This window comes from Mizuhopecten yessoensis, unplaced genomic scaffold, assembly GCF_002113885.1.
Source record: "Mizuhopecten yessoensis strain PY_sf001 unplaced genomic scaffold, ASM211388v2 scaffold9369, whole genome shotgun sequence".
NCBI lineage: Eukaryota > Metazoa > Mollusca > Bivalvia > Pectinida > Pectinidae > Mizuhopecten > Mizuhopecten yessoensis.
Genome location: NW_018408013.1, coordinates 859,690 through 929,078, shown reverse-complemented (window position 1 = coordinate 929,078; position 69,389 = coordinate 859,690). Strand labels below are relative to the sequence as shown.

The window sequence follows — 69,389 nt, the reverse complement described above, 5'->3', positions numbered from 1 at the left end:
TTATATATTTCTGTATTTATCTTTTTGACAAATGTATTATCAGGATTTGGTAAAGCGATAAATAAGTGATTAAATTGAGAAATTAGGATAGACTTTATTATATTTATTCTCCCTATTGGTGTAAGTATTCTCCTACTCCAAGTCTTCATCAAAGCTTTAAGTTTTACTAGTTTTTTATCAAAATTTATTTTTGGAATACGATGTAGATCAACATGAAAATCAATACCCAGAAGTGTAAACCTTGTATGTCCCCACTGTAAATTCCATTCATTAGCCATAACCTCATCACTATATTTTTTACTCCCTATCCAAACTACTTCGGTTTTTCCCAAATTCATTTTTAATCCGGATATTTTTTCAAAGTATTTTAATTCTTTTATAGATTCTCTAAGTGATATTTCTGATCCGTCCAGAATTAAAGATGTGTCGTCTGCATATTGTGAAAGTAAAATAGGTTGTTCAGCTTCGAGTACTTTTAAGCCTTTGATATTCTTGTTATTTCTTAATTTGATTGCCAAAATTTCCGAACAGAGGATAAAAATATATGGTGAAATCGGATCACCTTGTCGGCAACCCCTTTTTATATCAAAGAATTTTGACAGATTCCCCCCCTAATTAATTGCCGAATTAGAGATTTTTTGAAAAGTTTTTACCCATTTTTTGATAATATGTCCAAAATTAAAGAAATCCAATACTTCATCAATAAATTTCCAGGATACAGAATCAAAAGCTTTTTCAAAATCTATCATGAGTAACATCCCCGGTATATTATTTTCCTCTGTAAATTGCATTATATCATAGATTAACCTGGTGTTTTCCCCAATGTAACGCCCAGAAATAAAACCTTGGTAACTTCATTTTTACCAACCTTTCATAGTACAGAGTATTTTAAACACAAGTAATTTGGTGTTAAACATTCTTGCATTGTTAGGTCATGTTAGCGAAAAAAGTAACCTTCCCAATTGCAATATAAGACTTGTTATCAGCATATTGTAGGCAAGGTACTTGTACTGTCTATAGGAAATCTGACTTAATTTTCATCTTTCCTGTTAACATGGTGTATCATGTTGGCTCCCACGTTTAGTCTGTTAAAAACTTTACCCATTTATCTCTAGTGATCAAGTCTCAGCTATATATAGTTACATACCTCGACTGTAGTTATGTACTTGACTACATTTGTCATGAACTTATCTATATTATGTACATACCTTTGCGATCTTAATATATTTGGCTGCATTCGTCATGTCCCCACTATTTTTTGCGTGTAATGCTGCCTGCTTGTACTGCTGTTGGCGTGTCACTAATATCGTTTGTTCTGGAAATCAAGTGTTACCTGTACATCATATGCTATTATTATCCATAAATAAGAAATTTCATAATCAATGATGAAGCTATCAGATTAATTTATTGAAACAGTTATATACATTCATACCAATCCTTTTATAATCAACACATCTGTATAATCCAGACACCTGTATAAACCAGACACATGCATAAACCAGACACCTGCATAAACCAGATACACATATAATACAGACACACATATAATACAGACACCTGTATAATATAGACACCAGTGTAAACCAGACACATGGAACCTGTGTGATCAGGATATCTGTTTAAACGAGGTCTAATTCCAACCTGTGTAATCTGGATTCCGTTTCAAGTAGGTCTAATTCCAACCTGTGTAATCTGGTCACCTGTATAAACCATGTATCACTCTATACACTTATAATTACATGTTACTCCAACCTGTGTAATCTGGACACCTGTATAAACCAGGTCTAACTATGTATACACTTACATGTAACTCCAACCTGTGTAATCTGGATACCTGTATAAACCAGGTTTCACTCTATACACTTATATTTAACTACAACTTGTGTAATCTGGAATCTGCATATCAAAGGCCTAAAAGGTCAGTAAGCCAGGTAGGTTGATAAAACCTTGTGATAATTTCAACAGTTATACATATCCACATTATCAACCGAACAGCCAAGTAAAAACAAATTCAAATGAGGAATCCAGAGCTATAACAGTAGCTTGGGAAAGTCACAAACTGGAAGTAGTAGCTAACGATAATTATACTTATTACTTTTAGGAGCCCATTTCAAATTCGAAGTTTACTGAATAAGAACGGTCACTGAAAAACATTAAAGGGAATGTAAGAAGTGAATTACCCGGAGAGGATTGCGCAGTAGTTTGGGTTTCAGGTACAACGGGAGCCCTCTCTTGGACTGGTGCAGGTTTGGGGGAAGGCTCTCTTTGTGGTAGTGTTGGCTCAAACACAGGAGCTAGAGATATCAAAAGAATTACTGCATGATATCGGGAAATGAAAAATAAATATTTGTTTATTTGTATTGCTCGTGGAAAATCTAGATTTAAAAACATCTGGAAATTAATTAGCAATCATAGTTCCAGAAATTCATTTTAACAATTTAAACTGAATTCTGGAATGAATACATCAATTTTTCTTTACAATACAATTTTAAGCCTCAAAGAAATCTTATCCTGATTTGACACATCCAAATGCAAAATAAAGTTTCATTTGGAAACTCAAACATGAGCTTTTGAATCACTGACTGACCTTGGCTTGCAGCAGGTGGAGGACGAGGGGCGTTGGATGACACAGTAACAGGTGGGGGGATGTCATCCTCAGATATGGCCCTACCAGCTTTCACTTTCTTGTTAAGGTCCTGTAATGTCTGTATACCAAAACAATATTTTACCATGTACCACATGTTCAGTTGTATAACAAATAACTTCTGGTTTGGACAAAAATACAAAGCTAAGCTTGTTCAAACTATCAAGGTGAAATTTACCTTAAGATACTGAAACTATGTATTTTCCATAATGGTTTGCAACTTTGATGCCCAAGTCAAGGTGCCTTATTTTAAATTGTTTCTGATGTAACCATGATGCCGCTTTCCATGTGTATATATGTATAAGAGTACATAACTTTACTGAATATTTAAGGTGCCCTGTTTTGAGTTGTCCATTACAGTACATAACATGTATGCCCCTGTCAATGTGCCCTGTTTTGAGTTGTCCATGACAGTACATAACATGTATGCCCCTGTCAGTGTGCCCTATTTTGAGTTGTCCATGACAGTACATAACATGTATGCCCCTGTCAATGTGCCCTATTTTGAGTTGTCCATGACAGTACATAACATGTATGCCCCTGTCAATGTGCCCTATTTTGAGTTGTCCATGACAGTACATAACATGTATGCCCCTGTCAATGTGCCCTATTTTGAGTTGTCCATGACAGTACATAACATGTATGCCCCTGTCAATGTGCCCTATTTTGAGTTGTCCATGACAGTACATAACATGTATGCCCCTGTCAATGTGCCCTATTTTGAGTTGTCCATGACAGTACATAACATGTATGCCCCTGTCAATGTGCCCTATTTTGAGTTGTCCATGACAGTACATAACATGTATGCCCCTGTCAATGTGCCCTATTTTGAGTTGTCCATGACAGTACATAACATGTATGCCCCTGTCAATGTGCCCTATTTTGAGTTGTCCATGACAGTACATAACATGTATGCCCCTGTCAATGTGCCCTATTTTGAGTTGTCCATGACAGTACATAACATGTATGCCCCTGTCAATGTGCCCTATTTTGAGTTGTCCATGACAGTACATAACATGTATGCCCCTGTCAATGTGCCCTATTTTGAGTTGTCCATGACAGTACATAACATGTATGCCCCTGTCAATGTGCCCTATTTTGAGTTGTCCATGACAGTACATAACATGTATGCCCCTGTCAATGTGCCCTATTTTGAGTTGTCCATGACAGTACATAACATGTATGCCCCTGTCAATGTGCCCTATTTTGAGTTGTCCATGACAGTACATAACATGTATGCCCCTGTCAATGTGCCCTATTTTGAGTTGTCCATGACAGTACATAACATGTATGCCCCTGTCAATGTGCCCTATTTTGAGTTGTCCATGACAGTACATAACATGTATGCCCCTGTCAATGTGCCCTATTTTGAGTTGTCCATGACAGTACATAACATGTATGCCCCTGTCAATGTGCCCTATTTTGAGTTGTCCATGACAGTACATAACATGTATGCCCCTGTCAATGTGCCCTATTTTGAGTTGTCCATGACAGTACATAACATGTATGCCCCTGTCAATGTGCCCTATTTTGAGTTGTCCATGACAGTACATAACATGTATGCCCCTGTCAATGTGCCCTATTTTGAGTTGTCCATGACAGTACATAACATGTATGCCCCTGTCAATGTGCCCTATTTTGAGTTGTCCATGACAGTACATAACATGTATGCCCCTGTCAATGTGCCCTATTTTGAGTTGTCCATGACAGTACATAACATGTATGCCCCTGTCAATGTGCCCTATTTTGAGTTGTCCATGACAGTACATAACATGTATGCCCCTGTCAATGTGCCCTATTTTGAGTTGTCCATGACAGTACATAACATGTATGCCCCTGTCAATGTGCCCTATTTTGAGTTGTCCATGACAGTACATAACATGTATGCCCCTGTCAATGTGCCCTATTTTGAGTTGTCCATGACAGTACATAACATGTATGCCCCTGTCAATGTGCCCTATTTTGAGTTGTCCATGACAGTACATAACATGTATGCCCCTGTCAATGTGCCCTATTTTGAGTTGTCCATGACAGTACATAACATGTATGCCCCTGTCAATGTGCCCTATTTTGAGTTGTCCATGACAGTACATAACATGTATGCCCCTGTCAATGTGCCCTATTTTGAGTTGTCCATGACAGTACATAACATGTATGCCCCTGTCAATGTGCCCTATTTTGAGTTGTCCATGACAGTACATAACATGTATGCCCCTGTCAATGTGCCCTATTTTGAGTTGTCCATGACAGTACATAACATGTATGCCCCTGTCAATGTGCCCTATTTTGAGTTGTCCATGACAGTACATAACATGTATGCCCCTGTCAATGTGCCCTATTTTGAGTTGTCCATGACAGTACATAACATGTATGCCCCTGTCAATGTGCCCTATTTTGAGTTGTCCATGACAGTACATAACATGTATGCCCCTGTCAATGTGCCCTATTTTGAGTTGTCCATGACAGTACATAACATGTATGCCCCTGTCAATGTGCCCTATTTTGAGTTGTCCATGACAGTACATAACATGTATGCCCCTGTCAATGTGCCCTATTTTGAGTTGTCCATGACAGTACATAACATGTATGCCCCTGTCAATGTGCCCTATTTTGAGTTGTCCATGACAGTACATAACATGTATGCCCCTGTCAATGTGCCCTATTTTGAGTTGTCCATGACAGTACATAACATGCATGCCCCTGTCAATGTGCCCTATTTTGAGTTGTCCATGACTGCATGTACATAACATGTATGCCCCTGTCAATGTGCCCTATTTTGAGTTGTCCATTACAGTACATAACCTGTATGCCCCTGTCAATGTGCCCCATTTTGAGTTGTCCATGACAGTAAACCACATGTATGCCCCTGCCAACGTGCCCTATTTTGAGTTATCCATTACAGTACATAACATGTATGCCCCTGTCAATTTGCCCTATTTTGAGTTGTCCATGAAAGTCCCCAACACCTATCCCCCTGTCAATGTGCCCTATTTTGAGTTGTGAATGACAGTACATAACATGCCTGCCCCTGTCAATGTGCCCTATTTTGAGTTGTCCATGACAGTACATAACATTTATGCCCCTGTCAATGTGCCCTATTTTGAACTGTCCCTAGTATTACCTTAATGCCCCTTTCCAGGCGTCTCTGTTTGGAGCTGTCGCCTGCCTCCTTGGCAGCCTGCTGTGCCTGTTGGTACAGGGACAGACGTTCCTGAACTACAGAAAGCATGTCGACGCTCTGCTGTGGCACAGATGCACTCTGTGAAGAAGGGGTTTCTTGTTCATCGTCATCATCATCCTCAGCCTCAAGATCTTGAAGCTCTGCCTTAAAATTACAAAAAAGGCTTCCAAATATTTATTTTGAAATTCTTAGAAAGAAACTGATAATTTCAATAGATTTTCTTTCAGTGTTTAAACAGAATTATGCAATTACAGTGTATGTACACAGGCTACGCATATTGTAACATGCAAACTGCAGCTGTCATCCATCTGCCCACTGACCATGCCCGAAGTTGCTGACCTAGTGAGCAAGTCCCAGGGTTATACCAAATTGTTTGAAATGCTAGCGTGCTAGCAAGGCAGGATTTTTCCTTAACTCATTCACCCCTGAAGACACATTTTTACTCTTCCAATTCAATGGTTGGAATAGTTCATTATGAAATTTCAGGAGTGAATGAGTTAACATTTCTTTGTGGATACATTATTTTTTAGATTGCACTACAGCAGAGCAGACACTATCATAACTGACGTATTAGGTTTACTTAGTTATGGGACAGACTGATGTAACCTACCAATAAATCGGGATCTTCTGTATCAGACATCTCTTCCTCACTATTGATATCCTTCATACAGTCATCAGCCATCTTACCAATATCTTGTAGACTCACAAGATCTTTGCCTGTTCAAAACACAACACATGATCCATGAAAAAAACATAATGAGAAAAAAAATACAGTAAGACATAAATGATGATTCATAATTACCCTCAAAATGTTTACATGGGTGTCGGTAAGGATCATTTACAAATGATAATTCAGAAGGTCCTTTGTAAATTCTTGATATTGAGATAAAATTATCCCTGTATAATTTTTACGCCCCGACCTTCTGAAATCGTTTATAAATGATCCTTACAGGCACTCATGTAAACACTTTGGGGGTAATGTTCAAACATACAAACATACATATACATATACATATACATACATACATACATACATACATACATATACATACATACATACATGGTCGACCTTTGCTTTCCATGTGGAAATATTTCATTACATAAACTTGTAAACACAATCTAAAATCACAACTTGGTAAGTTAGTTTGGGTTTTTTCTTAACAAACAACAGTACACAACTCTTAGCAAGAAAGTTCATCTGGTTGCTGACCTAGCCTGCTACCTTGTTGCATCTGATTTGAGAATTGACCCACATCAGTCTTTGGTATACTTAAGCCAGAATGCTATTCATTGGCATCTGGTCTTGGGACATGGACCTATAGCTTTCATGGAGGCCATTTCTGTTTTTTCTTCAAATCCACAAATAAAACTTTAGCCAAATTCTCAAAACAAAATTTATGGATTTTGTCTTGGTAGTCCCATGTTCTGTGAAAAACAGTTAAAATGGTAATTATAACAAAATCATGTAACATCACTTATGTTCATAGTGCTATGACTGCAACTTCAATGAGGTTTGGGTTCATGTAGTGGACATATTAAACAAAATATATGAACGCCACATGTACACAAATGTCATTAATTTTCTAGTGAAGCCTATTAAGGAAATAAAATCATTTAAAGGGCAAATAAGATTTTGCAATGAGCACCAACCTTTCTTGTCTTTTGTCCTAGGCTTAGGTGGCCCCTCGCCTTGAAGGGCAAGTAACTCTGCTTCTAATGCTGCATCATCGTCATCATCCATTCCATGCCCACCCATATTGCCAGCAAATCCAAGCTGGCAATTGAAAAAAAAATAGTTTCTATAGGGATGTCAAAATATATTGTAAAACAGGTATACTGCAATACACGGGTATATCGTATCGTACCACAATACAGAGATGATATATTGCTGTATCGCAATATTGTTCAAAAGCATGTTTTATGTATCTGCTTGGTGTTTTAACCTTGCAAATTACTGCAAATATTCTAACAGATATGCCTATTTAGCTAAAAGCAGGCTTTTAACAGTTCAAATTTTGTAATCGATGGATGATTTGACAAAAATCTTAAATCTATGTAATCCATATTATTTATGATTAAGTTTGATATCATTCTGACAACAACTTATTATAAAATTGAGCACATCCTTCCTATGACAATATATCGGGATACGTATCGCAATACATTCCTTCTGTATTGCAATATATCGTGATACACTCTGGGCGTATTCTGACACCCCTTAGTTTCAACCTATTTCCTGAATATTTACTGATACATTATTCAAAGATCAACAAACACCAATTGCAAATTCCGTATCAATATAATGTGTGCTGTTATATTCAGTTGATCGAGTACTAGTGTTGACGGAAAACGGAAGAAAACTCCTGACAGCATTAATTCTAGGGTCTGAATTCACCCAGCCAAATCAGTAGACATTGATCTGCACAAGCTTTAATTACTGTACCACTACTCTAGATCAACATTACAGAACACTTTTGATTTCCAGCTTTCTGGAATGTTAGTGATTTAAACCTCAGGTACAGCACTTGGTCTCATGAATGTGAAATCTAAGATGACTGGGTAATCCTGTTTAAAACTTTGTATGTATAATGATGTACTTTTGAAATAGTATGACAGCATCATATAAACTGTGATTAACTATATATGGTACTACAATTTGAGTTAACTCATTCACCTCTGAAGACACATTTGAACTCTTCCAATTCAAAGGTTGGAATAGTTCATTATGAAATTTCAGGGGTGAATGAGTTAAAAGACAATACTTGTGCATACCAGAGGTACAAGAACTAGGCAGTTCTGTTTCTGGTCTGAAATCAGAAATGTCCCTCTGGATGTAGACCATTCCACTTCCATACAGCTGTCACTGGGAGATGTGATTGATGCCTCAGTCATCATACATACAGTGATCAGCTACATTTGGACATTATAGCCACATAAAGTCAGACAGACAACTAACCAGTGAAATAGGTCAATGGTCATAAACCAGTGCACACATTTGAATGAGAATAGACATTATTTTATAGGATAAAGATGTATAGGCATTGATCAATACATTGTCTGTGATCATGAGACTATAGAGTGTTAAGTTTGTTTGTTTGTGTTTTATGTCCTATTAACAGCTATGGTCATTTAAGGACGTGCCAGGTTTTGGTGGTGGAGAAAAGCCGGAATTCCCGGAGAAAAACCACCAACCTACGGCCAGTACCTGGCGACTGTCCCACGTAGGTCTCGAACCCGCGACCCAGTGGTGGAGAGCTAGTGATAGCAGATATAATGTAAGACATCTTAACCACTTGGCCTCTCCCCAACCTAGTGGTGGAGAGCTAGTGGTAGCAGAATGTCAGACGCCTTAACCACTTGTCCACCACAGACCCAAAAGCCGTAAAGTGAAAAGTGGTTCTGGAGTTTTCATAAATGATCTCATAAACGGAAAAGGAGATGGGAATAGATATTACATTGGACACAATGTAAGCTGTGATAATATATTTTGTACTATATAAAGTCTTCTTAAATCATTTTTGAAACACAAAAGTATTACCTGGTATACATGTACAGGAATATGCAAAAATGTCTCACAAGTGCCTCAACTAAACTCAGATGTTGTGATCATGATGGTATCATAATGATTATCATAAATGTTAATACACCTATAATGGCCACTATGATAAAGAACCTGTACATAGCGAGCTGTCTTAACAGTTGTAATGTGGTTGAAGCCAAGTCACATGCTTTAACGAAACTCATATGGTGACATCCCCTTCCCTAAAAACAGACTAGAGCAGATTTTTAAAGCAAGGAGCATATATGTATAGTGAATACCAGGTAACTTTTTCTGATAATATCAAGGTTATGGATAAGCTTAATATGATTCTTGATAATGTCATAGTAAAATGACAGCCAAAATCAGCTCAGAAATTTTAAGGAGGAGAATTTCAAATTCACCAGCATAAATGATATTACACTGTAAGACTATGTTTTTTATGATTGGTATCAAGTAATTTTAGACACCAGTCATTATCTCATATTATACTATCTTAACGATTCTCTCATGCTTCACATATGCAGTACGTATTTATTAGATGATGTCACTACAAATGTCTAGTATATGTAGTCTGCTATAGTACTGGACAGTCTCTCGTAATCAAGCACACACAGGACACCACCTAGTTGTTGTGCCCCCTTGCCCCTTGGCACTACCACAACAGACTGTATACAGTAAACAAAAACAAAAAACCTTTAACATTTTAACAAATTGTGTCCAGGCCTAGGTCCTACAGCGTTTTGGTTTGAATATAGTTTTTTCTTGATGAAATGATAGAACTTCTACAAAATTTTACCATCAATTGGAAATACTGTTTTCAGAAATTGATGCATTGGCATGTACATCAGGTCCAGTACACTCTGCCGATTGAGCTATATAGCTGTAAAGACCTATAATAGCTCTATTGACCTATCTGAAATAGGTCTTTTGAGCTATTTTCAAGTGATTTTCTTTTTTAAGGAAAACGGAACAAAGTTGCATTTAAAAGAAGATTGTATCATTAGGTTGATAACAAAAGACATTAAATATAAGTATTCTTTTTAAAAAATAATAATATAAAGAAATCGGAAATTTTACATTTATGAAAAATGAAAATAAACATCTAAATGTATGCTTTTTGTAGTCAACATTACCATTAACCTTATTGTTTTATGCGACTTTGCTTCAATTTAATTAAATTTGAAATCTGAGGAAATATAGCTCAATACAGCTATAATTTATAGGTGTATATAGCTATATAGGTCTTTATAGCTATATAGCTCAATCGGCAGTGTACTGGACCTGGTACATGTAGGTAATTTTGTGTTTCATAACCCGTTAAGAAATTAATGTACTGAACACTAGTTGGATACATTTTTCACACTTCTGATATACATCAACCCATACATACATGTATACCAGGTAATCATTTTGTCACATCTCATCTGCAACAATACACCAGAGGCGGTATATATGCATATTATTGGAAGTAGAAGAAGATGAATAGCTAGGTCTCTAACTTGATCAATCGGGTAACGTCACGCTACCACAATTGGTACACTACCCAAATTGGTACACGGTCAGAAAATTGTTCGAATAGTACTTTAAAATTAAATTTGAGCATTTTCCATTAACAGTATAACAAAATAGACATTTAACAGCATTTCTGCCGAATAGTTTTGTTTTCAGGAACATTTTAAGAGTACACGATGACTTGAAAGTAAACATATCGGAAAACCAGTAAAAAAGACGTACGTCGACGAAACTTTGGAGGATTTTCAAGGGGTTAAATATAAGCATGTTTAAATGTTGATTTCTGGTCCTTATATTCGGATAATATAAAAGTAAATATATACAATTATAGTTCAGTGTGGTATCTATAAAAGCAATATATTTTGTTGTAATCGGCACATCAACTTGTAGAAATATAAACAATTTCCATAGCCTGTGATATGGTGTACCAATTTGGGTATTATTTACGGCCGAAAAACGGACGAAATCTCACTCCGAGTTTAGCGATCTATTTTCAAAAATAAATTACTTAGATATAAATCTTTTCCTGAAAATGAACCTCCATAGGTAGTCTTTGTCAAGAATCAAGAAACATTCCAGATACAAGATCTGAATTTTTAAAGATCACTAAAAAAACTGTCAAAATTGTACCAATTGTGGTAGCGTCACGTTAATGGAGCAAAGGCAAATCTGGCTATAGTATAACATGACTTAAAGTTTATAAGGCAAAAGTAAGCATATAAGTTACCTATGGTCGCAATGATTTCGGGCACATCTATTTCACTACATAGCAAGATTTGCCGGTGCTTCATAGCAACCAATTACTGAATTAGGTATTGACGACCACACTTATTTGTCTACCATTTATGTCGCTATATGGCATTCTTTGACTGTGGATACTGATTAAGAGGGGCAAAATTATATTCAAGTATTGCATTTATTTACTCCACTATGCATGTTCAGATGTATACCGTAGTAATTGTATGACTATGTGTCATCATGGTCATATGCTGAAGCAGCTACTTGTTGACGTCTGAAAAAAAAAATTGTCTTAGGCTCTTACCTGGTTCATTAAATCGGCTCCTTTCCTTTTAGGAGGATCAACTGCTTCTTTCTTTCTACCAAACATATTTGGACAATGGAAATTCAGTTACAAGTTTGAATCGTCATTAACTTCGTATTCGTTTTCATCACGGCTTCCGCATTCTGCATCGGAGGATATCATCTGATCACTAAAACGTTTGTAGGACTTAGTTGCTAGTAAATAGTGTACAAGCGTCAATGCAACGGTGATTTAACTCTTTGATACCGTAGTTATACACATAACCAACCCACATATTTTTATATAGACTTATTTGTTTCTCTTTTGGAATAATTCCATTAGTACTTTACGTAATTTCACAAGCCAGATTGCTACACCAAATCGATCCCCAGGAAACAAAAAGAAATAAAGTTCTTAGGTGATTTAGCCGATCTAACATCTACAGGGATGGAACTGCAAACGACTGATCAGGGTTATTGAAAGTACGCTTATGTAATTCTGAAAAAGGCCTCATAATAAAAACAATGATCTCGAGTCGTAATTGTGAATGTTGGATCATTACTTAAATTGATTAGTTGAATAGTCAGGTGTCAGTTTATTTATTGTTTATACATAAACATTGCTTTCTGGAAATGTATTCTACAATAATTGGTATAATTTTGAGTTTATTGAACATTTCATCCTATGTTATATCATTGGGATAGCCTAGTCAGGATAAATGCGAGCTATTTGCTTTTTTGTGTAGTTTATTAAGATGAAAGGATACAGCATTACCCAGACTGTGCAGCAATAATCTAAATGAGGTTGTACATGTATATATATGCCTTATAGAAAAGAATCGGAGTATCTCATTTAAGACATTTTTTTTAACTCAAAGGTGAATTTATTTATTTTTTAAGTTACATAGTAAATTTGGGTTGACCATGACAAAATCGTCTTGGATACCGAACCTAACATCTTAGGAGGTTTTACATATTCTATACAACTGGCTGTAACCTTAAGGCCTTGTTTGATTAGGTGATTCTCTTGAAATGAGCGTAGCTTTGAGCTTACTTATATTTATTCTCATGCACCAATCGTGTTTAACAGTACAAGCATTGCTTAATTCATTTCCAGTCTCTATAACTGACTTTGAATGACAGGATCTTGTCGCATCATCAGCAAAAATATTTGCTCTGCTGTCGTCTATGGTAAGATGTAGATCATTAATATATACTAGAAGAAAAATGGTGGACCAGGAATTGTTCCTTTAGGAACTCCACTCTTTACAACTGAACTAAATCTGCTGGTATTCATATGATACTAAACAAATATCTTATTTAGTATAAGGATATTTTTGCACTAGTTCTGCTTAGGTTGATTAATATTAGGTTGGAAATAGGTAATGTTTCCCACAGTGTAAGAGTTTTAAAGGCATGGAGATTGGCTTCGAAAAGGGCACTAATAGCGTCAGATGGCTAATCCAGGCGTCCCCCGAGACCCATGAAAGGTTCAGGACAGCTAGGGCTGGCACCAGTTCCGTATTCTCAATCCTGCCCCAGTGTTCTCCACTAACGCGTTGATGAAACTCTCTCGTATAACATCAACATCATCAGTCGCTGTCTAGTCCAATGCCTCTGTGACGCTGGTCATCTTGGACAGGCAAGGTCCTGGTCTCCGTTTCAGGTTCTGACGGTTGGTGATAGTGGGCTACATATTGGGCGTTATCACGGAGCGGTCCGTAACCTTATCGGACACCCTGGTGAGAGAGGCCACATAGCGCAAACATCACACAGAAGATGGAGAAAGTAGACCTTCCTTAAGGACTGCATCACCTTCCTAAGAGATTCTGCTGGTGTCCCTGATCTGTCTCCCAGAGTATTTTCTAGACCTGATGTGACAGCATTTTCCAGTTCCCTTGCGATTGGTATGTACAGCTTGCAAACAGTCTGCAGGGCACTCTCATGGCTCAGCCACCCGATGTGTGGGGTCTTCTTCAATATTAAGTGCACATATAGGTCTCAAGCTCACCTATATCTCTCAGGAGGATCTGCATGCATATGGCATTTAAAGCTCTGTTCGGACTCTTGATGTAATGGTAGTATTTTAAAAGACCCACCAGAATCTCGCCTGTATTTTTCAATATGCGGGATTGCCTTGATTGCCTTTGATACTGCCAGTTGCAGACAGTGGTTCATGTAATGCATGATGGTGAGAGTTGGCTGTCATTCTTGTCATACAAAAACACAACCCTTCCTTCCAAGCGTAAGAAAGGGGTCATCACTGGCAAACGATGTCAGTGTCGTCAAAGACAATCTAGATTCCACCAGGTACTCCTTCGTTGTATCGTAAACTGTCTGTGCTACTCCATTTGGTAACCGGATGTCTTTTAGAAATGTCAGCTTTGCCTCACCATTATCAATGTTGCATGTCACAAGGGCCACATGTTTTCGCGTCTGTACGTCTGTTCCTTCGACCAGCATAAGTACACAGCTTCCACTTGAGACGACAGTGCTCTCAAATTGTTCCCGAGGTACCTCAGTCTGACACTCTACAAACTCCTCAACACTCCTATGACTGGTGTTCGATGCATTATTGGAACTTTTTTGGCATCTTCCAAGGCATTGGTTTACTTTGAGTTCAATACTCTATCTAACACTGTGTTATGCAGTTAACTCGAAGGAGACTGCCTACAAGGGCACAAAGGATGTTTACTGGTGAGTTTTTTTCACTGGGTCGAGGTGCAGACAAATGCAACCACTGTTGTTCCAGGCAGAGCCTCCATTCCCTGCAGTTGTGGTCCATTTCTGGCACAACGAACAGGACATGGTCTGGTATGCTATGTACTCCGGATGGAACAGTGCTCGGTGGCTAGAGGTATTCCTCTTTCGTGGTGACGCTGATATGACTCATGCTGCTGATAGTGGAGGTATGCAAAAGTAATTAAACATATGTTATATTATTTCATAATGTTATTCTACGAATCCGACGCGACAGATATGACCATTTTGTACAATATCAATTATTGACAACTGTATTGCAAAGGAAGGTGTATTTACTTGTGTTTGCAGACCAATATAACCTAATGAACTGCTTTTAGATGAAATCGCGTGTTTGTGTGCATTTTGTTTCTAAATACATTTTTTTTTACTTAATGTGTCCATACAGATAACATACAAATGGAGGCGGAGTTGATTCCTCGGTCATCTGTCATGATTTTTTTCTTTCATTGCTACAGCACGATGGACTATTTTCTAGACGGACTTATGATGCAGGACGTCAATATAATAAACACTAAACGGAAGACACTGCCAGGCTTAGTCAGATAAGAAGCATAATTATTATTTGTCTTTGGTGTCTCCTCTGTTACAATTGTTGTGATTCTGTGACGAATTTGAGTCCCTGTTGGCCCTTTTGCTGACGTTTCGATGTGATTAAATCTGTTTTCAGTATTAAAACTGTATCAATATGTCATAAACTAATTCTTAAAAATGCAAACGTAATTATTTTTCCAAAGTTCATCTTTGTAAATTTCATAGTTTTATGACAAGAAACAGGAATGCATGATAATATTTACGACCATGCGATCGGTACCTTATTTAAATGCAAATCTCGGGTTGTTTACAAATCCATGGTGCGGTTGAATTATTTTTGAGTTAGTTGAACATTTCTGTCCCCTTTCCTTGGAGTGTTATATCAGCTTTCAAGGGGAAAATATAGCGAAAACGAATATATTGTAAGCAAAATGTGATGGCAATTGCAGCTAGAACCGCCCCTTGATGCAATTCTGGTTCAGAACGTAAAGCAAAAACAAAAAGACTTTTTACTATGTAAACTACTTTTATTTTCCTAACAATTTTTAAAAATATATTGAAAAATCAATACTTAATTGATTTGCTCAACATGACTTAAATAGACATGACGTATTAAAATAGAAATACATTGTACAAATCACCTATCTCACCCTTCCACCAGCCGGTATCGCAGATAAATACGGGCGCCATCTACTGGCCACGGAGGAAAACAGGAGGACACGTGCTATGATACCACAACACCTCATTCATTATGATTATAATCCTCTTACTTCGTACAAATATTGTTTTCCGTATATATAGCTAACTACAATGTATTTCATTCTAGACAATATATAGGAATGTAAGCGTTCAACACTATTCGAATATTTACATTTATCTTTTTGCTATTTAAAATGATAATTATGTTTACAACATCAAAATACCATAACGTTTGTTCTATTTTCATAACAGTTATATATTTTCATGGTTTAAAAAGTTCTATATTTTGTCTCTGATAACTAATAAGAGTAAAATGTAGCAAGAATTGCGAGAATCGGTTGCTTATGTATACCTTCTTAATTTTCAAAATTGAGAAAGAAACTTCAGTGGAATAGACAACATTAGATGTAACGATAGTTAAACTGAAGTGTGGTTCCAGCTATCACAGTGTTCTTACATACATAAAATATACAATTATAGTTTACTATCGTTACAAGTTACATATGCAGTCAATGTGATTGCAACTATAATAGTAAACCGGACCTTCCACTCAATATGTTTCTTTATACATATACTTCAACGGACGCAACGTTTGATGCTTATTGATAAAAATGATATAAGTACACAAAATTTGGTTTAAATGTTTAACTTAGAAAATAAAACTACGTGGTTACATAACATCTTTTTTTTTATAATTTTGTTTCTATTTGTTGTTTAACGTTGGCCAAACTACATATTTATGAAAAAGAAGCAACATGGCAGCAAAAGGATCACTCATATCAAATTCAATTTGAAATATCAATTAAAAATAAATTACAGGTAAAATACATTGCATAGCTTCAAACCAAAATACATTTACTATAATAAATCATATTCAAATGTAAAGTTTTGAAAAATACATTACCGACGAGGATGTCTGCATTATTTGCATATGTTTAAAAATTTTGCATAACTGTCACACGATTGACATGGAATGTTAAATAACTGTCACACGATTGACATGGAATGTTAAATAACTGTCACACGATTGACATGGAATGTTAAATAACTGTCACACGATTGACATGGAATGTTAAATAACTGTCACACGATTGACATGGAATGTTAAATAACTGTCACACGATTGACATGGAATGTTAAATAACTGTCACACGATTGACATGGAGTGTTAAATAACTGTTACACGATTGACATGGAATGCTAAATAACTGTCACACGATTGACATGGAATGTTAAATGACAAGTACCGGTATATAAGTAGGTATTTCTATCACAGTGTTACATAAAAATCATCAGAAATCAATATTGAATGGCACTGACGTGGAAATAAATAATAGGACCATGTACACCGGTAACCACGGAAACTCTCCCTTACACCTCCTAACTCGGGTGTTCTTAATTTGTATATTTTATAATTCAATCCATTGCATACAACCTTATCACAATATACAAGTCCAGCAAAAATAGCATGCAAATATAATTTTATATAAAAATCATCAGAAATAAATATTGAATGGCACTTGTGTGTTATTAATTGCATAGATAATAAATAGGCCTATATATAGGACAATGAACACCTGAAACCACGGATACTAGGTTACTCTTACACTTCCTTATTCGGGTGTTCTTCATTTGTATATATTTTTTTATAATTCAATGGCAATTTTCATGGAGTTATACGAATCCAGTGAATACAACCTTATCACAATAGACAGCTTCATCATGCAAATATAATTCATATAAAAATCACTCTAAAACAGGTATTCAATTACTATATGTTTCGTAATTCGTTAACAGATTAAAAAGAATCCCCGTAATTCGTGAACACATTACAAACAACTCCCTTTTTATAATGGTCAGTATTACTGATGGTCATCATTTTTTTCTTGGAAAGAGAACTTTTTGATAAATTGATTGACCTCGACCATCTACAAAAGTGAAGGTCATGTTGTTTTTGACAGTTTCAATGTAAGCGAATCCACCAAGGTCTAGTGGTTTGGCCCACATGAACTTGGATGAGCCTTTTGGGACGGACTGACTGTGCTCGGTACTTGTATCCACGAAGTTGGCAGCACCGACCACGAACATGTCGGTGGTAAGTCCGGGGGTTACCATCTCTAGGTGCTGTAAAGGGAGATAATTTATGATCATTGGTATGTAAATGTTCTTCCGAATATAGTATATTTGACCATCAGTAACTGATTGTTACTTTGTTAAAATGTAGTCAGAAGAATGTTCTTTAAATTAACAATCAATCATTATAAAATTAATAATCAATATTGTTAGTTGTGTACCTACCTGTATGCCGGTACATTGTGTACCTACCCCGTCCTTAAATGACCTTAGCTGTTAATAGGACGTTAAACAAAATCAAACAAAAGTGTACATGTTGTTGGTACATTGGGAACCTACCTGTAAGTTGGTACATTGTGTACCTACCTGTATGTTGGTACATTGTGTACCTACCTGTTTGCCGGTACGTTGTGTACCTACCTGTATGTTGATACGTTTTGTACCTACCTGTAAGTTGGTACATTGTGTACCTACCTGTATGTTGGTACGTTGTGTACCTACCTGTATGTTGGTACGTTGTGTTCCTATCTGTATGTTGGTACATTGTGTACCTACCTGTATGTTGGTACGTTGTGTACCTACCTGTATGTTGGTACGTTGTGTACCTACCTGTATGTTGTTACGTTGTGTACTTACCTGTATGTTGGTACGTTGTGTACCTACCTGTATGTTGGTACGTTGTGTACCTACCTGTATGTTGGGACGTTATGTACCTACCGGTATGTTGGTACGTTGTGTACCTCCCTGTATGTTGGTACGTTGTGTTCCTACCTGTATGTTGATACGTTGTGTACCTACCTGTATGCCAGTACATTATGTACCTACCTGTATGTTGGTACTTTTTGTGTACCTACATGTATGTTGATCCATTGTGTTCCTACTTGTATGTTGGTACGTTGTGTACCGACCTGTATGTTGTTACGTTGTGTACTTACCGGTATGTTGGTACGTTGTGTACGTAGCTGGATGTTGGTACGTTGTGTACCTACATGTATGTTGATCCATTGTGTCCCTACCTGTATGTTGGTACGTTATGTACCTACCTGTATGTTGGTACGTTGTGTACCTACCTGTAAGTTGTGGTCGTGGCCACTGAGGTAGGCTGTTACTCGATATTTCTGCAGAAGTGGTAAAAGTTGTTTCACCAAACAGTCTGTTGGTCCATGCTCTGCTATGGAATACACCGGATAGTGGCCTGCCACTAGTAGGAAATCAGCTCTGAATAGGACATAAGGTAGGTGATACAGTCGTACAACTAACGTAAACATATAGGAACAATACAAGCAACAATTAGATATGTATTGCAATACGGTTATAGCAATGAAAGTGGAGTGTTAAAATTGTTAAAAAGGGAGGGTCCAATCCAATGATCAAACAATGCATGCATAATTTGTCATCCATAAAAAGACAGAGTGAAATATAACATCAGGTATATACCACTTACTACACGACAGTGCTGTATTACATCAATCAAATGTCATATTTTACACGACAGTGATGTATAACACCAATCAAATGTCACATTTTACACGACAGTGATCACCCCTGCAGGTGGGAGATTGGGAAAAGAATACACCTGCTGTTACCCACTGCATGTATCGTAGGAAGCGACTAATGTGGGAACCCCCTGTCGAATTGGGGATTTGCTTTGGTGTCCTCTATTTGGGGACACAAACGCGACCACAATAAATCTGCTGCGCCCATTGCAATATTTGGGATCTTTATCTTTCTTTCTACTTCTAACTACCTTTTATTTCCTAACGCCTTGCTTGGCAACACCTCACTTTTGACTGGAATGTTGAGCGTTCGCCCAGGCGAGGAAGGCAATGGGTTCTGTCCCCAGGCCGGGACATACCAAAGTCCTTAAAATGGTAGTTAGTATTCCCTGCTTAACGTTCAGCATTTTGGGGAATGGCAACAACTGGTTCACCCGCTGTCAGTATAATGTGACCGGGCGAAATGCTGTGCTGGGTTTTTTCGGCATGGTATTTCAGTGAGATAGCACTATGACGTCGGCATCAGATCCACGCTATCACAAGGAGGCAAGCACACCAACATACCATGTCTCCTTCATACACACACGCAAGCACGTATACACTACGCACACGGAGGCACGTCCTTAAATGACCTGAGCTGTTAATAGGACATTAAACAAGGTAAGGGTATTTGCTAGCTGCAACCTTACACAAAATATGTGTCCGAGGTTTGTAAAAACATTAATTCTTCCACTCACGTGCTCAATTGAAGCATGCTACTTATCCACGCCCATTGATCGTCTGCCACTTTGACATTGCTCGGTCCCTTGGGCTGAGCACCCTCCTCGTCCATGCCTGTGTTCCCACAGAGCAGGACTGTGTCTATCATGATGATATCCATCGTTGCTCCCCCGGGAACAGACATCGACATTTTGTAGTAGTAGTTAGGAAAATGCCTGTGTTACGAAAATGAATAAATATTTATAGAATATGTCCATTGAAAATATTTCATTCATTTATTTCTCCCGCTCATTAATCGGAGATCATTCCATTTTCACAAATCAAACTTAATATATAGGAACATGAGCTAATGTATTTGAGGCTTGATCATTTAGAGATTATACTACCGTTTTTTTCTGAACCAAAAACAGGAATATTTTCAATATAAATGAAATATTATATCATACCATCGTTTGTCAACATTTGAATAAGCGATTTGGGCAGACACGTTTCCATGGTGATCGTGATTTCCGGCGATAACATGCCATGGTATCTTCAGTGACGGGCTAGTGTACACATCTTCAAACGTTTCCTTTAACAAAAAATAGATCATCTATATACACTGTTATCATTTACTGTATCGTCTATATATAAAGCAACAGTGTTATCACTGACTGAATTATCTTGAAAACAATAACAGTGTTATCATTTACTGTCTCGTTTAAAAAGAAAGTAACAGTGTTATCATTTACTGTTTCGTTTGTATACAAAGTAACAGTGTTATCATTTATTGTATCAGATATATACAACGTAACAGTATTATCATTTATTGTATCAGATATATACAAAGTAACAGTGTTATCATTTATTGTATCAGATATATACAAAGTAACAGTGTTATCATTTATTGTATCAGATATATACAAAGTAACAGTGTTATCATTTATTGTATCAAATATATACAAAGTAACAGTGTTATCATTTTTTCNCAGAAATTAAACATGTTGTAGATAACACTAGCATACAGAGTAACATCTTGTAATTGAGCAATGAATGTTTTAGTACATGTTGTTATGGTCCTGTAATACACATTGCTATTGATGACAAACTTAATAAAGCCCGGCATTACGTAACTTTGTCAGCAATACAAAAGTGTGTTTCAGGGCCATAACAATATATGCTGAAATATTCATTATTCATGTTAACATTTCGATTGAGTAGTTACGCTTTATCAAGATATTTTGAACAGCAAATTAATTCTTGACAACAATAAACTTGATGACGTCACAAAAGAGATTGACGACGTTACAATAGCAAATGTTGTTATAGTCTCACAACAACATTTGCCTTCTCGATGCAATGCAATGGAAGGATGCAGAGCAAACGAATTATCAAATATTGAAGGCTGAATTTACATACTTTGAAGAAAAAATATTACTTTCCTTGAAAAATAGACTAAACTACATTTGGATGACAACTGCACCTGTATTATCAGATATATCTATCTACTTAGAAGGAAACGTTTACCTACTTTGAAGCGTTTGTCAGTGACGTCCTTCACCCCATCAAAGTAGAAGTTGTCCCCTAGGGCAAGAATATTCTGGGGTGCATACTGGTCAGCTACAATGCCCATCTGTTTGGCCACGCTGACCTCTACAATGGTCTTATATGGCACTACGTCCACCCCTCCCCAGTCCCCGAGCACCAGGAGCCTCGTGCTGTTGACGGCGCAGCTTTCATGGAGGGTCACTGGATGACAGTACGTAAAGGGTAATTAACAGAATACTACAAAACATATATTTCACATCACTCCAACATTATTTTCATCTTACGGAATAACAGATGTCTGGTGGTCGGGTGGTGCAGTGGATAGCGCACATGCCTTTCACCAAGGCGGCCGGGGTTCGATTCCCCGATCGGATGTGAAAAGGTATGGGGTCACCTGCCCAACCACGTGGGTTTTCTATAAGTTGAAATAACTTGTTTCACAATGGATGTAAAATTAATAAAGTTTACATTAACGGATGTCTAATAATAAATTTATAGCAACATGCCAGGGTAATTTATTTTCCGCAATGATGAATAAATACATAACGTGTGATTATCAATTTTACATTTAATTCTATGTGAAAGAATGCTGGGACTTCTCTTTTCAACACAACACTCTAGCTCTGTAAGTCTATCAATAATAATGAATTCTTGTATGATACAAATCAGATCCATTTGTCAACTATACGCACCGGATATGACATAATGATTATATCCCTAAATTATGTATGAAATATTGTATAAAGACTCGCTAATGCTCCCAAACAACAACCACCCAAATATGCCGAACTGATTGTTTTTAACAGAAAATATAATTTCCCTTGCACTGATCAAGGAAACACAACAACATGTCATGATTATCCGTCAAAAAATGTAGGAGATCTCCGGACAAAAAATCAAATACTGAAATGAACAAAGGGCAATAACGTTTGAAAAAAATGGTCGAATCAAAATTCTTTAAGGGAGACACAACTTCATTTCATGATTATAATGTAAACCAAGTTTCAAAGAGTTCGGTCGAAAAATGTAGGAGGAGATTGCCGGACAAACAAAAGTTTACGCCGGACAGACGGACGATCCCATACCACAATACTTCCGTCAAATTTGACGGGCGTATAAAAAGCAGGAGAAGAAGACAGACAACAAAAAAACAATAGGCATAGGGGCCTTTATAGCTCAACTGGTATTTCATTTATTTATTTCAAAACTTGCTGTTTGATCTGTTCCCTTTTTTTCGCTTCTTTTCTCATATTATTTGTTGGGTTTATACTATTGGCAACAGTTACTGGTACCGTTTGATTAAACCTTTCATACAGCTTAGGGGTTTGAAAGATTTCTTTCAAAGTGAGTTCATTGTTTATTTCTTGCCTGGTTGCGTATGAAATTTGAGAAAGGTCTGTCAAATACTTAATGAAAAAAATAGCGATACATATAACAAACTTGAACTATCAAAATCCAAGATGGCTGTCTGACGGCCATTTCGTCTTTTTATTAGTCCCTAAATGAAGCATGCACAAAAATAGAACACTAAAAACCTTCATATCAAATGAGAAAAAATATCTGTCATTACTTCTTGAGAAATAGCAACGACAAATTTAAATTTTGAAATCAAGATGGCAACCTTATGGCAATCTGTTGTCTCCCATTCAGTCTAATAATGCAATATGCATAGCTATGGACCAAGAGGATCTGTCGAGTGCTTCTTCAAAAATAGTGATAACAAACTTTAACTCTCAAAGTCCAAGATGGCTGCTTTGTGACCATCTTGAATTTCCCTATCAGAGGGGTTACAAAATTAAGCATGCACATCTATGGACCAAGGGAAACCTAAACATGAGAAAGATCTGTCAAATTCTTCTTCAAAAATAGCGATAACAAATTTGAAGTTCAAATCAAAGTTGGGTGCCTGGCGACCATCTTGTTTTTCCCGATCAGTCTCAAAATGAAACATGCACAACTGTCGATTTGATGAGCCTACCATCTGATGACGGTAGGTTATAAACTAACCATTGATTAAAAAACTCAGGTGAAGGAAATAAATATCATATTTTGTCTAGTTAAAATCAATGCTAGCAATCTGCACGTATTATGATATCCGTAATGAGCCTCTATCAGAGTCTGCGGCCTACGAGTGTAGTTTTGGTAAACGCTGCCAGTCTTACCTTGAAGGAAACATGCTGTCGCCCAAGCAGGACATTAACAGATTTAGGGAAATGTAAATGAGAAAAGGCAAATATTAGCGAATATTTGAGGAATTTAAGTAAACAAAGAAGATTTAACTGTAGTAAAAGGAAATTAATTTTGATTTATGGAAATAATAACTAAACATGGGGAAGTATTCCCAAATATATAGGGTAAATATGACAAACCGGTTAAACGATATAACCATTTTCGTGTAGCACATGTGGATTGTAATATTTACTTGTATGTACATGTATATTGTTACTCCTATATGTTATCTGTTGCAGTTGGAAATAAAGAAATTGAAATGGAGAAATGAGAGCCACTTTTCCACATGAATATTAATGAGGGGCGGATCATGTTTGATCACGTGATCATCAATGTTTATCCGCGGCACCATGGCAACCAACAGAAAAATAATTGTTCCCAGGCTCATTTTGGTTACGATTTTGGCGTATTTTAAGACAACTCTGTAGAATAAAAATTAACCAAATGACCATATTGAACGAGTTTTATCAAAAATAATGGGAACGGGAGTTACATAAATATATATGTCTCAGATGATTATTTCGGAGGCTAGGCTGGAATACCGGCTTTTTTTTCAAACGTTGAATTTTAATAGTTAGTTGAAAATATTAATACGAATACAAATTTCATTCAACAATAAGGCAGACGGAATGACTTATCAATTAAAAAATATAACATCATCGATTAGCTTCAAGTACATTCATCGTTATGTTATAATTTTTCGTCCTGAAAATACGTTTTTGCTCCTTTTTTGACAATTATGAGGTGATTGAGCACGTACGTCCATATATGTGAAAAACCGCACAGCCGTATAGGAAGCACACTTAAAATATCAAATGTGTACCAACTTAATTAGTATAAAAGATTGTCTACACATTTGATATTTTAAGTGTGCTTCCTATACGGCTGTGTGGTTTTTAGTGTAAATACTGTACATTACCATGGGCTTGTCGTTTATAAATGCGGAACAACCGGTCGTTCAGTTTAACGTCCTGGATCGTTTCATTAAACGAAAACGGCCCAGGTAACCACACTTAAGCGCTGTAGAATATCGTCCTTTTTATATTTACACCAACTGGTTAGATGATACTAGGTATTATACTCCACAAAATGTGTTCCTAAATAGTAGGAATCTCAGGACACGGAACAGAACAGTCAACTACTCACCTAGCAGAACACTGCATACAATAAGCCATCGTAACGATTCTACTCCCAACGCCATGTTGTTATCATGTGACACAATATACAACTGTTATGATCACATGATGAAGTCTCGTCTACGACAAAAAACACCAGCTAGACCATAGATATATCATATAACAACTTAATACAATACTTGAACCAACATAGCTAGGCCTACCACGAATCAAATTACCGAGTAGTAACTTTAGTTTTGTTAGGAGTGTTTCTGTCTTCCCTTTGTCAGAGTTACTCCCCTTTATACAATAGAATATTATTTGTGTGGATAAAGTTATGAAAACGTGAGAGTGATTTTGACCGCCAGCCTCCGTGTGACCCGTACAAGATGATCTATAGATTAAAGAAACGTTATTTATTGCCGTATGTAGCAAACATAAAACATAAGTTATGTTTTTTTTCTACAAACATAGGTACAATTTTAAAAACAACAGTAAAGTTAGATTTAACAGCATGTTATAGACAGAAAATAAATCACTACTATTATACATCAATTGATACAGGAAATTACAGCACTATGCTACACATACAAATAATGGCATATCATAAAAATTATAATGGACATAAGATTAACGCAAAATAGGATTTATAATAAATGTAACTAAAGTGTAATTACAGAAAACAAAAGATTATAATGATCACAAAATGTAAACAAAACGTACAGAAATAGAATATATCAACATACATCAAAATCACATCACATGGTTTATATCACAGACGTCATAAAACATAATCCAGAAACGTAATCAAATAATGAAGGTGTATCGAAAAACAATAATCTATTGACATGCTTTTAAGTAAAATACATTAAACATACACAAAACAAATAAAACACACACAAAAGAAATAAAACATATAACTGTAGCGAATCTATAAACTACTAAAAGCTTAATAAGAGAATAAGAACGCCCTCTTTGTTTGAAATGCGTCCAGTAATTAGGGAATGAATCTTAAGTTAGTTATATGGAAAATTTATATAGTGAAATCAATAAATGTTCAAAATCTGGAGCTCCATGAACATTGCTTGTTGTAAAAGGCAGGGATAAAGACTTTGAAGGTAAAAATGATTTTTTTTTAAATTTTTTTTTTGATTGACAAATTACACTTTGACAGTGAAATTGTCGCACGGTACGCTGCCGATGTACGTGTCGTACGGACGAGCTGTTGTAACAGCTCGTCGCAATGGCCTCCTCACAAGTTAACTTCAAAGCTTCAAAAACGATTTCCAATTAAATCAATTAATCCTTTAGTTTACGCACAATGGTAAAATACAATCTCCCGTTATCAGTGAGTATACATGCTTAAAAAACGATTTCCAATTAATTCACCTGATTGAATAACGAACATAACAAACAAAACTGGGCCCGTATTCATGAAACCGTTTTCACGCTCAAGAATGGATTCTGTGCTCAAACCAACTTTCTCGTAATTAACTCGCTTAAATCATGTCAAACAATCAAAAAGTCAAATGTAAACATTTAAAACCGTTGAGCTTGAGAATGGTTTCATGAATACGAGTCTTTTGCAAAATACTCTATATTCTAAACAGACGAGTAATACTCCACACGTCAACTCTCCTTGTGAGTGTGTGAACTCAGTGACAGAATGGCTATATTGTTATTGGTTAACACACATCATTGTCTTATATGTTTAAATCCTGCATCCTTTACTGTAACTATTCTATCAACCAAACAATCCGACTGGTACCAGCATCTGGTATTGAACCAAATAAAACGCTTTACAATCAAACATTTGCCTTAAAAGAACACATACAATCAATTTACAAGGTAGTATAATATATATACAGTCGAACCCACTTAATTTGAACTCGGATAAAGTGAAATACCGGTTAATTTGAAATAAAAAAGAATCCCCGTCCACATGCCTTCTTTGTCTTTGTTGCTATATATCGCTTAATTTGAAATAGATTAATTTGAAATACCGCTTTAATTGAAAGGTAAATTATTTATATATATGAAAGCATGCAATTAAAATATTATAAAAGTACTCGCCCGTATGGATACACCATCACTTTAGACATTGGTACAGATGCGTAGGTGCTCAACTGTCATCGACCGGTTTGTTTGACACGCTATCAAGGTAAGTTATACTTTCATACAAGAATGTATTGCATGCTATTTATAACTGACTTATTTCCTACCCGATTTAACAAAGGATTACAGATTTGCATTGACAATACTTGCCCAATATCCTATTTTGTTATAATAGTAATTGGCTTTGGTAATAATTTGTCAACTGTTTTGATTATATTACATGAAATGATCGGATATGACTTGACAACAAAATGGCGATCGGGTCTTTTTCGCTCACCTGTTTCTTGTGTAAGACAAGAAGTTGAAATGTTTTTCGCTAGCTTGAGACCATGAAGTCCATCTTACTTTTCTTATTGACCAAAACAATTAAACTGAATTTTGTAAAGGGAGAGAAAGGAAAACCTATACGACGCTTGTCAAAATTGATCAAGAGGATTCATATAAAGAAAATAAGAAATAAGGACTGCCTCCACACATGTAATGTAAGCGTGTGTGCTGGATGCGCTATGTTGGTGAATTTAGCCTCCTTGCGATAGTACGTATAAAATGCCGACTGTTAGAGTGCTACCTCACTGAAATACCACGTCCATGGTTATACACTTTACACTTGTTACATGACCTGGTAAAAAAGAGATATTCTTACCCTTTTCCTCGATCTTTCCGGTATGGTTGTACCTATTTGGCAAAGTCGTAGATTCATCGAAACGCAGGCATCCGCCAACCCTTCAGTTAAGCATCGGTGATTTCCCTCAGCTAAGAGGTGGTGTATAGCAACCCTACTTAAGGAGTTAAAAGGTTAACCCCATATACCCCTGTCGGGTGTGGATCCTTTTCTGTGGGTAAGGTTAGTTCCTCTTTATGTCAGCCATTTGTCAATCCTTTAGTTTACGCACAATGAGAAAAATACGATGTACTGTTATCAGTGAGTATGCATGCTATAACGGCTGTGCCACCAGACGACCATTTAACTTATTGCTTTAAGAGGGGGAAACATTTTCTAGCAATCTATGCCAGGAAAATACGATTGGTTTCGTACATTTTCCTTATTGCTGTGATCTATTCTTTTATTCTACCAATCTAATATTCATGGCGTACATACATGCACAGGCACATATTAATCTTCATGAGTTTTTCACTTATTGAAAAAAGAGAGTTCGTTGCTGCTTTAGACTCAATAAAAATGCATATAAGAAAGTGATAGTCTGCAATTTAACACGATGGTATGATATTATGATTTTTTTAAGGTTTCACACAAGACTTTTCCTGATGTCGCGAGGACGATGTGCCAAGCTGACGTGTAACTTCATAAGACACAATCTGCTGATAAAATGCATGATATTGTCAATGTTCGTTGGGATTGGGCTTGGTTGTGTAATAAGAACATCGTGGTCGCCATTAGAGAAAAGAAAAATCGCCTATTTGAGGTTCCCTGGAGAAATTATGTTCAGTACACTACGGATGGTGTCTGTGCCACTCATTGTCTCGGGTATTGTCTCTTCCCTGGCCTCGTTATCGATGAAGACTTCCGGTAGTATCGGACTGAGGGCGTTGGTCTACTACTTGACAACCACTCTTTGTGCTGTCGTCACTGGTATCGTTGTGGCCGTGATAGTTCATCCTGGACGCAATACGGTAGACGTATTCGACAAATCAGTTAATGCAATAAACCATTTGGACTCATTTTTGGACATAATAAGGTTTGATATAATTATTTATGCTTATTATTTAATTATTTGTGGATGTTTTAAGCATGTATTATAGAAGTGAAAATGATAAATGTAAGTTAATTTAACTATTAATAGTAGCTACTGCTTCATTCGATTTGCTTTCCGGTGTTGTTGCTCGAAGCACCCATCCTCATATGATCTTGGCTGTTGCGAGGACCTTAAGCAACAAATGACTTGCTTGTGACGGTTTTTTTCTTTTTCTTTTCCCCATTTAGAAATACTTTTCCGGACAACATTGTGGAGGCAATACTTTCAAAGGTATATCTTTTCGTGTAATTTCATTGTTTTATATATTTATAAATATTGTAGTGGTCCACTTCATTTGGAATGAATTGTCATTGAAACACGTAGTAGAGGATAATAGTTGGCGCTTCCGAAATTCAGTTTCCATCTGATGTTGACGTCAATTTGTCTGTGGGGATCACCATTTTATTTTTTTGATGTTTTTATTATCTTTCTGCATCTTATATATAATATTCTTTTGCCATCATTAAGTTAATACATTGCATTTTTGTTTTGTATAAGGTACAGTTGATTTCATTTTCTTTTGGACTAATCACCCCATTTCTTTCGCACTCGCTTTCATTCTATTTTGTGAAAGTTGAAATTTCAACGCTAAAGTGATTCTGCGCAGCTGTTTAGTTTATTTGATGCCATTTGATTTTAATTTTTCATATTCCGTTTTTGTTTATGACCAGTTAACCGATGTTATGGCAACTCACGTTTTGTATTGATAATTGTGAAAATTGGTAGTCAATAGTTACTTGTGCGTACTGAACATATTTATGTGTTACGGTTTGAAATTTGATGTCATCTTTACCATTGCAAAATTTATCGTAGAAGCAAACGGTGGTGAAAGAAGAAATCCGGGAAATTGGCGTCGAATCTTTTCCAGGTTTTAATAACTCAGAAGGCGGATATCATATTTTTGTAAATACCTCAGGTATGTGTTGATATAAATCATACACATTACTAGAATTATATCCAATAATCTTACATTACATGTAAGTCAACAAAATAAAGTGCGATATATATATATGATATATGAGACAAGGTGTTTCGAATAGCTTGTCGTCTTCTGACAACATCTGCCATGTTAACCAAAGTCACATTCCCAGTAATATCCCGACTACAAATCGCGAATTGGGGTAGTGATAACGACAGACACGGACACAACGGTGAGCAAACTCAAACACATCGCCCTTCATATCACTTCAGGGCATAGAATATATCCAAGGAAACCACGAAGGCGACAATCACACTTGTCCATACTCCTCATCAACATGCACCTCTCATAATCGTGATTTGTTATTTATCAGTCATGAGTCGACACAAAAATCCTTATAAACGAAATAACCTATTGAATACCACAACAATTGGGCATGTAAACAGAGGCAATGATGCCGCAGCTATAAAGAAAACAAAGTTCAAGGCCGGAGAATAGAAATTACCACTCTTATCATACAGCCTGGTAGCTCCTGTTGATCAAATTTTCAATAAAGATCAAGATAAAAGATGAAGAGCACTAAGCGAAGGCTAAAGCAAAGAGCGGCACACCTTCCGGAACACCTGGTCTTGTTCTCTTTGTACTTGTTTGTTCACATTTTGGTGGGTTTGAGTTCGAATGACTTTTTTGTTGACATTTCGGTGTCTCTTGTTGTCTCATTAGTGTAAAAGCATGTTAGTTTTAATAGTGAAAAACCCCCAGTAATTTTCTGATTTAAGTTCTTAAAAAAATACATACCGTTTATATTATTTCTGGAGTGTGAGGTAATGAGGCTATAACTATAATTAAATGTTTCTAAGAAGTGTAGCAAGGCATTTGGTAGCAAGATGATATTTTGGATAAGATTTTGTATTGTTGTACCTAATTGTGTCCAATCAAGTCATGAAATATGTCTGGGAAAATAGCTTGCATGGAACACTGCTGTCGTCAAAGTCGGTAGAGTATTTACCAACACTGCAAAACTAATATTTCATACATATCGTTTCCTTAAATAGGATGAAATGCCTTTAAGCTGAATGCTACAAGTAGAAATGGACTTAATGTTATTCTCAATGCAAGTATTTCCCCTGTTCATATTTTACCGTAGTTATAGCGACTTTGAGTTCGGATTAGTTTCGATTTTTGTTGACATTTCGGATTTCTTTATTCCCCCCCCCCCCCTCCTAGTAGGTAGGTCTTTGACAATCGAAGTCCCCGGACTGATATCTGTCCCTGGGACAAACATGCTTGGCCTGATTGTCTTCTCCATTCTTATCGGCTGTATCCTGTCTATTATGGAGGAAAAGGCCAAACCAATGACTGACCTCTTCCGGTGTATGTACCAGGTGGTGATGCGAATGATTGCTATATTTATTTGGTAAGTAAATACAGAAAATCTTATTGGAGACAATTGTTTTGAAATGAAATTATGCATCCCTTTACATGGCAATATATACGAATGCAATTCCACCATGCACACATGATGCGTATCTTAGAAGATAACAGTAAACTGATACTTCTTGTATAACATTCACTTTCATAAATACGAATTGACATATATTTGATATCAGTACATGTCAATAGCCATTTAGCATTTCAAAGCAAGGAGGTGTTCCCAACGCAGATCTAATGATATCATTTTTGATAGGGATTGATCTATCACAGGTTGTAGGAGCACTTCATTTCTAAAGTCAGTTGTTATACATCATCAACTCATTGCATAAACATGTGTATGTGTTGCAGGTTTATTCCCGTGGGACTGATTTTCCTTATAGCCTCCACGGTAGTACAGACAGAGAGGCCCCTGGTCGTCCTCCAGGAATTGGCAGTCTTTTTCCCTACTGTAGTACTGTCCTTGTTGCTGCATGGATTTGGAACCTTACCATTGTTATACTTACTGGTGACAAGAAGGAATCCATATACATTCGTCCGTAACATGTCTAAAGCTTTGCTGACAGCGTTTGGTACGTCCTCCAGGTAAGGCAGGAACACAACTTCGCGCAAGGATTTCAGCATTATCTATGTAAACACGGTTATCAGAAATCAGCCAACGGCCATTGTTTGTGATACAAAGCCGATGATATGATTACATTTGAAACATGTTCTTCAGTATAGAAAAAAATAATCAACACGTATTATAGAGATAACTAATCTATTCCACTCAATACTTTTTCGTTTGTGCGATGAACGTCACACACACATGCTCCTTCATTTTTTAAATTTTGTAATATATACAGTATGCCAAAAATGAATTACATGCATCAAATAGCTCTTTCGTACAGTACTCATCGCTGATCCTATGGGCCAATAAACTGGAAATCCAATTTGGTATAAACTACTGTTAAACAGAAGAAGAGGTGGTTAAAAGCCCCGAATTTATGAATTTCAAAATCAAGAGAAGCAATCGTTAGTTAATAATCAATTAGTAGAGTGTGTATTTTATAAATCATGTTACTACCTTAAAGAAATTATAACTATGTTATGATTATAGCGCTGTGACACTCCCCGTAACAATGGACTGTCTGGTCAACAAGAATACCGTTGATAGTCGAGTTGTCAACTTCATCACTCCAATAGGTGCCATTATCAATATGGACGGATGTGCCCTATATATTCCTATGTTAACAATATTCTTTTCCCAGCGGCTCGGCTTGACGTTAGATTTCGGAAACTACTTCATAATTGGGTAAGCAAGCCATCGCTGTAAAACATGTACATTCGATTAACATGCTGAATCATTAAACCAATTCAATTTAATGTAAATCAATCAAACCCATTTATTTGTAATATTCGGACACATAAAACACTCGCTCCGTGATGAAATCAACCTGCTTGACCGGCTTGTTATACTTGCATATTTGTGTTTTTAATCAACTTACCCTGAATGGTCATGACCCTTTAAAGTTTGCAATGAATAGATGCAATGTACTGTAAGATCAACAGTGTTTATGACATGTGTGCTTAGAAGTCAGGTTTTATCAATATAATTTGGTAAAAGTCGTAAAATGTACATTGCTATCGTTCCAGTGTTACTGCTGTTGCCGTTTCGATAGGAGCGGCCAGCGCACCTGGAATTGGAATAATTACAATGACGATCGCAAGCATGGCAGTAGGTCTACCTGGAGATCAAATACTTCTTGTTGCCCCCGTAGACTGGATTATGTAAGCAATCGTATATATATTATACATAACTGGCTGGATGAGCAAAATGTTCATTATTTTAGTATTAACGGTTTAAGCTTTTCGTTTAGGCTCCTTGATTCTGTTGTGTATTGATATAATTGTCATATGATTTTTTTTCTATTTAATTTAAGTNGGCGATATGTGTAAACAAAGGATAACATGTCATAATCGCCTCTGATATTGGTTGGGATTCATAATTATTTTTTATACACATGGTTTTTAGATACTTCATTTGCTTCTGCTTACACCAACTTAAACTATATGGCATCAAAGGGCGATATATGAATAAGTATGAGATTAAATAGAATAATTGTCAATACAAACCCGAAACAGGTGACGTTTTCGTGAATATGGTTTAACAAATTATTATCATTATGGTTTGTTACTACAGTGAAAGGTTCCGAGCTGTCGTCAATGTTAACGGCGATTCACTCGGGGCCGGAATAGTCAATCATTTGTCTTCTAAAGTTCTAAACAGCGAGACAGACAGCAAGCAGGAGACTGACGCCAAGGACAGAAGCAGGTCTATTAGCCTCGGAGAAACAGAGGGTCTGGTGTGATACCTGATGGTCATTGTCGTTACAGTGCAGTTCAAATGTTGCATGCACTCATATTGAATTATTGACATAAGTATACAATACAGCTCGAATAAATGCTCAGTTCATATGAAAATAAGCAGTATCATCTGAAAGCTATAGCAACATTGTATCTTCTATTTATTTGTATTTTTAGTTATTTGCATCAAACTATGATTTTTTGATGTAATTAACATATTAATATTTCTGTGTAAAAAAGGGAACAATATTTAATTGGAATCTGTAATCACTGTATTTGGTATGTTTGCTGCTGTTTCGCTGTTTAAATAAACATGAATATTCATATCTGAAACAGTATTCAATTTTTCTATTGCTGTTTCTATGAAGGGGTTAAAGTGTATATACTCAACGGTTTCAACTTTATTTGAGGTAATATTGTATATGCATTAGGATAATTATCTATAAATATTTAAAGAATTTTAGAAGAATTCACTTTATTAATTTTATATCATCGTAGTTGACCTTGTATGATTTAACAAATGACTGCATCATATTGCCATTTAATGTTTGATGTGTATTGGTGTTGAAACTGTAGATACATTACAGCACTGTTATTCAGTGTATACCTACATTCATTCAGTACTGTAATTCCATACCACTATGTCCTACATATAAATCTTAAAAGTATTCATCGATCAACACATTGTCCTCAAAATCATAAAACCTTGAGTGTTTTACAATTATTATATAATCCTTCACGTGTGATAATTTTCATTATTCCATTTTTATATTAGTATAACCAAAACTCTAAATACTTATTAAGTCTACTAATATACGAGATGATGCGTTCCGATACCAAATATCGCACCTGATCTGGTAAGGGAAAACAGAGCTATAATTTGATAGATAACTTCTTAAATTCAGATGAAGCGATTTCGACCTCAATTGGTTAGAAAATCCATTGGCCAAGGCAATTCAATCTGGTATAAATGAAGGTTGTGGTCCCCCAAGGGACTAGATTTAATTATGAAAAAGAGACAAAATTTAATAGTTCTTCTCTAGTGATATTAACAAATATTAACGAACTTAGTGTAAAATATCACCACATTAGCAAGATGTTTTGTTTTTGCTGGCTCACTTATATCCAAAGGACTTAGACGTGCTGTAAATTCACATTTGCCAGTTTACGAATTTCTCAACTTCTACCATTCCTGATCTAATAAAAGTTATTATGGTGTCAGGAACAGATGCTGTTATAGTTGATGATGTTGTGTTCCAAATTTTCCATTCTGTCCTGTGCTTATCCTATGCATTTTTGTCAAGTGTTTAAGATAAATTTTTAACCACATGTTGTGCAAATGTTCATTTAACTGCCGAAGGCGAGTGATGTTATTTAAATTGATAATTTTTCTTTCAGTTAAAATGGTAGACAGCAACCGAGGTTTCAAATCAAAGGATTAATTACAGCTTTCAGTCGTTTTCGACAAAAATCATACGAACGGTTATAAGCTACAGAAGGCATTATGCATTCTGTGGCGGCTAGTATATATTAACATTACACATACATGTTAAAAGTATAATTACCTTGGCATGTCAAAGTGAACTTTATTTATAGCAATAAAAGAACATCTGTTGCTTAAGTCACCATCAACTATTTAAAATTAATGTGCATATAATAATAATAATATACAACGTTTATATTGCGCCGTATATATTATGTAAAATTACTCTAAGGCACTTTACCACATATGGATACTAAATAGTATTAGTATAGTATTATCTCATATAAGATAATTAACAAATGTCATCGCTAACATTTTTAGATATATAGTAGCCATTGTTTTAATTGGTTTTGTATTTATTATACAGACATCATATTCTTTTATCATTTCATACAAGCTGTTCCTCTTCCCCTTCGCTGATATTTATGTGTTTGTGTGGTTCCCCAGCGAGCACGGAGCGACACAGGTGATTGCCGATGCCTGCACCCCACTGACATTGACCACTGTCCGAAACCGTTCACTGGAAAAAATATATGTTTAATATGATATTATATTTGTTTTGCGCCGTTAAGTTAATCAAAGTGCCGAGGGCACTCAGGGATTTTGTGTATAAAGCATTCAAATAATGGAATAAAGGAGGTGGTATATCAGTACAGAATGGCAGTAAATAATAAAGAACATGTTGTTGAGTAAGGATCATACTAGTCCATCTCTTAATCATAATTTTCAATAAAAATATATATAACAAGCAGAGGATTGCTAAAATAATTGAAACTTGTCTGATATTATGGTCCTTAATTAGTGTTTTAAATCGATGGAAATCCTTCAAGGAATGAAAGGGCTACAGCGCAGGCAATGATCTTTTTAAAAATAGTAACAGTGACCTTGACCAGACAACCCTGCAAAATTGTCGCGTAAGATTATGGGAAAGTTAATTTACGATTAAATAAAAAAATAAGATAATTATGATATGATTATTACAATTTGTTATTATCATGATTAATTATACAAAAAAAACACCAACGAGATTTATTTCCAGTGCGTGTAATCACGGTTTTATGCAAGTCCCTTGTGTATCTCTCCTTTTCTCGATATTTTAACGAAGGTTAAAGACCTACATGTATATAATTATTCAGTTTCTGGTTAATATGAATAATATGTATATACGGTTTTAAATTTTGATGTTTAATATTCATTATTCACGAAGCACTTGCATTATACTAATCGGGCCATTATCTAGAGACTGTATTGGGAAGCTGTCTACAAACTCGTTAGGCACAGCTGCTGTCGCATTGGGAAGCTATCTATAAACTCGTAAGGCACAGTTGCTGACGGCTTTTTTGGTATAAGTCAACATTTTCTTTCACATTCTATTGAGACAAAGAAAAAACGAAGCCTACTTTATCAAGGACAGTTATCAAACAGTCGTTCAACAAGTCGCGAGAATGAAACTACGCAATTATGGACAAGGGGGAAACACTATTACACACACACACTTTAGATTATTTGAATACGAGGCGTAGTAATTTGAACCAAATATAGTTTGGAAATTTCACTGATTAAAAACGCCACTGTTAAAGATCTTTGCATATTTTCTTTTGGCTTATACAGATATACTGTACCATATTATAGCATTGACCATATCATGAAATAATGAACACATTATCTAAAGATCTTTCGCGGAAGGAGATTAAGTACTGTTGTTTTTTTTGTGAAGAAATTATTCGGTCCAAAAAGCGTAGTAATCTGAGATTGATATAGTTCATGATGCTCACTGAAAAAACTCGCCTTTTCGTTAATTTTTTACATTTTTTCTTTGATTTATTGATCGTTTTCATAAGTATTCCATCATTTTATAGCATTAATAATACCATGAAATAATCAACACAGCATTTAAAGATCTTCCGCGGATGAAAAAGTCTGTTTTTTGGTTTTGATTTGCCCAAGCTTGCCGAGGACCGCTATGAATGCTGTACACAATATCCAAAAGTACAGACTTCGGAACAAAATAAATGATTTGTTTCCTTTTATGTTCTTGCTATATGAAAATATAATAGCATGCAAAATAAAAGAATAATAGTGCTTTTATAGCACACCGATACATGAGATGGAAACATAAAACAAACAGCGATAGGAGCTCGAAAGGAATGCGTTGAATAATATTGAAAGTATATTCTCAGCAGTATATAAAACGCTTACCTTCCAAGAATGTTGCTTTTGTTAATCTGTTTGTTTCCCTTAAAAATGCAGACTTTCAACTCCCTGTCTTTATTAATTTATGCCTTGGTTTATCTCATCATTGTCTAGCTTTGCGTGTTATGATTGTGTAATGGTACATGGTTGTCATTATGGTCATGTTGTTCTGTTTATTCTACAGTATAGTTAGTTCTTGTATATGTCACCCTGGTGGAATACTAGCCGCTTTCTACCGACTACACTAAGGAGATTTTCTCTTCAGTTCATTCGGTAGAGGTCCCGGGTTCGACTCCTAGTGAAGGCATTAAAAAAATGACTTCTGTCACATTGGCGCCCACGAAGGGACCCGTGAAATATTGACAAATGACATATAGTGTCTCTCTGAATCTATTCTCTCTGAATTTGCACTACATTTTTATTTTATTATTAATACTATCCATATGCGGTGATATTCACCCGAACCCCGGTCCACCCAACTCCCACATCCACCTAGATTTTATTTCTATTTGTCATATCAATATTTGTTCGTTAAGGAACAAAACTCATATTCTTGATGCTGAATTTTCCGAATACGATATACTGTGCGTCTCTGAAACTCATCTTGATAATTCAATTCCTGATAGTGCTGTATCTTTGAAAAACTTTGGTAATATTTTTAGAAAGGATAGAGATAATTATGGTGGCGGAGTTCTGATTTATACTAAACATAATATTAATATTAAACGTGGACCTGACCTTGATACAGATGATCTTGAATTAATATGGACTGAAGTAACTACCCATAATAAACCTATTTTTCTTGGCTGTATATATAGACCCCCTAACTCTCTCGTTGGCTACTGGGACAGGCTAGATATTAACCTAAATAATATTATTGATCTGCAAAGGGAAGTAGTCCTGGTAGGTGATATAAATCAAGACATGTTACATCTAAATCCAAACTCACATCTACATAGAATTTTGTTGAAATATGGGTTAGAAAACACTGTTACTGAACCTACCAGGATTACTTCCCAGACCTCAACATCACTTGACACTATACTAACAAACAATGTTAACTTTATTAAAAATACAATAGTACATCCTCCCTCTTGTAGTGATCACTGTCCAGTAAGCGCTGATCTGAAATTTAAAACTTTAAAGAAACATGCATATAAAAAGACTTTATTATACTTCAATAACACTGACTTTGACGGGGCAAATGAGTATCTTAAGTCCATTGACTGGAATCTTTTATTACAAGGTGATATTGAAAATATGAACTCTCTCTTAACTGATAAAATCCTAACTGCTATCGACCTATTCGTGCCCCATAAAACAGTAACAATAAGACCTAATGATAAAATTTGGATGACTAATGGTATCAGACTCAAAATTAGACAAAGAAATCGCCAGCATTCCAAAGCTAAGCTACATAATACTCCATCTTCCTGGGCAAAATTTAGATCTATTCGGAATGAAGTTATATCCTTAGTCCGGGAAGCTAAAGAAAAATATTTATCTAAACTTCAATCTTCTTTAATTGATAAAACCATACCCCCCGGAAAATGGTGGCGTATTGCAAAATCGGTTATGAATCTCAAAAACAAAAACGAAAATGACTCTCCATTGATTATCAACGGCGAACTGAAAATCCACCCCATAGATAAGGCGGAATCTTTTAACGATTATTTCACTTCGATTTCCGTAACTGAAAAGAATGCTGACGATTTACCTCCTGATTGCCCCCGACCCCGACATAGCTTCTCAACAATAGACATAACCGAACAGGACATTCTTGATCAGCTCGATCTACTCAATACTAATAAACCTTCAGGCCCTGATAGTATCCCTCCAAAATTCATAAAAGGGGTTTCCCCATTNCATGTTGTTCTGTTTATACTACAGTATAGTTAGTTCTTGTATATGTCACCCTGGTGGAATACTAGCCGCTTTCTACCGACTACACTAAGGAGATTTTCTCTTCAGTTCATTCGGTAGAGGTCCCGGGTTCGACTCTTAGTGAAGCCATTAAAAAAATGACTTCTGTCACATTGGCGCCCACGAACGGACCCGTGAAATATTGACAAATGACATATGATCATCGATACTTTCACAAGAATCGCTATGACCCGTAGAACACGCGGGACGAGTTCTTTCCTTGAGGGGGAGTATGTCACCCATGTGAAATACAAGCCGCTGCCTTCCGACTCGGTTAGGGAAAATTTCTCTTTCGCTCATTCGGTAGAGCGTAAGACTAGTAAACCAGAGGTGCAGGGTTCGACTCCTAGCGGAGGCATTGAACAAAAATATTACCTCTGTTACATGTATTAAAACTGTTATAGGGTTTGTTCATATGTATTTGAACTGGTATATTATGTCAACAAGTGTAGTCGCTTTGATATATTCAGCCATCGTTCGTTCAGTCTGACCCTTTTATGTGCCCCTGTGGTATATTCGGCACTGACAAGTTGAGCCAGTGATATTTATTAGTTACGGAGATATTGTGAAGAATTTTCTAACGGTGTGTACAAGTTTTGATAAATGTTTTACTCATGTTCAAACGAGTTTTTCATATTCATGTTTTAACGTTGTTGTACATGTATAGTTTGTCCTTGTGTGATGACGCTGTGATATCTATTTATCATTGTGTTTTCACGCTGTGGTATAATTTGTCCTTGTGTGATGACTGTGATATTTATTTATCATTGTGTTTTCACACTGTGGTATAGTTTGTCCTTGCGTGATAACGTTGTGATATCTATTTATCATTGTGTTTCCACGTTGTGGAATACTTTGTTCTTGTGTTATGTCGCTGTGATATCTATTTATCGTTGTGTTTTCACGCTGTGGTATAGTTTGTCCATGTATTGTGTTTCCACGTTGTGGAATACTTTGTTCTTGTGTTATGTCGCTGTGATATCTATTTATCGTTGTGTTTTCACGCTGTGGTGAAGTTTGTCCTTGTGAGATGACGTTGTGATATCTACTTATCATTGTGTTTTTACGTTGTGGAATACTTTGTCCTTGTGGGATGACGTTGTGATATTAATTTATGATTGTGTTTTCACGCTATGGTAAAGTTTGACCTTGTGTTATGACGCTGTGATATCTATTTATCGTTGTGTTTTTACGTTGTGGAATACTATGTCCTTGTGGGATGACGCTGTGATATTAATTCATGATTGTGTTTTTACGTTGTGGTATAGTTTATCTTTGTGGGATGACGCTGTGATATTTATTTATCGTTGTGTTTTCACGCTGTGGTATATGTTGTCCTTGTGTGATGACTGTGATATTTATTTATCATTGTGTTGTCACGCTGTGGTAAAGTTTGTCCTTGTGTGATGACGCTGTGCTATCTATTTATCGTTGTGTTTTTACGCTGTGGTATAGTTTGTCCTTGTGTGATGACGCTGTGATATTTATTTATCGTTGTGTTTTTACGCTGTGGTATAGTTTGGCCTTGTGTGATGACGCTGTGATATTTATTTATCGTTGTGTTTGCACGGTTTGGTAAGGTTTGTCCCTGTGTGATGACGCTGTGATATTTATTTATCGTCGTGTTTTCACGCTGTGGTATATTTTGTCCTTGTGTGATGACGCTGTGATATCTATTTATCGTTGTGTTTTCACGCTGTGGTACAGTTTGTCCTTGTGTGGTGGCGCTGTGATATCTCTTTATCGTCGTGTTTTTAAGCTGTGGTATATGTTGTCCTTGTGTGATGACTGTGATATTTATTTATCATTGTGTTGTCACGCTGTGGTAAAGTTTGTCCTTGTGTGATGACGCTGTGCTATCTATTTATCGTTGTGTTTTTACGCTGTGGTATAGTTTGGCCTTGTGTGCTGACGTTTTGATATTTATTTATCGTCGTGTTTTTACGCTGTGGTATATTTTGTCCTTGTGTGATGACGCTGTGATATCTATTTATCATTGTGTTGTCACGCTGTGGTAAAGTTTGTCCTTGCGGGATGACGCTGTGATATTTATTTATCGTTGTGTTTGCACGGTGTGGTAAAGTTTGTCCTTGTGTGATGACGCTGTTATATCTATTTATCGTTGTGTTGTCACGCTGTGGGATATGTTGTCCTTGTGTGATGACGCTGTGATATCTATTTATCATGGTGTTGTCACGCTGTGGTAAAGTTTGTCCTTGTGAGGATGACGCTGTGATATCTATTTGTCGTTGTGTTGTCACGCAGTGGTATATGATGTCCTTGTGTGATGACGCTGTGATATCTATTTATCATGGTGTTGTCACGCTGTGGTAAAGTTTGTCCTTGTGAGGATGACGCTGTGATATCTATTTATCGTTGTGTTGTCAAGCTGTGGGATATGTTGTCCTTGTGTGATGACTGTGATATTTATTTATCGTTGTGTTGTCACGCTGTGGTAAAGTTTGTCCTTGCGTGATGACGCTGTGATATCTATTTATCGTTGTGTTGTCACGCTGTGGTATATGTTGTCCTTGTGTGATGACGCTGTGATATCTATTTATCGTTGTGTTGTCAAGCTGTGGTATATGTTGTCCTTGTGTGATGACTGTGATATCTATTTAGCATTGTGTTTTCACGCTGTGGTATAGTTTGTCCTTGTGTGATGACGCTGTGATATCTATTTATCATTGTGTTTTCACGCTGTGGTATATTTTGTCCTTGTGTGATGACGCTGTGATATCTATGTTTCATTGTGTTGTCACGCTGTGGTATATGTTGTCCTTGTGTGATGACTATGATATCTATTTATCATTGTGTTTTCACGCTGTGGTATAGTTTGTCCTTGTTTGATGACGTTTTGATATTTATTTATCGTCGTGTTTTCACGCTGTGGTATATTTTGTCCTAGTGTGACGACGCTGTAATATCTATTTATCTTTGTATTTTCACGCTGTGGTAAAGTTTGTCCTTGTGTGATGACGCTGTGATATCTATTTATTGTTGTTTTCACGCTGTGGTATATTTTGTCCTTGTGTGATGACGCTGTAATATCTATTTATCTTTGTGTTTTCACGCTGTGGTAAAGTTTGACCTTGTGTGATGACGCTGTGATATCTATTTATTGTTGTTTTCACGCTGTGGTATATTTTGTCCTAGTGTGACGACGCTGTAATATCTATTTATCGTTGTGTTTTCACGCTGTGGTAAAGTTTGTCCCTGTGTGATGACGCTGTGATATTTATTTATCGTTGTGCTTTTTACGCTGTAGTATAGTTTGACATTGAAAAGCAATGTATGTTGACATTGTGCTGTATTTTGTTCTCGTATATTGATGCTGTGGTATATTTTGTTGTTGCTCATACTGTATTTTGACGCTGTAGTTAATCTTATTCACAAATGTTCTTGTTTTGACGCTGTGGATAAATATTCTTTTATTTGTAATTAACACATAGACAGTCATATGATAAAGTAAATATGACTTACAATACCCATTCAATTGGCGCTAGAACAAGTAACTGCTCTAAGGGAAGCCCTGCGGCCATCACAGCAAGGGACATTACCACCATACCGCTAGGTATTCAGGCTGCTCCGATGGATGTACCGACAGCCGTCAATCTACAATCAGTTTGTATTCTATAGCAAAACATGCTCTTCTTTGATCATGCAAAGTTCAGTAACAATTCAAACCTAACAGTGCAAAAAAAGATTTATTAATTTGAAAATTAAACACGTTTTACAAAACGAGCGAAAGACGTCATGTAAATATTCCGTAAACGGATACAGAATTTCATGAATGCATCTCGTTTCATACGAGTTAATTATTTGTGTAGCAGTTTCGAATCCCTAGAAACCTGACGAGTAGAAGATGCTCATGACTCTTTCCCATAGTTCCACTTCTGGAGTAAACAATGTCACAAATCACGCGCTAATTAAATGACATAACATATTGTAGTCATATGTTTTGATACTTGCTTGATTTGTCAATTTACACAATCAGCGTGATGTTTTGAATAATAATTTAATAACTTTCATTCATAAAATAGCTTTAATCACGCAAACGTAAAATGGCCACAAATTTTGAACCTGTCTTGAAAACCTATTATGTATTAACTCATTAATTAGAGGGGCAAAAGTGAAAAACCGATGTATAGATATCCTTATTTTTTAAAGTCAGAAATCAGTTATAACATTTCTTGAGTAACAGTATCGGGGTCCAAAGAAAGCATCATGTCTAAACTTTAAAGACATTTATGGGATAATTAGTTATTAACAATATTCATAATTTGAAACCGTACAATTGACACTTTCATTTGTTCATCGGTCACTTTACTTGTTTACTTTACTTAATGTTTCCCTGCACTATGAAGTTGGCCGAGTTTATATATTGTTTTCGTTATTTTAGAAGACTGCTTTAACATAAGTGCCATACTATATACAACGTAGCAGTAAGCCGTACCTGTTAGTCTTTTAGGTCATTTCAAGCTCATGAGGGTGTGTACAATTGACTTGGTCACATAATTAATATTACTGATATGTGAAAGCGAAGGACTTGGCTAGGGTTTTGCTACAAGTCCTGTTAAGCTCATTTATAAATCTAGCGTCGTATAAAAGCAAAAACAAGTCGGCCATAAAAAGGGCACAGTTCTTCTGAAAATCCTGCCACTCAAATACATAAATATTGTGTCAACCAGGAACTCCATCATTATCACAATTTCATCCTTAGTATTTTATACACGCTATATCTTTCAGGAAAAATATCTTCCCAAGAATTGAGATACTAGAGTATTACACCTACTTTTTATAAAGAAAGAGTATGTTCAAATTAAAATTGGCAAAATTAAAACAAATTTCAGTTTATATAGCGTTCACAAAACAAATGTTATTAAATAAAGTATTTTTTTTTACCATTTGATAGCAAACGTACCGATACAAAAACGATAAGACAAAGAAAGGTCAAGGTCGAACTCATTGTGCACGATGCTTGTTGTGGTTGACGAATTAGCTGGTAAGACAGTTGAGGCATGGACAAACAAAACAGGTGAACGAGCGACAGGTATTGTTCGTACTCAGCTGGTGACAGTCATCAGCCTATGTACACATGTAAGTACTTCAAGAGGACATTACAGTTGTTGGCTTAAACTGTAACTCAGAAAATATAACCACTCTTAATAGTTAGTTTTTTTTAAGTCCTGGTATGTTGTTAAAAGACTGATACTCCCTAACCTGCTAAGTATCCATAAAAACACATTGGTACGAGTATGATCTGTCTCTGTTGTCATATATAGTTAAAAATAAGTTATGGTACATTTAAAACTTTAAACGAAACAATATCCTAATTGTTAAATTCAATATTGTACTCAATGTTTTCAGGTGTGCCAGACAAACAGAATTAATAACACTTTATTTTGACTGTTAACATAAACAACATGATCTGTTTAACACTAAGCTGTGTGATGAGTCTGGAGATTTCGATCATGAACTTTCTCCTTTTAAACAAGTTTAATCCCTGCTTCTACTACTTAGGGCGTTTACATGTCGTAGTTGATTCGATTTGCACGGACTTGCTCCGATTATCAGGATTTCCTTTTTTAGATGTTGGAAGCTGGCGGATCAACATATGATCTCGAGAAAAGCAAGTTGAAGAGGACAAGCGAAATTTTTATTTGCCGTCAGGATTTCAGTGTGATTGTTGAATATCGGACATGCTTTTGATCATGCTTATAAGCGCATTTGTGGTGTCGGTTCCGTTATTACCTAACCTTATTTATATTTAACATAGATTTATAGAGTGAGTTGGTCATTGAAGCAGAAGATGTTTTATGTCTTTAAACACCTCGGCCCGTATTCATGATACCGTTCTGATGCTCGAGCATGCAGTTGTGCTCAAACCTATTATTTTGCTCCAGTTATACATTAACAATGGAATCTTATTTTGTAAATGACTTGAAAACTTTTGAAGAGACTTAAACCCAATATTGTTTTCAATGTTTACATTTGACTTTTTGATCGTTTGACATGATTCACGTGAGTTACACAATCCATGCTTGAGCACGAGAACGGTTTCGTGAATAGGGGCCCTGGTCTTTTCTCTATGTACAGTGTAATGGTTCTCCAAGTAATGATTTAAATAGGATTTGCCCTAATTTCGTCAACTTTTTAGTTCGACGAACTGTTTTGTGCATACTTGGGTTTTTATTTCTTAATTGAATATGTACTACATTAGTCAAAAGTACTGAAATACTCATAACTACAACCTCTTTTAATGTTAAAATATGGGCTTCTACCTTATGTTGATAATGCATTGAACATAAAAGGAGCCATATTTTGTTATTTTATATCGTTTCAATTGTTAAAATGTTGAAGAATTATAAACATACATGACACTAAGTCTGAAGTATTTTCAAAATATATTACTGAGTTCGTGTCAGATATAGTCTTTTCTTCTGCAAATGGCATGATATCGTACACTTGGTTTGTATTCTCCTCGAGATAACAGCCTAAAATTAATCTTGTTTATTTTTCAATGAAACCCGTTATGTAAATCTGAGTCAAACTTAAGTAATGTCATGTACTCAAATAGAGACATGGGGTAGTGTCAACGGAATCACATGACGCACTGATGTTCAAACATCTCATATTACACAAAAATAAGGTAATTTACATTCAGATTATGATGGCGACCTGAAAATTCGTTCAACAAGAAGTCTGCAGTCATGAAATTGTCATATAAATTCTGAGATAGAGTGTTATCATTATTGTAAAAACGAGAACTGTAAGCCAAAGACTATCTTATACCCGCGCTTCTATATAAACCAAAACTGTAAGCTAAAGGCTAAAAAAGGCAAAGCATTGCAAAGCAATCCATAGACTCCCACCAGTAATGATTTCTCATTGAATTATGTAGGTCACTGACTGTGACATACTTCCTGTACTCCCTCCCAATGCCAAAACCAATGTTGTTAGCCCAGATGAACCAGTTTTGCTGAAATCGTCCTGGTAGTTAAGGAAGAGTTGTCAGGACAAAGATTTTAAACAAAGGGCCACAACTCCTTAAAAAGGATAGAAACGAAAAGAATAATATTCTGATGTGCGACATCAAGGGGTAATTACCATAACTGTAAACTTTCATTGAAATCGATGTAGTAGTTTAGAATGCAAACAAAGATTTTTTTCAACAAAGGGCCATAACTCCTCTTAAAAGGTAAGAATGAAAAAGTACTACTTAGATGCACAACGTCAGGGGGAATTACCATATCTGAAAACTTACATTGAAATTGGCACAGTAGATTAGGAGACATTTTTAGGACAAGTATTTTCAAAAAAGGGTCATTACTCATTAAACAAGAATTCCACGGAAGTGGATGTGTCGCCTGCGCAGGAAGCTGGGAGATTACGAAGAAATAGATACACTTTTCATTTCAAGAAATAAAGTTAAAAGTAAGCAATAATCATAGATTATGTTTTTGGATGGCATCATTTTGTTATATAATCTGTTATTCTGGGAAGAATACTCTGAGTTTTAAGGAACTTGCTATGGATACTCATTGTCTCAATTCCAAGTTTAATTTGTATGATTTGTCGGATGGTTTCCCATAAATAAATGAATAAACTTGGATTATGGTGTTACACAGCTAGTGTTGTCAATAACATTTGGAGTAAGACGGCATTTCAGAGGTATACACGATGGGTCAAGTGGTAGATCGAAGCCGTCCAGTATACAGTTTTAGTGAGGTTTCTATTGATAGTAACAGTGACCTTGACCTTTGACCTTCGGACCTGAAAAGCAATCCCAAGCAAGCACTTTTGGTAAGGAAGCTCTGCATGAAGTTTGAGTTTGATCGGCCCAAGGAAACTCAAGTTAGCCGACGCCGACATAGCAATACCTTTGTGTCACCAGCTTTTCGCAGGCGACACAAAAAGGGGTTGAAAAAATACTTGTATGCACAACAACAGGGGGAAGTTATCATATCTGAGCACTTCCGGTGAATTTGGCCACATAGTTTTGGAGGAGAAGGAAACTGTTTCTCCTTTTGTAATAATTAAAGGATTTTAACCAATTTTGTTCCAGAGCATCTTTAGACAAAGGGGACTCATGTTTGTATAAACAGAGGGTGTTGATGTTTTTCACACTTTTGACAAACAATTGTCAATATGAACTTCTACAAACCTTCTTGCATTAGGGACCGGCATCAAAGATGCCCAATGGTAATTACGTTGCCCGTCAGTCTGTCTATTCGTCAGCACTTTCATATCCGGAGATTATCTCGGACTCCAAAAGGCCGATATTTCAAACACTTCACATGGTGATACACTGTGGTATGTAGATGTGCAAAGGAGGTTTCACAATTTATTCAGGTCAAAGTCAAGGTCGCTGTCACTAAAAGAAGAACAGTGGGGCTTAACTGTCAAAAGTACATTGTATTACCCTCAAAAGGCAAGAATTTGGTAAACAGTGGACACCAGATCATTTTTCAGATAGAATACCAAACAATCATGAATTTTTCTTAATGTTTAACTTACAATAATGCAATTGCTTAACTGGTTTTAAAGATTTGAAATCACAGGTGGCATAGATAAATATAGCTATATCTCCTGTTCTTATGTAAAGAACGCCATTATCTATTTCTCAAAGCCCAAGATGCATTATCTATTTCTCAAGATGCATGGTCTATGCTGATTTTTCTTTTCTATGTTCTTAAATAGGGGTAATATATTCAGTCAAACAGCAGGACCCTTGCTGTCCTGTAAGTGTTCCCCCCCCCCCCTTTCCGGAAAGTAAAGTTAGAAAGATATTTGTTTTTCGAATAACGCATAACGAATAACTGTCCAACTTTACCTTGAGGTGTTGCACGTATGACTGCATGTACTAAGAAAACATGTTAATCTGAGGTCACGGATGAGGTCATCCTACTCAATGTCAACAAAGCTATTTTTCAGTGTGGTGAATGTATTTTCGCTATTCTTAATAAGTCATTTATAGTAGGTATATTCTATAAAAATTCACGTCAACTGTCCGTCTGTCTGTCTAAAGAATTCATACATTCATATATATGCCGCAAGGTTTTATTAGTAAAAAGGGAGTTATATTTACAGCCCTATACAAAAAGCAGGGCTAGTGAATTAGTGTTTGATGTGTTTTTTTTTTGTTATTTTGCATCAATGGTAGTTTCTTTTATCTACTGAACCTGATGAACTATACTATGTTTACAGTACCTACTATAGTTTATTTCTTTATCCTATTTTTATGCTATCAATTTATTATTTTTAATATTAAAATTTAATGGTTATATGACTTTATATTTCTACTTCAATAACCTTTATAATATTAATAATCTGAACCATCCAATCACTTCCGAGTCACTGACCCCCGAGTTCGTGAAAGTTATGTAGGATTGTTCTACTCTCAACAGGTAACGCCAAGTTTATTATAAAGGGAAATCGTTAGCTCTATTGCATAATCCGTATATGGTCTGGGGTAAGGGAGGCGGCGGGTCATTTCATTCTACTTGATATTGGAATTACACATTTGTTTGTTTACGGATCCTCAAATTTAATGTAAATAATGTTTGGCCATCGCTAGTGTCTCTCTGAATTTGTTATTGTTATTGAAAATATGAACTCTCTTTTAACTGATATAATTCTGGACTGCTATAGACCTATTCGTGCCACATAAAACAGTAACTATAAGACCTAATGATTGAATGACTAATGATATCAGACTCAAAATTAGACATAGAAATTGCAAGCATTCCAAAGCCAAGCTAAATAATATTCCAGCTTCCTGAGCAAAATTTAAAGCTATTCTGATCATTGAGGTATTTTTGTTATCACTACCTGAGTTTTCGGACGACACTAACCCTTCAAAACACATAGTCTAATTATCTCTGTTATTTTTCAAGGGTCTCCATATCATTTTTTTCATAATTCGTCCTAGTTTAATCAATTTTTAGTTCGAATTATGGTTTTGTTTACACGTCGTATTTGTTCTCATTGTTTATTAAAAGAAAACATGTGCTATGAATGATAAAGGGGTATCATAACAGGACGATCTGTGAAACGGTAACCTATTACATGAATAACACAATATAATGATACTTGTAATTTACTTTCAACATTGCGAGATGCCAAATACAATTATTACATCTGTATATATTTTACTGTACCGATACTTGAAATATTCACCCAAGCATCCATAGGTAGAATCACGCCACAAGTTGACATGTGATAAACCTCTCTCATGGAACTTTTTTTTTTTTAATCTTACGCCAAGTCTTTGAAGAAAACATGTCCATATCAAACAAAAGTGTGTTCCTCCTCGGCATCTCCAGGACATTCTGATGATGTACTCTTCACTTCTGGTTTGTCATTTGTCAGCATGGAAGAACTCAAATGGTCGACGATGCCGGCTCCAAAAGAATCTCCCGAAACGTTGATCATTACCCGAAATCGTTCATTGCATAAAGAAAAAGGTTCAATGTTTGGACAACAAAAAATAAGCATCCTTTATATATTTATACAGATACTTTATCATTCGTTGAAAGCCATCAACATTCCCATGTTATTAGGACGCTTTTACATCGTACATGATTTTTTTTCGCTCAAAAAACCCCGTTATTTTTATTTTTGTAGACATGCATAACTTAAAAAAAGTACAAAGACAACGTAATAAAATGAAAAGCAGTCATCACGTGCCTTTTTGATAAAAAAAGAAAAAATGAAGATACAGTATTTTTTTATAGTGATTGGCTATATTTTGTTCTAGAATGGTGTTTACATCTATATCAGTTAAGACAACCGCTATCTAATAGATATCTAAGGTGTAAATTTGAAACAATATAACGGGTTTAAAAGGCACAAGGACCACTCAGATAAATTGCAATACAGAATTTGAAATATTTTGTTTAAAACAGAGGAAATTTGCGATTATGCAGGAGGGCCATATTAGTCGCCTTTTGCGATACACATTCTTAGTTACTTCAAAGCTCCCTGAACAGAAAACAAGGAAGAAACCACCCCTCATTCTGCATGGCCACCGAATTACTTGCATCTTACAATCATGCAGTCGGATAAAGCCAACTTGCTATTTCCCTGGACCTGCGTAAGTTTTATTATATAAGAAGGATTGCTTACTCAAAGGTTAACGGCCTATATAATTTCTCTTCCGTGGTATGAATATCACAGCTTTATCAATTATGGATATTACTATATTAACATGTTGAAAGTTATGATACGGGAAGGGAGATACATCTCATAGCGATATAGAGAACTGGCAATCTCTACCCAGAGTTGTCCTCCCTTACACTCACTAACACCTCTTCCACCGTTTGAGTGCAAATAATCTTGGCAAAGTCTTTAAATTCTATTTTAGCTAAATCTATTATATTGAGTCATTCAATGTTTGACAAAATCAATTGATTAAATTCTTCACTTTCCTAAATATGTCACAGTGTGGTGACTTTCAACACAAAACAGATGGAATTATATTTGTATGTGCCATAGTGTAATATGGTACGGAAACCATGAAAGAGAGTGAAGTTTATGGACACTTTCTTAGTTTGTAACATGCCAGTGAATAAAAACATGTAACATTATGATAATAGGGCACGGTATGTAAGTTCTCAACATAAACAAAACCACTTTGTTAGCATATGTTGGATTCACGATTAACGTAAAAGATTTTATTATTTAAATTCGATAAACCTTTGTTTTTATTCCCATCAAACTTTATTATAAAGATCGGAGATTAAATATTTATATCTGCGCTTCATATTTTACAAACATATATTCAACGTAATATCTTAATATAATGAAGCAGTTTCCTTTGTGTTGTGCACACGCGACAATTAAGAAGGAAGCGAGAGTCTTTTTCCTTCAGGAACTACGACTCCCGAATCACATACTTAGATTGCTGTAGTTATATTCCTATGCTATCACAATTGTCTACTTTGCACGTCACGTGCGGGCAAACGATCACCACTTTCCACCGTGACGTTTCCCCCCACCCTCCACGCTGACTCAACGTTACGTCCACTTGTACAATGTTTCGAATACCTGGTACACACAAAAAGGCCATTACGAGTCTAACGTTGAAGTTTACTCATATATTGTGAAAGGTGCTGAAGAGTTCCATCTCGAGGTGTGTTTCATCCGAATATGGCATAGTTATATTCTATGTTCATTACTTTATATGTTCGTCGTCCTTAGGATACATGGTTTGGTGTTATTTTGTTTAGCATCCTATTAAGGACATTGACGGACGTGCCTCCATGTGTGCAATTTATGCGTGCTTGTGTGTGTGCGTGCGTGCGTGCCCGAGGCAGGGTTTGTGTGCCTGCGTGCCCAAGGCAGGGCTTGTGTGTATGCGTGCTCGAGGCAGGGCTTGTGATACCTTTTTGTTCTTTGTAAATAGTTCATACAAACTGCTAATCATGAAAAAGTTTGTTATGTTTTATCATTTCCAAAGTATGTATTTCACTGTTAAGCTTGTTTTTAAACTGTTCTTTGACCTTTTCGTCCCGTGACTGTTAATTGTTTTGCGTTATTTATGTGTTATGTTGTTAGACAGCCCTTTCCCTACCTTTTCACTCTCGATATTTGTAATGCAATTAAATTCCATTTCACCGTACACAATGGCTTTAATGAAGAAAAAATGTCCATCGTTAATGATATCCCCAAAATGGAGAATGTGCATGTCAGTTGATCAGAGAGACATATTTAAACAAGTCAGTTGAGAGACAGACATATGGAAACATGTCAGTTGATGAGACAGACATTTGTAAACATGTCAGTTGAAGAGACAGACATATGTAAACATGTCAGTTGATGAGACATATGTAAACATGTCAGTTGATGAGACAGACATATGTAAACATGTCAGTTGATGAGACAGACACTACATACGTAAACAGGAGTAGATGTACTTTCTTAACAAATCGTTATTGAAATACAAAGGAAACATATATAAATTATGAAGCAAAATTACATTACTTACAAAATCCAATCAAACGGAGCAGTGAGGAGGACTTGTTCTACAGGAAGTCCTACCGCCATGGCCGCCACGGTCACGACCATCCGTGCCTGGAATGGCTGCTGCCCATAAGGATACTCCTATGGCTGATATTCTAGCATAAGATATGACAAATATGGGGACAGTTTTGTGTGTTTCAAGGTTATGCTCCTGTTACTTACTTACGGTTTTGAAAGCTATAATTCAAGCTATCACCATAGACCTACCAATCCCATAACCCGAGTTCAGGGCTATAGTTAGCAATGTGATCTTTGTCGGTAAACAAATAAGTATCATGTTGCTTAATTAATGTATTCATACAGATTCTATCAATCGCTGGTATAACTACACCGTCCTGTTTACGATTTGTTAAACCAAAAAAAGCATTTAAATTTCTTTTCTACGCATGTAGCAACGTTAAAGTTAAGATGAATCAAGGTTTTAATGTTAAACTCGGTTTTTGTTAAATAACAAATCAATGCGCACTTTGTTTATTTCATTTCACAACCGAACTGTGAAAGTGTAATCTTCATTTAACCTTTTTGACAAATTGTGACTTAACTTCTGACATATTGATTGCTTAAAACTGTAACATACACATACGTTCCCTTCCTAAAGATAGGTCTTTTCTCAATGATTTGCCTGTGAATTATTGATTTTATGTTCTTATATAATTAACACTATGTCGAAGGATCAAGAAAAGTACATGAAACACATGACTACCGAAATTGCTTTTCAACTTAGGGATCCAGATCATATGGACTCACAGATTTCTGCAAATAAAATTCGCTCCTCGTGGTTTATGGGTGACATATCTTGTCCTATTCTGTCAACCATAAAAAACTAACTAAGAAGTAACAGACATTACTTAAAGTTGACTACTAGTATAATGTTTCGAGCAGAGGTGTCTATTATATTTGAGTTATGATTAATCAATCAAGATATTTTGTAACACAACATTGTATGTGCATTAGCGATTTCTGGACATTAAAACATTTTCTAATTCATCAAACCAAATGCAATGCAGGAAAATGGTGAAAAGAGAATGTGTACGATTTTGATTTTTTACAAATTGTTTGCATTATAAATCCAACAATACGCTAGCGAAATTATCATTCAGGTTATAGAAATAACCATCCGGAATGGCAAATTCGGCGTATTGATTCTCAACACCTCGAAACGTACCTTAAGTATCAAGTTCACTCCTTAAATGTGAGTATCAAACAATTTTATGAAAATGTATATCTCACTAAGTGCATTATCTGTAACCTATACAGATTTAACAAATCAATTGTCTGTATACTTTAGGCAGGTCATACTTAAAAACACCAAGTTTTATTCTTGGATTTATGTCCTATGTCGGTGTAAACATTAATGACACCAGCACATATAAAGAGTTGCAAATTTTCTCAGCCACTTATATTTGTCATTCAAAAATTAAGATATTATTCGACCTTGACAGCAGAACTTATGGACTTACCCGATCACAACATAGCGTGCAGGTTCCAAAACCAATCCAATACGATGGGAAATAAAAACAGCCATCATCGGAATATACAGCGCAGTACCGTCCATGTTGATGGTTGCCCCTATCGGAGCAATGAAATTGACAACACGGCTGTTGACCTTACTCTTCTTTATCAGGTTGTCCATCGTGAAGGGGAGAGCAGCCGCACTAGGACAGACACAAACCATAACACACAGTTTATAGTAGACACTTATTTTATATCAACAAACAACGTGATATTGTGATGTTTGTTATTGTTTAAAAAGAATTAAGGGATATTACCCTATTATTCTATCAAATATATCACAAAATAACTTCATAATACTACGATAGTCAGAAGTGAATTTGTTATCATTATCGTCTTGATCTGGTTTCATTTTTTTGTGTGTTTCACGTCTATGGTCAATTAAGGACGTGCCAGGTTATGGTGGTGGAGGAAAACCGGAGTTCCCGGAGAAAAACTACCGATTAAAGCCAGTACCTGGTGACTGCCCCACGTAGGTCTCGAACCCGCGACCCAGTGGTGGAGGGCTAATGGTAACAGAATGTTAGATGCCTTAACCATTTGGCCACTGTGGCCCATTCTCTTTGTCTTGTAACATCAGATAAAGCGGTCAAATGAATAAGCTTGCTTATAAAACGATGAAATGTTTGAATGATAAATTTCATATTCGATAGAATAAAGTTAATATCTTATTTGTAATGCATACCTTGAAGTCGATCCAAAGGCTGTCAGCAGCGCCTTGGACATATTCTTTATGAATATATAAGGATTTTTTCTGGTCACCAAGAAAAACATGAGCGGTACGGTACCAAACCCATGCAACAGAAGACAAAATATAACTGTAGGTATGAAGACAGCAAACTCGAGGAGGGCTTCCGTCGGCCTCTCGATCTGTACGACAGCAGCAGCTATTATGAACATCAATCCTACGGGGGCAAACCTTGAAATTAAAAATAATAGGAATTTATGTGTAATGAATAAATAATTGATGAAGTCGAAAGTCGTTTCGATGTAACACCACAAATAAAAAGTATGAAACCAGTGGAAAACAGAACCGTTCATCAATCACATTTATAGGAATAGGATGAAAAGGTTAGCTTTCCCCTCTTCGATATCTATTATCAGAAGTCGGAGAAGGTTTGCTATTTTACAGAGGACACCATATATGACAGTCGAAGTCAATTATCCATTTTTGCATGTCTGCGTCTTATAATTTCGCCTACATACTAGACGTATTCGCAAAATCATCAATCAGAATGTCTAAGATGTCCATATACACTGTATTTTCTTTGACTGTGTATTATCAATAGAACAACACTCACTCTGGCAAGTGTCTAGGGCATATTTTTACAACTTTCAACTGCATATATGTTGTTCACTCCGTGAAAACCGCAGACGTAACCTTTCATGTGTGTTGTTTAAATTATATTGCCCGTAAAATGCTAAATGGTTCTACTGGCATATGGTGCATTAGTATCAGAATGTATGAGACGCTTCAGCAAATGTTCTTGCATATTGAATGTTAACGTATTTAATTTGCCTATAAGGCCATTACACCCGGACTAAAACAAAAATTCTATTTACACTGTGCTCAAATAATCGTTTCAGCGTACTCACGGCAACATCGAATTATCTATTAAGGATGCAATGCCTTTTTATATTATTTCTGCCCGATATGTGATCTAAATTAATGAAGTAACATTGATATGGTATTGTTTAAATATGTCTCGTTATGCATCAACACATATTGTCAAACCGTTTTGAAGTAGTATGTTTTTTGCTAAGAATGTTTAAGAACAAAAAATGTGATTCGATAAAAAATAAGTGTAAAAATGTAGATAAATTGATATTTACGTTAAAGGAGGTTGGAAAATAATACTTTAAATTAATATCAGCATTACCATATAAATATTAAGATTAACCGCATCATGGCCTGGTATAGACATTGGAAGAAGTCCACGAGAGGTTTGGCTTTGTCCTCCATACTGGACAGAACACATCCGAGGAAGACGGACACTACAATTAATCCCAGCATGTTGGTACCGGGAACAGATGTAACGATCGGGACGTCAACTGGAATTTAAAAGTAGGATCAAATCAATTAGTTGTCCTTTATATAGTCATGCCTGTGGTATTATATATATTTATATTTAAGGCCAGCGCATCTTTGAGAATGTATTTAAACGGTAGTGTGTTGCATGACCTCATTAACTAATAAAAATATTCATTTCAATCCTAAAGGTTAAGTTAAAACACTAAAACAAAATTATTTTACTGTATCGTTCGATTTAAAATACATTTTAAACAAACTGGTTTAACAAATGACAGAACGATCACTTTGGTGAGAACACTCTCAAACGTTCTACTGTTACCAGTTTTGTCAGGCAGCAAATTCAGAAAGAAACACTTCGGACTTACATCATTTGTTGTGCAATATTAAATTCGTCATTGCTTAGCTTCCAAGGAAGTTTAATTATTACCGGTATGACTATTACTGTGGATACACTGACCCTAAATAAATGTTCATAACTAATTTAATTCATACTTATTAGCGACAACAAATCAGGAATTGCAATGCATTGGCAGGAAAGAGCTACCATAGAAAGCCCTTTCAGATTAACAAAGATTATAGCTAAAACAGTTTATCAAATTTTATTCACACTGTCCTACTTGGTTTTTCAAAAAGAACGAAAAATAATGAATCAGACTGATTACATTGAAGGTGTATAGGAGTTAACGGTCGAAAGAACAAACATTATCTGAGGAACACAATCAAGTGTGTAGAAATGTTCTTACCTGGCATATTTCTTCCAATAATATCCTCTGTGTTGTTAAAACCGAAAGATCCACTACCATTGACGATTTCCATATTGCTTGTAGAGAACACTGATTGTTTCTGAAATGAGGGTGACATATCAGCGACAGAAAATATCAAAATAATGGAATCCCACAATTTCTTTTACTTTTCTTTCTCTTTACTTTCTTTTGATAAATATGTTTAAAGCAGCGAAATATATGCTATTTTTCTGTTCTAGAATTCTTGACATTTTACCTTTGACAGTGTTGCTTCTACAATATTATCCGGAAAAGCATTCCTGAAAAAAGAATAAAACTGTTTTTCAACTTATTTCTAATTAGGAGCATTCTGTGACGTCATCTTTAAGAACTTCTTTCACTAGATATATCAAAATAAAATCAATCACGGTGATTTTATTCGTCGCATGGACACAACGTTTGAACAATTATGATGTAGATTTTGTATAATATTTTGAAGCTTAAATATGCCTTCAGTTAAACATGTATTCTCTTTGAAAAAAAGTTTTTATTGTTGTATTTGCAATGTCATTTTTTATGTTTATCAATATCATGACCCAAAAGAAATCACAGAGACACATCCAGTGCTTCCTACATTTTTGTTTTATGAAAATGTAAAGTGGCTAGTCCGAAAGTACATAACATTATAAAATTAATATGAATATGTTGTAGCTGCATAGCCCTGACGTAACTTTTATGACAATAAGCGACATATCTGATATGAGCGTTAAATGACATTTATATACACAGAGTGTGAATATGCGTGTATTACAGAAAAACTCTTGGTCAAGTAATATGTCAATAATTATCAAACCAACGATTTATTACAAACGCTCTTTTAAATTATATACTCATATTACCTTATCATATCCAGAAGTGAATCTAGTTGGTTCATGCCATCACCAAGGGTTATGGATTGTTTTGTTTCTTTGCCCATAGAAATAATATCAATCCCAACAGTGCCAGTGATGACAGCACACACTGTGGTTACCAGATAGTACACTAGTGCCCTCAGTCCGATACTACTGGAAGTCTTCATCGATAACGAGGCCAGGGACGAGATAATACTGGAGACAACAAGAGGCACAGACACCATCCGTAGAGTGTTGAGCATAATGTCCCCGGGAAACTTGAGATAGAAGATGTTTTTTTCTGTCCCATGGTGACCATGCTGTTCTTATTACACAGCCGAGTCCGATTCCGAATAACATTGACAGGAACATAAGTATAACAAGCAGGTTGCTCCGTATAAATTTCACAAATGTTTGACCTCTTTCACTTAAATTTCTTTCTCTAGCCATTTGGATTTTTTTAGCATGCACGTCTCCTGGAACGGATATAGAAAAATGAAGGACCAACCACATTGATATTTCACTGAAGTGTACTTCATGCAGATAATACGTTTCGGAAGGCTTGGCCAAATTTGATTATTGGTTATTGTGAACAAAAACATGAAGCATATAAATTGATATTTGTATCAAAAACATATAAACAATATTATCAAAAATACCTTATTTATCGCCATAACGGCTTTGCGTCAAAACATAAGACACCAACTGCGTGTCCTACGGCGCCAGGCTAATATCATGTGCAGGTTTGTGTGATGAATGCGTGTTGTGCTTTGTATTTGTTTGTTTTTGTTTTGTTTTTCGATGTCTAAAACTTTGTTTACCGCCATGCCATCTCATGTGAATGGTAGGAAATGCATGTGATGATAAGTGATCGTGGAGTCGTTAATAATCGCCAATTGTATTGTTATTTTAGACCGGCATGTGTTGCTCGCTGTATCTGTAACACCTGGTCATTTAACATCTACTGCTAACAGTATTAAAAATAACAAAATAGATAACGTCTCACTGTACAAATTCAAAACACCAGTTGTTGGATATATCATTGAGTATTTAAAAACAACAGATTGATAATATAACGTATGTAGCTTTTTACTATAACCTTTTACTTTTTAAGATATTATACATGTATTTAGACTTACATTGAACGTATCATCACTTTACAGGTACTATAGTAGTGTGCCCGCACAACGCATCAAAAATAGCGTGCGCACATCGTGCATACATCGTGCACACACCGTCCGCACATAGTGCGGAAAACTCTGACAAATATTGAGGAGCTAGATTGTTTCTAATTTTGTTTAATAAAACAGCTGTCATATATTTTACTCTCTTTCGGAAAGATAGCTGATTCAATTCACGAAACATGTCCTGGGATGGTGTAAGCATTGGTTTATGCTCCTCTGTTCATTACTTTGTTAATTCTCTCAGGATATGTTTTGCTACAATGTCCCCAAATAGTTAAACTATAATCTATTATAGGAGGAATATATGCGTTTACAAAAAGCAGTTTGACATCTTTGTCTAAATATTTATCTAATCTTCTGAGCAACGTCATGTATATCCTCACCTTAGCTTATCATTTGTTTGCGTTAAGTGTACTAGCGGATAAACTCATCAATGACGTTAGTTTAGCTGTAAATAAACCACCTTTAGTTTTCTCATTACACCGCTGTCTTAATGGTATGTATTGTAGCATATTAACCTACCTTTAGGTTGTCTTATTATACCGCTTCAATAACGTTTCTTGAGTTGACCAAACTCGAAGGCTCGACATACGCCGCAAACTCAATGGAAACACAATATAAAGTACACGCTTACTTGTTGATGTAACCGTCCACACAAAAAGGCGTGCTTTCCGTGTCATCAGATAATGCCGTATGGGTGGTATCGATTTATCAGTTGGTCATAGGCATTGTTCAGCTTTGCCAGGTGGTTCATGTATGCACGTTACGAACGAGGCTGCGTACTGCAAACCATGTTGTAAAATATAAAGACATTAATCGCGTAGTTTCTCTAAACAAAATCCATGTTCTATTTATCAAACATGCATACTGCGGATGACAGGCAGCGTTTCAATGGCGTCAATGTCAACGGTTTTGGGCTTATATTGGAGGGAAATATTTTAAACACAAACGGATTAAATTCCAGCCTGTCAAAGTGTATTTAAATCATATCGTACAGAACACAACAAGAGAATTCCTAAATGTCAGCAAAACTAGAATGTTCACTCAAATTCGATAACACTATATGACAAGACATGAACAAAGGAATTATTTACAAGGAGACTGTTGCAAAAGTGCAAAGGGAGTAAGATCATGTGTTCTGGTTATCAAACAGAATATGTTTGAGTTTCAGGTCCTTATCCATTTGTCACAGAAGACCACAATTTTGCTGGGTTCGTGACTTCATTTCTATTTTTGAATAGGTTAAAACCCGGCTGTCCACACATCAATGAGATTGTGAACAAGCTACGTAGTCAATATTTTGCCCTACTCCATTGTAACATTTCGGTACTGGAATCAATCCAATGAAATAGAAGACAAGGAAGAAACCATCCTCGTTTCAACCATTTTATACCATAGTATGTCACTAACTGGCCATGATTATGATAGATTGATAAAATGATTTGTAACCTTTAAAGAGCAAGACGTGCCAAGAACGAGGTTAGAAAGTGTTTTATGGACTTATATTTGATATGTGTGAAAGCTAGTATGAAACTGCAACGTTTTTGATAAATCATAGCGGTGCTTTTTGACATACTCAATTTTTCAATTGTTATTCAGTGGTAATTTTCTAACAGTCATCGAGTGTCCATTTACAGCATTGCTGAAAATATCATCTACTACAACATAGACTAGTTATATTATACAGAATAGTGGTCCACATACTCAATGCAATATAGATGATCACATGTATATTGCTATATTATTCATTCGTGGTTGCCACTGCATATCAATCCATTACCCCCTCCCCTATTCCATTACCCCCTCCCCTATTCCCGTATTCGTTCTGTTGTTCATATCACTTCATTCCTGTAGCTAGAGTTGATTATTAAGCAGGTAACACATTTACATAAGTGTCACGACACTTGTTTTTGTTTAGCGTATTCTGTTCTACAATTTGTATTTCTTTGAATAAATCAAAATTTAAACCAAACCCTCCCCGATTACGTATGGTCCACATTAGTCTCCTCTTACGATCATGCATACGTATACAGCAGGCCTCTCCTTTCCTCGAACCCTCACGGGTTACAATTACCAATACTAATTCCAATGTTTAAAACCTAAAACATCAATCTAGTGCGTTATTTTCCACTACGGCAAATGTTATTGTACAATAATTGCAGAACTATATGCAAAATGCTTAAACATTTGTAAGTCTTACATATTAGAGGCGCTGGCAATAAGAGATGAATTATCAGGGGGTATTTTTTAACAAGCGAAAAAAGGAAACATACATTTAAAATTTGAGAAAATCCCCTCTTGTGCTTTCTGAAAAACCCCAGAAATACATCAAATTCAATGTCAAAATCCAAAATGACCACCTGTCCAATCAATTTCAAAACTAAACATGCACAATCCAGGGAAACCTACATATAAAATTTGAGTAAAGATTTATGTTTTTCTCGGTTTCTGTGAAACACAGATAACAATTATTTGCTGTCAAATCAAAGAGACCAAGGGGAACCTAAATATCAAATTTGAGAATTACCCCTTAAGTACTTTAGAGTTATACCATTTAACCTCTGCAGTTCGGGGATCGAGAAAAGAACATAATTATTGTTACCCAATTCATGTATTGTAGGAGGCGACTAATGTTCGAGCCCCTGCAGAATTTTGGAAAATAAACGTTTTACCGTGAAAAATTAAACGTTTACCGTGAGTCGGACAAATGTACAAGTCAAAAATTACAATTTAATGATGTTTAATGAGACAGGAATACAACTGCTGTTACACGAAGGTATTGAATTACTAGTTATAGCTGAGCTTGTTAGGGAACGAGGTGGCGTGTTCCACTTACTGAAGTGTCGTCACAGACCTTTTCCTCATAAACTCTAAATATTTCCTTGCACAGTGGAGGTCCAAGTGAATAACAATGATACTATTCAACTTTCAGCATTCTACGTCTTCATCTCAATGTTCACAAACAATATATGCAAATTAAAATTAAAATTGACATTGTTTCGCATGATCTTATTAATGCATGAGTTTGTATACCAATGGTTTTCACCCCTGCAGGTCGAGGATCGAGAAACGAATATACCTACTGTTACCCACTGCATGTTCTTTATTTCATTCTTCTTCTAACTACTTTTATTTCCTAGCTCCTTTGCTTGGCAACACCTCAATTTTGGCTTTAATAATAGGTTGAACGTTCGCCCAGGTTAGGAAGGCACAGGTTCTGTCCAAAGGTTGGGAAATATCTTTAAATGGTAGTTGTTTTCCCTGGTTTACGTTAAAGTTAATTGCAAAAACTGGTTCACCCATTGTCAGTATAATGTGACCGGGCGGAATGCTATGCTGGGTACCCTCGGCATGGTATTTCAGTGAGATAGCGCTATAAAGTCGGCATTAGACCCGCACTATCACAAGAAGCTCACGCACAAGCAAGCACAACACACATGGAGGCACATACTTAAATGACCTTAGCTGTTGATAGGACGTCAAACAGAAATATTCTAAACCACACCAAACCAATTGTTTTTTTTATCAATATTCAATGCACTGTGATTTACACTATAAATGATATACGAAATAAATAGAACAAACAATCATATCCACACCATCACCATGTATGATCCTCCTTTATTTTTATATTTTTTTAAAATATTTTTTCTCCTCTGAATTTCAGCGTTCCGGTTTATATTACCTTGCAAGTTTTTATTTCGCTATATTTAACGGGGTGCTACTAGACACTACAGTTTAATTTAAACTTAGTAATTATATTACCGGTAGTTCACGAATGCAAATTCAAATAATATGTTTAAAATGTCTCTTTTACAATGCTGTTTTGTTCAATATGCATTGCTTGATATGTTTTCAATAAGTGCTTTTTTTCATCGTTAGATAGGCTCTTAATGATGTTGTTAATTTGCTTTGATAATGATAATAATAATTGGAGGTTTTTATATACCGCTGTATCTTAGTTCGTAGGTCGTCTTAAAACAGTTCACAAATTATTATCCGTGGTTATAGGGCCTTTGCAACCAGCCAATATCTTTCTCAACTCCCTGGGAAGCGTACAGCCAGTGTTGCCTTTCGGCGCTCAAAGGTAGCATTCTACAATTCTAGCACTGCCCAACCACGTACTCATTTACAGCTGAGTAAACTGGAACAAGCGGAGTTTTAAAATGATCTTGCTCAAAGATACAACAGAGTGCCGTGCCGTGACTAGAACCCGCAACCTTTCGGTCACGAGCCCGGCGTCCTACCACTAGACTACCGTGCCTCCGTACCTTGCTTTTATATAGCTGGTTATGTTTGTAGTATTTTAACAATGCAAGTTATATGTTGTTGAAAATAACAAAACAAATAAGAAAACATATTTTATTTTATACATCTTACCTTATGTCGGGGATCAACAAGCTTATGAACAGGGGCGACACATTGCTGTTGAGGAGGTTCCTCATTAAGTAGTTCTCTTATGAACTGAGATGAGTTGTGGTTAATACATACCTATTAATATCTCGACGGATGGTGATGTATTTCGTTATTTTGATGACGTTGCAGATTGAAATTGTGTTGGTTATTATAAAACATTTGAACATTGTAGGGAGTTATTTGTGACCCGTCCCGTTATAGAGGATAAATAGAGTATTTAACACATCTTAGATACATATAAACAGTACTAATAATCTCAATTATAATAATGGTCAATTATACTTGATGAAAAAACTGAGTCAATGACTCGTCTTAACTGCGGCCAAGTAGTAAATAAGACGTACAAAAAAACACAGAATGTTCATACGTAGTATATTTAAAATCTTAAAAATATTGAGAAGCTCTTACATCAAAACTGACTCCAAGATTTTTTTTATAAAAGACAGCCCGTTCTCAAACATGAAACTGGACCCTAAACTGGTAGTCTAATCATTCATTCTTTATAAGTCAAAGCTTTCTATGAATGTTGCCATTGTTGGACATTTTCTGTATGTTTATATGCATAATTTATTGCCTTAATGTAGTTCTAGAACAGTTACACCTTGTATGGTCTAGGTATATAATTCCTTTTCCATTTTTTTTTTCATTAACTACTCTGTTGTTTTGTATGTCTGGATACTTCCTTGGTGGTTGTTTAAATTTCACTGGGGTTCATTTTTTTGAGCGGGGGGATGTTATATATATGTTATATATATTTTGTGACCACCAGAGAAGTATCCGGAATTATTGTCCGTATTCTGTTTATGACGGATGAATTAGATGTAACCTTGAGTTTCCACCGAAAGTTTGAGATAAACTACACGAAAGCGAAGCAAGAACAAGGGTTTGTTGTTTATTTACAGTCAATTACACACTTTAATGTTAAGATTCAGATTTCAGATTTAAGTGAAGCCGAGTTAGATTAAGCCACAATTGAAATACTTCTGATTAGTTCAAATGCTATTCAAACATGGTTGTATCATTCATACGGTTTATAAATAAGTTTCACATCACCGACAGGAATTTCTCTTCTTATATTTTTTTAAGATTTATCCCTTTTTATCGTTTTTTTTTCAGTTTTTCTCTTTTTATCATTTTCTTAAATGAAATCAAATTGATTTTAATTTCTTGAAATCATTAATAGACGATATTTATGCCTTCAAATTTGTTCATTTGTGCTGGAGGCGGTATGTGGGTGTCTTTTGTCTCCTTGTGATAGCGCAGCTCTTATGCAGACTATATTTCCTCACTGGAATACCATGTCGAAAGCACGAGCACAGTTCTCTAACAATTAACATTATAAAGACAACGAGTTATTCCTTGGTAACACACTGCGAGTTTAAGAGGTAAACTTGTGTTTATTTATTGCTATATAATTATTTCAAATTTGTTATTTACTTTGTCGATGTGTTATTGTACGTTGTGATCGATATCAAGTTTATTTAATTTATTAATCAATCATACACCTGTGACGTCTTTTAATTCTTTAATTTTTTGTGGTACGCAACAGCAGGAGGGTTCAAACTTTACCGCATTTATGATCGAATTCATTGTTTGTTACCAGCACGACAGAAGATACGGTGTAGTGTCGAACAACTAACCAATAGCAGCATAAACGAGTATTGTTGTTTGCTAAAAACTAAAATGAATACAGTATATAAGTTCCTCAGCATAATACTTGGTTTGATAGCTGAGATAGAACAGAGTTTGAAATTGAAGAAGATCTACATATCTAAGCATTTTACATGTTTAAGGTACCAGCATGCATGCATGCATTATTTCTATAAATATGTAGAATATGCGTATAACATATTTTGATATTTGATATGTAACGCAAGTAGATTCCTATGCGAAATGCTTTGTCGATAGGTTTTAGTACATGTGTATGTAAAAATTGATCCATATTGGTATGGATGGTGTTTGGAAGAATCGTCTATCTGTATACAAAACGTTTCTTTGTTTACTCAAACTAAATAATATAAAACAAATTAAACAAAACTTGATAAACGTTGTATTTTGATGTGTAGCTGTAGGGTGCTTGTGTCCAAATTGTCAAAACATACTATCTAAACTATCCAAGCGGATATGGTCTTGATTGGTTAGAATATAAAAACTATGAAACAAGGGAAACCATGTTCTGTAAAAGACATATGACTATTTTTTAGTATGAATATTTTAAAGCGTACTCATTTTTTCTGTGATATAAATATGCTTAACGATAATTGCAAATGGTTCTCTTTAAATTCAATTGATACTAGGTTTTGATCCATTATTTCTTATGCTAAAGCATATTGTATAAAGACATTCGCCAGAACTGTGCAAAAATAATCACTATAAATAAAGGAGTTAACAAACATCTAATTGACAATCAAGTGTCGTCTAGTCATAGGTTTCCGAGCGTTATATATTTCAGCGCAGAAATTTTATCAACTGTTTCTCGTTACTACGTGAAAAGCTTGATACTACACGAGGAATTTAAGACGTTTAGCCATCGTCTGCAACTAACAAAAATATAACGGAAGTTTGTTCCAAAAACGTAAGAATTTATAACTGATCAAAAAACAGGCAGACATGCGCAGTTTTTCTTAATACACCTTTTATCGTGCTCAAAATGAATCTATGACGGACATAAAAGTGATATCTTTCATTCATGACCCAGTCTTTTTTGTAGTCTGGCAAACGTACGAGATTGTCGTATGCAAATGAGGCCACATCACCTCGCCATTTTTCACCCGACTTTCATAAAGCGTATGAGACATTCGTATATCTGTAAACACTATTTGCAAAGAAATATAAATCTTGTTTTGCCGTGAACTTAAAAATTTCAGCAATTTTAAATGGAAAAGGAATGACAAATAAAAGCAATATAAGACTTCACAAAAATAAAATAATAACATATTCTTTTAAAACTAAATAAAACTAATGATTTATATTTATATTTAGTTGCATGAATTCGTTTAAGTTGACATATTCAAAATCAATAAAAAATGTGCAATTTTGAAAAAAATTGTTTCGAAAATTAATTTGACAATCAAAGATCATACTTGAAATACACAACGAAGCATTTGTTGGCGCAGGTCACCGCGAAGAATTTCGTTTAAGTGTATTTGAGTTGTCTTTCTTTGAACATTGAATCAATTTCCAGAAACGGAAATATATGACGGCTACTACTGGCAGGTAATTTATAGAAAAGAAATATCTAAATTTTTAAAAATACAGATTTATGTGTTTTTTGTTTTTTTGTGTGTTTTGTGTTCCATTAGTAGATCTTACACATGTCTATGACAGTCATCAGTAATTTCAACAGTTTTCTACTGATATGAGACGAACTCGCAGCTGCTTCTGAAGTGCGCAGAAACCGATAACAAGAGGTTACATCAACACACAGAACCAAAATATATTAACAATCAGCTCAATTTTGTCGGGATAAAAATATGGTTATAATGAAATGAAAACAATGCAAATACATGTCTACACTATTTTAAACGTGTTTTTACGTATAGCGAAAAGAATTGTAAACACAACATTTTATTGCGTTACGATTCTACAGCTGTTTGTACAAGAACTGGAAAGTGTTGCTATATTGCCGACGTTACAGAAGAAAGGATAATAGACTGTATGTATAGTTTACTGCAAAATGTGTGTATATGATTTTTGCTCATAAAACGCCCACTACATCAAAAATACATTCGGATTCTGACCTATCGTATGTACCTACCAAACCTTTAAAAATCCGTATACTCTATATTAATGTCCTTTCAGACAATGTTTTACAAAATCAACTGTCCGAGCAGTCCATTTAAATGGACACATGTACATGTAGCTACATATTTTGATGTCGACCTTTACAACAAGTTAACGGCCATGACTTGTCTACGCCACCATTATACATACACTTAATCTTGTTTTTCAATGTTTATTATTGAAATGCCTTGTCGTTAAATTTCTATACCTAGATTTAACAGGTATTTTTATCAAATACATTTATCTATGATAATCAGTTTCTCACACTAATGGTATAAACACGGAAAACTTTCTTTTTGAATGGCGTTGAATGTGTTTAATGTTAGGTCAACCAAGGCAGACACACATATTTGTACGGTCTACAGATTTTATGTGAGCCTTCTTCCAAAGCAGGGGTTTCTTTATGAATATACGTTTAAAAGATATTTTTACATTATGAACTTTCTTTAGGCGATACGTTCTTCAATAGCAACAGTCATCATAAACTGAGACGGAGTACAGGAGTGTATGAGGTATGTATTGTGTAGTAATGCTTGTTATTATCAGCACTTTGCTTTTTGGACACAATAACTGTGTATCACATATACTTTTCTCAGTTCAAGTATTATAATAGATTCCGGGATCACGAGTTTAGATTTCTTAAAATAAATGTGAACAAAATGTTATAAATTGATATTTAACTTCGAATACGGTGATTTTCCCGATATTATTGATATTTCACAGATCGCTGACTAACTTTGCATTAATACTTTCATGTGTTCTAGTACTATCGTTAGACTTTGGTAGCAGCAGCGTCGACAATGGTTGTAGTTAGTAAATCCAGATGAAATCTCTATCACAATTGACCCAAAAACATCACTTATGTTTCCTCGACAAACACATCTGTTTTCCTTCCTTCGTTTTAATCCATACAAACCATTTTGTTTCAATACGGTATTTTATATATATATTGGTATTTCTTTCTAGTAATAACTGTTAATATAATCCTTCTATCGATGATTTATGTGTGAAACAATAGCATTTTCCTTTTCCGCAAACCATCGAATTATATGACAGGAGAATAGAAAGGCAATAAATCACATAACTACTTAGACATTTCTCTTTAACGAGGATATATAGAACATATTCACCTTCATGCTAAAAAAACAAAATGACCGTGAGCATGTATGGTGTTGAGTGTTGTCTTAGTTTATGGCCTTACCAGTTATGTTCGTTTTCCATTACTGCTTCAGTTGTAGACTTGTGTTTCTATTGTTATTAGGTTACACATGTAGGAATTTGCAATCTCTCATTTTCAATTTACTATTACTGCTATTAACTAGCTGCAAATACATAGTCCGCAAACAGGAAATGAACAACATGACAAGGGAAGTAACTCTAAACATTTTTATTTGGTGAAGTACCTCTTCACACTGCTATTAAAGGTCAAAAGAACGAATATACAAGTGTAAAGTAGGGTAGATTCACATGAAATATCCAAGTAAAGACTACTTTACAGAAACATCAATTTTGCTGGTCGATTTAATTAAAAAAATGTTTTTTTTGATATCCTAGATGGCGACATTAAATAGACACAGAACTGGTAATGCTGTAGCGAAATTTATACGGAGAAACCTGCTTGTTATACTTATACTTATGTCAATGCTATTTGGAATCGTACTCGGTTGTGTTTTGAGAACAACGGGGTCACTTGTGGACAGAAGAAATCATTTTTACCTCAAGTTCCCCGGGGACATTATGCTCAACACTCTACGGATGGTGTCTGTGCCTCTTGTTGTCTCCAGTATTGTCTCGTCCCTGGCCTCGTTATCGATGAAGACTTCAGGCAGTATCGGACTGAAGGCTTTAATCTACTACCTTGTAACCACAGTGTGTGCTGTCATCACTGGCACCGTCGGCATTGTTGTTATTTCTATTGGCAAGGAAGCAGCAGAACAACCGGGAAGAATTTCTAATAGCATGAGCCAACTAGATTCCGTTTTGGATATGATGAGGTAAATTCAAAATCAATTTATAATTGAAATGTATTATATTATGCTAAATGACTTGTTGGAGTCGATTTAAATTTGGTTTCATATTGTTATATATCATACATGTACCGCAATAAATATAGTATGATATACCCCGGTACGTCACCAGTACATATACCGGAACTTTATCCACAATGACAGTGATAGTGCCAGACAATATACTTATTATATAATATGGGTTTTGTTACGCTAGCAATACTCTCACACACTGATACGCTGACCGTCGGAAGTAGCGTTTTCTGTAATACTTAACAGCTCATCATGATAGATACATTATTTGGAATAACACTGTATCAGACTAACGCAAAATGCTCCCGCGATCAATATTCTTATTCTCATGATTTCTTTTTCAGAAATGCTCTTCCGGATAATCTGGTGAAAGCAACATTTTCAAAGGTGATGTTTCTAGTATTCATTGCCGGATATTTACGTCTGTAGCGTGCCAATATGTGAAAACAACCCAATATGTGAAAATAGGAAAAACTATATGGAATTCGTTAATTACTGTGTTTAAATTACTTATTATTAAAACTAACTTTAATGTGAACCATCTCAACTAATTAAATCCACTAATTAGCA

At 35.7% G+C, this 69,389-nt stretch overlaps 5 protein-coding genes across 5 annotated transcripts in view; 2 read left to right on the top strand and 3 right to left on the bottom strand.

Annotated features, from left to right (window-relative positions):
- Positions 1-1,196: 1,196 nt before the first annotated feature.
- On the bottom strand, positions 1,197-12,085 carry LOC110457892 (coiled-coil and C2 domain-containing protein 1-like). Its single transcript, XM_021509347.1, has 7 exons — positions 11,921-12,085; positions 7,476-7,599; positions 6,436-6,542; positions 5,766-5,969; positions 2,588-2,705; positions 2,181-2,294; positions 1,197-1,315 (listed from the first exon to the last, which is right to left on the bottom strand). Exons 1-7 carry the CDS (start codon positions 11,984-11,986, stop codon positions 1,197-1,199), a joined length of 852 nt encoding a protein of 283 aa, XP_021365022.1. The 5' UTR covers positions 11,987-12,085.
- A 3,622-nt stretch (positions 12,086-15,707) lies between these two features.
- On the bottom strand, positions 15,708-25,315 carry LOC110457907 (tartrate-resistant acid phosphatase type 5-like). The gene is made up of 6 exons (XM_021509367.1): positions 25,083-25,315; positions 21,691-21,908; positions 20,627-20,751; positions 20,198-20,395; positions 19,035-19,182; positions 15,708-18,015 (listed from the first exon to the last, which is right to left on the bottom strand). Exons 1-6 carry the CDS (start codon positions 25,135-25,137, stop codon positions 17,767-17,769), a joined length of 993 nt encoding a protein of 330 aa, XP_021365042.1. The 5' UTR covers positions 25,138-25,315; the 3' UTR covers positions 15,708-17,766.
- A 3,291-nt stretch (positions 25,316-28,606) lies between these two features.
- LOC110457891 (excitatory amino acid transporter 5-like) lies at positions 28,607-33,621 on the top strand. The gene is made up of 4 exons (XM_021509346.1): positions 28,607-28,757; positions 31,070-31,256; positions 32,370-32,564; positions 33,453-33,621. The coding sequence occupies exons 1-4, from the start codon at positions 28,607-28,609 to the stop codon at positions 33,619-33,621; spliced, it is 702 nt and encodes a 233-aa protein (XP_021365021.1).
- A 19,353-nt stretch (positions 33,622-52,974) lies between these two features.
- Positions 52,975-57,660, bottom strand: LOC110457890 (excitatory amino acid transporter 1-like). Its single transcript, XM_021509345.1, has 7 exons — positions 57,407-57,660; positions 56,785-56,827; positions 56,529-56,628; positions 55,655-55,805; positions 54,439-54,672; positions 53,702-53,896; positions 52,975-53,047 (listed from the first exon to the last, which is right to left on the bottom strand). The coding sequence occupies exons 1-7, from the start codon at positions 57,658-57,660 to the stop codon at positions 52,975-52,977; spliced, it is 1,050 nt and encodes a 349-aa protein (XP_021365020.1).
- Positions 57,661-67,242: 9,582 nt separating this feature from the next.
- The window catches only part of LOC110457889 (excitatory amino acid transporter 1-like), a 32,204-nt gene continuing 30,057 nt past the window's right edge, over positions 67,243-69,389 (top strand). The window contains exons 1-3 of the mRNA XM_021509344.1: positions 67,243-67,292; positions 68,335-68,774; positions 69,164-69,206. Coding sequence (XP_021365019.1) covers positions 68,335-68,774; positions 69,164-69,206 — 483 coding nt within the window. The 5' untranslated portion in view covers positions 67,243-67,292. The remainder of the gene's footprint in view (positions 67,293-68,334; positions 68,775-69,163; positions 69,207-69,389) is intronic.

What these genes read in the sequence shown, in the direction of transcription:
- LOC110457892 (XM_021509347.1), bottom strand. Translation starts at nt 11,986, where the DNA reads ATGTTTGGTAGAAAGAAAGAAGCAGTTGATCCTCCTAAAAGGAAAGGA. An exon ending in CAGAAGATCCCGATTTATTG is followed by an intron (nt 5,970 to 6,435) that starts GTAGGTTACATC and finishes TGTAATTTTAAG; the next exon opens with GCAGAGCTTCAAGATCTTGA. An exon ending in TACTGCGCAATCCTCTCCGG is followed by an intron (nt 1,316 to 2,180) that starts GTAATTCACTTC and finishes CTTGATTTCCAG; the next exon opens with AACAAACGATATTAGTGACA.
- LOC110457907 (XM_021509367.1), bottom strand. Translation starts at nt 25,137, where the DNA reads ATGGCGTTGGGAGTAGAATCGTTACGATGGCTTATTGTATGCAGTGTT. An exon ending in TGTATGCAGTGTTCTGCTAG is followed by an intron (nt 21,909 to 25,082) that starts GTGAGTAGTTGA and finishes ACTGTCATCCAG; the next exon opens with TGACCCTCCATGAAAGCTGC. An exon ending in GCCACGACCACAACTTACAG is followed by an intron (nt 18,016 to 19,034) that starts GTAGGTACACAA and finishes CTCCCTTTACAG; the next exon opens with CACCTAGAGATGGTAACCCC.
- LOC110457891 (XM_021509346.1), top strand. Translation starts at nt 28,607, where the DNA reads ATGTTCAGTACACTACGGATGGTGTCTGTGCCACTCATTGTCTCGGGT. An exon ending in ATGATTGCTATATTTATTTG is followed by an intron (nt 31,257 to 32,369) that starts GTAAGTAAATAC and finishes TTATGATTATAG; the next exon opens with CGCTGTGACACTCCCCGTAA. An exon ending in GGAAACTACTTCATAATTGG is followed by an intron (nt 32,565 to 33,452) that starts GTAAGCAAGCCA and finishes TTGTTACTACAG; the next exon opens with TGAAAGGTTCCGAGCTGTCG.
- LOC110457890 (XM_021509345.1), bottom strand. Translation starts at nt 57,660, where the DNA reads ATGCTCAACACTCTACGGATGGTGTCTGTGCCTCTTGTTGTCTCCAGT. An exon ending in TATTGGAAGAAATATGCCAG is followed by an intron (nt 55,806 to 56,528) that starts GTAAGAACATTT and finishes TTTAAATTCCAG; the next exon opens with TTGACGTCCCGATCGTTACA. An exon ending in CTATACCAGGCCATGATGCG is followed by an intron (nt 54,673 to 55,654) that starts GTTAATCTTAAT and finishes TTTAATTTCAAG; the next exon opens with GTTTGCCCCCGTAGGATTGA.